This window comes from Triticum aestivum, chromosome 4B, assembly GCF_018294505.1.
Source record: "Triticum aestivum cultivar Chinese Spring chromosome 4B, IWGSC CS RefSeq v2.1, whole genome shotgun sequence".
NCBI classification, from domain to species: domain Eukaryota; kingdom Viridiplantae; phylum Streptophyta; class Magnoliopsida; order Poales; family Poaceae; genus Triticum; species Triticum aestivum.
The window spans coordinates 620,922,991-620,995,079 of record NC_057804.1 but is presented as its reverse complement, the minus strand read 5'-3'; the positions used below and the strand labels follow the sequence as shown (position 1 = coordinate 620,995,079).

The following is a 72,089-nucleotide window of genomic DNA, read 5'->3' as shown; positions in this document are numbered from 1 at the left end:
TTATCATGAACTTAGTCCTGATAGTATTTTGCAAATTATGTTGTAGATCAATAGCTCGCGTTGTTGCTTCCCTATGTGTTTATATATGTTCCTAGAAAAATTATGTTGAAAAATGTTAGTAGCAATGATGCGGATTGGATCCGTGATCTGAGGTTTATCCTCATTGCTGCACAGAAGAACTATGTCCTTGATGCACCGCTAGGTGACAGACCTATTGCAGGAGCAGATGCAGACGTTATGAACGTTTGGCTAGCTCAATATGATGACTACTTGATAGTGTAGTGCTACATGCTTAACGGCTTAGAATCGGGACTTCAAAGACGTTTTGAACATCATGGACCATATGAGATGTTCCAGGAATTGAAGTTAATATTTCAAGCAAATACCCGACTTGAGAGATATGAAGTCTCCAACAAGTTCTATAGCCAAAAGATGGAGGAGAATCGCTCAACTAGTGAGCATGTGTTCAGATTGTCTGGATACTTCAATTGCTTGAATCAAGTGGGAGTTAATCTTCCAGATAAAATAGTGATTGACAGAATTCTCTAGTCACCATCACCAAGTTAGTAGAACTTCGTGATGAACTATAATATGCAAGGGATGACGAAAGTAATTCCCAAGCTCTTCGTGATGCTGAAATCGACGAAGGTAGAAATCAAGAAAAACATCAAGTGTTGATAGTTAACAAGACCACTAGTTTCAAGAAAAGGGCAAAGGGAAGAAGGGGAACTTCAAGAAGAACGGCAAGCAAGTTGCAGCTCAAGTGAAGAAGCCCAAGTCTGGACCTAAGCCTGAGACTGAGTGCTTCTACTGCAAAGGAACTGGTCACTGGAAGCTGAACTGCCCCATGTATTTGGCGGATAAGAAGGATGGCAAAGTGAACAAAGGTATATTTGATATACATGTTATTGATGTGTACTTTACTAGTGTTTATAGTAGCCCCTGAGTATTTGATACTTGTTCGGTTGCTAAGATTAGTAACTCGAAACAGGAGTTACAGAATAAATAGAGACTAGTTGAGGGTGAAGTAAAGATGTGTGTTGGAAGTGGTTCCAAAATTGATATGATCATCATCGTATACTCCCTATATTTTCGAGATTAGTGTTGAACCTAAATAATTGTTATTTGGTGTTTGCATTGAGCATAAATATGATTAGATCATGTTTATTGCGATACGATTATTCATCTAAAACAGAGAATAAATTGTTATTCTGTTTACATGAATAAAACCTTCGATGGTCATACACCCAATAAAAATAGTTTGTTGGCTCTCGATCATAGTGATACACATATTAACAATATTGATGCCAAAAGATGCAAAGTTAATAATGATAGTGCAACTTATTTGTGACACTGCCGTTTGGGTCATATCGGTGTAAAGCGCATGAAGAAACTCCATAAAGATGGATTTTTGGAATCACTTGGTTATGAATCATTTGATGCTTGCGAACCGTGCCTTTTGGGCAAGATGACTAAAACTCTGTTCTCCGGAACAATGGAACGAGCTAGTGACTTATTGGAAATAATACATACCTATGTATGCGGTCCAATGAGTGTTGATGCTCGTGGTGGGTATCGTTATTTTCTGACCTTCACAAGATGATTTGAGCAGATATGAGTATATCTACTTAATGAAGCACAAGTCTGAAACATTTGAAAGGTTCAAATAATTTCAGAGTGAAGTAGAGAATCATCGTAACAAGAAAATAAAGTTTCTGCAATTTGATCGTGGAGACAAATATTTGAGTTACGAGTTTGGTCTTCAATTAAAACAATGTGGAATAGGCTCACAAACTCATGCCACCTGGAACACCATAGTGTAATGGTGTGTCCGAACGTCATAACCGCACTTTATTGGATATGGTGCGATCTATGATGTCTCTTATCGATTTACCACTATCGTTTTGGGGTTATGCATTAGAGACAGCTGCATTCACGTTAAATAGGGCACCATCTAAATCCGTTGAGACGACACCGTATGAACTATGGTTTAGCAATGAACCTAAGCTGTCGTTTCTTAAAGTTTGGGGTTGCAATGCTTATGTGAAAAAGTTTCAGCATGATAAGCTCAAACCCAAATCGGAGAAGTGCGTCTTCATAGAATACCCAAAGGTAACTATTGGGTACACCTTCTATCACAGATCCGAAGGCAAGTTATTCGTTGCTAAGAATGGATTCTTTCTAGAGAAGGAGTTTCTCTCGAAAGAAGTGAGTGGGAGGAAAGTAGAACCTGATTAGGTCACTGTACCTGCTCCCTTATTGGAAAGTAGTTCATAACAGAAATCAGTTCATGTGATTCCTACACCAATTAGTGAGGAAGCTAATGATGATGATCATAAAGCTTCAGATCAAGTTACTACCGAACCTCGTAGGTCTTCCAGAATAAGATCCGCACCAAAGAGGTACGGTAATATTGTTCTAGAAGTCGTGTTACTAGACCATGATGAACCTACGAACTATGAGGAAGCGATGATGAGCCCAGATTCCGCGAAATGGCTTGAGGCCATGAAATCTGAGATGGGATCCATGTATGAGAACAAAGTGTGGACTTTGGTGGAGTTGCCTGATGATCGGCAAGCCATATTATACAAATGGATCTTCAAGAGGAAGACAGACGCTGATAGTAGTGTTACTATCTACAAAGCTCAACTTGTTGCGAAAGGTTTTCGACAAGTTCAAGGTGTTGAATACAATGAGATTTTCTCACTCGTATCGATGCTTAAGTCTGTCCGAAACATGTTAGCAATTGCCACATTTTATGAAATCTGGAAAATGGATGTCAAAATTGCATTCCTTAATGGATTTATTAAAGAAGAGTTGTATATGATGCAACCAGAAGGTTTTGTCAATCCTAAAAGGTGCTAACAAAATGTGCAAGCTCCAGCGATCCATCAATGGACTGGTGCAAGCATCTCGGAGTTGGAATATATGTTTTGATGAGTTGATCAAAGCATATGGTTTTATATAGACTTTTGGAAAAGCCTGTATTTACAATAAAGTGAGTGGGAGCACTACCGCCTTTCTGATAAATATATGTGAGTAACATATTGTTGATCAGAAATGATGTAGAATTTTTCTAGAAAGCATAAAGGAGTAATTGAAAGGAGTTCTTTAAAAGAAAGACCTCAGTAAAGCTACTTACATATTGAGCATCAAGATCTATATAGATAGATCAAGACGCTTGATAAGTTTTTCAATGAGTACATACCTTGATAAGATTTTGAAGTAGTTCAAAATGGAACAGTCAAAGAAGGAGTTATTGCCTGTGTTGCAAAGGTGTGAAATTGAGTAAGACTCAAGACCCGACCATGGCAGAAAATAGAAAGAGAATGAAAAGTCATTCCCTATGCCTCAGTCATAGGTTCTATAAAGTATGCTATGTTGTGAACCAGACTTATTGTATACCTTGCTCTGAGTTTGGCAAAGGAATACAATTTTGATCTAATAGTAGATCACTGGACATTGGTCAAGAATATCCTTAGTAAGGGCTAAGGAAATATTTCTCGATTATGGAGATGATAAAAGAGCCCGTCGTAAATAGTTACATGGTGCAGTCTTTTACACCAATCCAGATGACTCTAAGTCTCAATCTAGATACATATTAAAAGTGGGAGCAATTAGCTAGAGTAGCTCCATGCAGAGCATTGTAGACATAGAATATTTGCAAAATACATACGGCTCTCAATGTGACAGACCCATTGACTAAGCTTCTCTCACGGGAAAAACATGATCACACCTAAGTACTCTTTGGGTGTTAGCCACATCGCGATGTGAACTAGATTATTGACTCTAGTAAACCCTTTGGGTGTTGGTCACATGACGATGTGAACTATGGGTGTTAATCATATACAGATATGAATATTGGTGTTAAATCACATGGCGATGTGAACTATATTATTGACTCTAGTGCAAGTGGGAGACAAAAGGAAATATGCCCTAGAGGCAATAATAAAGTTATTATTTATTTCCTCATATCATGATAAATGTTTATTATTCATGCTAGAATTGTATTAACCGGAAACATAATACATGTGTGAATACATAGACCAACATAACGTCACTAGTATGCCTCTACTTGACTAGCTCATTAATCAAAGATGGTTATGTTTCCTAACCATAGACATGTGTTGTCATTTGATTAACGGGATCACATCATTAGGAGAATGATGTGATTGACATGACCCATTCCGTTAGCCTAGCACTTGATCGTTTAGTATATTGTTATTGCTTTCTTCATGACTTATACATGTTCCTGTAACTATGAGATTATGCAACTCCCGTTTACCGGAGGAACACTTTGGGTGCTACCAAACGTCACAACGTAACTGGGTGATTATAAAGGAGTACTACAGGTGTCCCCAAAGGTACATGTTGGGTTGGCGTATTTCGAGATTAGGTTTTGTTACTCCGATTGTCGGAGAGGTATCTCTGGGCCCTCTCGGTAATGCACATCACTATAAGCCTTGCAAGCAATGTAGCTAATGAGTTAGTTACGGAATGATGCATTACGCAACGAGTAAAGAGACTTGCCGGTAACGAGATTGAACTAGGTATTGGATACCGACGATCGAATCTCGGGCAAGTAACATACCGATGATAAAGGGAACAACGTATGTTGTTATGCGGTTTGAACGATAAAGATCTTCGTAGAATATGTAGGAGCCAATATGAGCATCCAGGTTCTGCTATTGGTTATTGACCGAGAATAGTTCTAGGTCACGTCTACATAGTTCTCGAACTCGTAGGGTCCGCACGCTTAACGTTATGATGACAGTTTTATTATGAGTTTATAAGTTTTGATGTACCTAAGTTTCTTCGGAGTCCCGGATGTGATCACGGACATGACAAGGAGTCTCGAAATGGTCTAGACATAAAGATTGATATATTGGAAGCCTATGTTTGGACATGGAAGTGTTCCGGGTGAAATCGGCATTTTACCGGAGTACCGGGAGGTTACCGGAACCCCCCGGTGACCTAATGGGCCTTATTGGGCCTAGTGGAGGAAGAGGAGAGGAGGCCTAGGGGCAGCCGCCCCCCCCCCCCCCCCAAGTCCGAATAGGACAAGGAGGGGGGCGGCGCCCCCCCCCTTTCCTTTCCCCCCTCTCCTCCTTCCCCCCAAGTCCTAGTCCAACTAGGGAAAGGGGGGAGTCCTACTCCCGGTGGGAGTAGGACTCCTCCGGCGCGCCTCCTCCTATGGCCGGCCGCACCCCCCCTTGCTCCTTTATATACGGGGGCAAGGGGGCACCCTAGTACACACAAGTTGATCTATGTGATCGTTCCTTAGCCGTGTGCGGTGCCCCCCTCCACCATATTCCACCTCGGTCATATCGTCGCGGAGTTTAGGCGAAGCCCTGCACCGGTAGAACATCATCATCGTCACCACGCCGTCGGGCTGACGGAACTCATTCCCAACACTTTGCTGGATCGGAGTCCGGGGATAGTCATCAAGCTGAACGTGTGCTGAACTCGGAGGTGCCATACGTTCGGTACTTGGATCGGTCAGATCGTGAAGACGTACGACTACATCAACCGTGTTGTCATAACGCTTCCGCTTATGGTCTACGAGGGTACATGGACATTACTCTCCCCTCTCGTTGCTATGCATCACCATGATCTTGCGTGTGCGTAGGATTTTTTTTTGAAATTACTATGTTCCCCAACATTAAGTTGATGCGCGTCCATGATGTATGAGCTGTATTTGCCCAGTGTATGTAATTTGATGTTTGTGTATGCTTTATTATCACCTGTGCCGAACCATAATGCCCAGTGGGTATAATCGGCTATAATTTCTTTATTGTATAGTGTAGGATTATTTTACCTTTCTATGTCTTGATCTGTTTGTTGTATAGTGTATGCTTTTTAGAGGTGATAGTATTGAGTAGGATAATTCTTTGAATATGCTATATCGCTCAAACGGGGGCCAACTCGCCCGACCATGGCCCTTCACGGGCCGTCGGATCCATGGGCCTTCTACATCTCGCAGGATCCATGGGCCTTCTATGTCTCGCTGGATCCATGGGCCTTCTACGTCTCGCAGGATCCATGAGCCTTCTATGTCACGTAGGATCCATGCGCGGCCGACTCATTTATGGGTCTTGTACGGGCCTTTAATGGGCCATAGACGGGCCTATAATGGAAATCGTACGTTTTATGGGCTGACCATAACGGGCCGTTAATAGGCCGTATTTGGTGATGCTATGAAAATGGCCCAACAGACTAACGAACCACAAACGGGCCGACTGTAACAACGGGCTGAATTTGGCCCACAAGCAGAAAATGACAGTAATGGGTCGTAATTAACCGAATGCTGCAAATGAGCCCAATAATAAATGGGCCCTCAGAAGGCCGAAAGTTAACTTGGGCTAAAAACGTCTCAACGGAATAACCGCCCGTTAATGGGTATAAAGTGTTACACTATTCATTACGGATTAGTTTCACCGCGGGCCGTTAATGGGTGTAAAGTAATACACTATTCATTACGGGCCAGTTTCAGCACGGGCCGCTAATGGGCCAAGAGTTACAAAGGGCCTCATATGGGCCGAAAGACGTCATGGGCCATACATGGGCCAGAAGTGAAAACGGGCTGGAATCATATTTGATGGCCCAGATGACGCTACTGGGCCTAATACGCATAGGGCGTAACGGGCCTTGGGTTAGCGGGCTGTAAATGGGCTATATGCTAACAGGCCGTTAATAGGCTTTCCATGGGCCGGCCCGCCAGCTTTTGACCAAGTCAAACGGGCCGGCCTTTTCACAGGAATGGGCCACTGTTGGGCCGTGCCACATGTCGACATATCATAGGCGCCTTCTGTCCAGTGAGTGGATGACATCTGTCCCAATGATGAGCCGACACGTGTTTCCTCCAGCCAATGATGATTTTACACGTGGAAAATCCCCAATTGCGGGGCTGTTAACGGGTTATCGGATCCAAAACCCGACCCGATAGCTTAACAGCGTTCCATTATGGTGGATGCCACGTGTCGGTCACCCTTGACGAAAGCACTTCTGTGACGCGAGATTTATCGTCATGGAAGTGGACACTTCCGTGATGGTAATTTTGGTAATGTCATGGAACACTTCTATGACAGCACAGGTATGACTATCTTGATTCTGTCATAAAATCGTCGTGGATGTACATGCATGACAAAAAACGCGACCTACTGTGACAAACATGTATCATCACGGAAGTGTATTTTTTTTGTAGTTTCTCCTCCGGCGGGGCCGGGGCAGCCTCGTATAGCTCCCAGGTTAGTGCTAGCTGTGGAACCTCACCCTCACCGGGCAACATGACCCACCCTGGGAAGTGGTGCCGGCAAAGCACACCAAGGACCTGGTTGGGCCTGTGGACACCAGAGGCGTGTATCCAACCCCTGCAGTATGACAAGGCCAACACATTAGATATTAATTTGAAGAAACATGAAGGCAAAAGGTTAAAAATAGTAAATGCACTTACTTCTCCCCGTTAGGCTCAATCAACCACCTCTGGTCGCGGGTCGCCGGCATGGACGGGAGCTTTGTACCACCATGCTGGTAGACCTTCTTGCCCCCCTCAACCAGCTCGCCCTCGCTTTAGCTGTTGTCAGAAAAAGGTGTCCTCGCCACCATCAGCATGGCCACTAGTCTCCGGAGTCATGTGGGATGAAGACTCTGGGACCCGAGTCTCCTGGGATGAAGACTCTGGGACTCGAGACTCGTCAGATGTAGGCTCGACGACTGGAGGCTCGTCGACATGAGGCTCGTGGATCGGAGTCCGAGATGGGTCCAAGTCAGACGGGTCCACCTGAGATGGAGCACTCCGGTGGTCTGGAGAATCAGCTGGGGGTGGCGGCGAGGAAGGTGCAGCAGCCTTCCTACCTCTCCCGCCGCCACGTCCACCTCTAGCTGCACCCCTCTTCGTTTTCCCCCCGACCTCGCCCGCCGGTGTCTGCATGCTATCTACCAGCGCTCTCCGAAGGTGCTGGGTGGAATAATAGCACCCCTCCCAGCACGCGCCGAGGAAGGAGGCTCGTAGCGCTCTCGACCCGTGTCCACCATCTATCAACACTTGCAATGACAAAGAGTAAACGAAATTAGTACTACATAAACATAATAAAAAACTTAAGTGTGTATCATCATCATGAACATAATAAAAAATTGAATACCTAATAACATGAACTAATTAATATATATATATATATATATATGTACATAATAATAATTGAATACCTGACCTAACTCATAATTCACAAATATATGACCCCGCCGGCCTCTGGAAGGCCGAAAGCACCTTTTTCGAAAGGTGTCGGGGGTCGGGTGACGGGGGTGTCGTGTCGGGGTCGCGGGTGCCGTGTCGGGGTCTTGGGGTGTCGGGGGTGTCGTTTCGGGGTCGGGGTGATGTGTTGGGATCGGGGGTGCCGTGTCGGGGTCTCGGGGTGTCGTGTCGGGGTGTCGTTGGTGTCATGTCGGGGTGTTGTGTCGGGATCGGGGTGCCGTGTCGGGGTCGGGTGCTGTGTCGAGGTCACAGTGTCAGGGTGTCGAGGCTGGGTCGGGGTGTCGTGTCGGGGTCAGGGGTGCCGTGTCGGGGTCTTGGGGTGTCGTGTCGGGGTCGGGGTGTCGGTGGTGTCGTGTCGGGGTGCTGTGTCGGGGCCGGGGTGCCGTGTCGGGGTCGGGGTGTTGTGTCGGGGTCGGGGTGTCGGGGTGTTAAGGTGGGGTCGAGGTGTCGTGTCGGGGTCAGGGGGTCGGGGTGTCGTGATCGGGATGGCAAATCCTCGACCCCTCGGCGACCCTCGACCCCTCGACCCCTTTTCCCCTCGACCTTTGACCCCTCGACACCTTGATCCTCGACCCCTAGACCCTCGACTCCTTTTCCCCTCGATCCTAGATACCTCGATCCTCAACCCCCTAGACCCTCGACTTGTTTTCCCCTCGATCCTTGAGCCCTCGACCACTCGGCGGCCCTCTTTTCCCTCGGCAACCCTCTTTTTCTACTTTTCCTACTTCTTTTTTTTCATCTTCTACTTCTACTTATTTATTTTTTCATCTCCACTTCTACTTCTTTTTCTTCTTCTTCTTCCTTCTTTTCCTTCCTCCTCTTGTCTTCTTTTTCTTCTTCATTTTCCTTATTTTCCTTCTTCCTCTTGTCTTCTTTTTCTTCTTCAACTAATCAACCTAAATCAACTAATTAACCTAAATCAACTAAAATCTACTAACCTAAAATCTATTAACCTAAAATCAACTACAATCTACTAAACTAAAATCAACTAAAATCTATTAACCTAAAATCAACTAAAATCTATTAACCTAAAATCAAATAAAATCTATCAACTTAAAATCAACTAAAATCTATGAACCTGAAATTGACTAAAATCTAATTAACCTAAATCTCCTTTTTTGACTATGTATAGTAGGGTAAAACACCACCTACTAACTAACTAACTAATTAAGTAAGTGCTTAACCTAAAAAATAATTAACTCACTAATTAACCTATGTACAGCAGCGTAAAACAACTACCTAATTAACCTAAAAACTAACTATCTAACTAATTAACCTAAATCAAAAAACAGCAAGAAAAAAAAAGAAAAAAAGGGAAGAAACCTCACCAGGGGCGGAGCGGCGACGGGCGGAGGAGCGGCGAGGAGGCGGGCGGCCGAAGCTTAGGGGCGCCAGGGGCATCGGGGGCGGTGGTGGTCGGGGCCAGGGAGGGCGATGGGGGTCGGGGGTGCTGGGGTTCGGCGATGGCGGCGGCGGGCACGAGTGTCGGTGTCAAAACCGGTGGATCTCTGGTAGGGGGTCCCGAACTGTGCGTCTAAGGCTAATGGTAATAGGAGGCTGGGGACACGATGTTTACCCAAGTTCGGGCCCTCTCGATGGAGGTAATACCCTACTTCCTGCTTGATTGATCTTGATGATATGAGTATTACAAGAGTTGATCTACCACGAGATCAGAGAGGCTAAACCCTAGAAGCTACCCTATTGTATGATTGTTGTTGTGTCCTATGGACTAAACCCTCTGGTTTATATAGACACCGGAGGGGGCTAGGGTTACACAGAGTCGGTTTACAGAGAAGGAGATCTACATACGAATCGCCAAGCTTAGCTTCCACGCCAAGGAGAGTCCCATCCGGACACGGGACAAAGTCTTCAATCTTGTATCTTCATAGTCCAACAGTCCGGCCAAAGCATATAGTCCTGCTATCCGGATACCCCCTTATCTAGGACTCCCTCAGTAGCCCCTGAACCAGGCTTCAATGATGATGATTCCGGCACGTAGGTTGTCTTTGGCATTGCGAGGCGGGTTCCATCTCCGAATACTCCAAGATAAATTCCGAACACAAGGACCGTGTCCGGCTATTCACATACCGCCATAGAGAGAACAATAATCCACGAATCTAATCTACTGACAGCCCTTCGTAGCGTCACAGCACGCCCTGGTCCGGTCATTATTCGAACCGCTTTTCACATCCATCTTCCGCACACATCGCGAGGCAGTTTCTTTGCATGTCTTGTCAAAGCAGAGATCATGTCCCCTTATTGCGGGATCTCCAACAATACGGGTATGGGTAACCCAACCAGCGCCATCGATCGAGGCGCTTGGAAAATAAATGATTCGAGAGGCAAGTGGGGAGGCGCACATTCTGTATTGCCTATATAAAGGGACAAGGATCCCCCGTTTTCACCCACGCCTTCTTCCTCCTTTGCTCATCCGTTCTCGCACCCTCGAGCTCCAGCGCCCAAGTTCTCACCATCTCCGTAGGACCGCAGCATGTCCAGAGTGGGAGGCAAGTGGATGGCCTCCTCTGTCACAAAGGAGGACATTACCAAGCTTCGGGAGGCCGGATACCTGGCCGAGAGCATCACGCACAGGCTTCCGGCAGAGGGACAGATTACCCCCACCCCAAAGTCTCGGGAGAGAGTAGTATTTCTCCCTTGTTTCATCCACGGACTAGGATTTCCACTCCATCCATTTGTCCGTGGGCTCATGTATTACTACGGGCTAGATTTTCACGACCTAGCCCCGAATTTCGTCCTCAACATCTCAGCGTTCATCGTCGTGTGCGAGGCCTTCCTCCGCATCAAGCCTCACTTCGGCCTGTGGCTGAAAATCTTCTGCGTGAAGCCGAAGATCGTGAGCGGCCAACAAGCGGAGTGCGGAGGCGCCATGGTGGGAAAGATGCCCAATGTCACATGGCTTGACGGCTCCTTCATGGAGACCATAACAGGGTGGCAATCAGGGTGGTTCTACATCACCGAGCCGTGCGACGCCAACTGGGTAGCGGCCCCCAAATTCAGATCCGGAATCCCCATGCGGCTCACTTCTTGGGAAAAGAAGGGCCTGGCCTGGGGCGAACCCATGGAGCTGACCGGACTCGAGACCTGCATCAGAAGTATGAGGGACAAGAAGATCAAGCTCGTCAATGTGGTCCACATCATGCTCATTCGCCGGATTCTCCCGTGTCAAAGACGGGCATTTGATATGTGGGAGTTCGACCCGGTCGAACACCAGATGCTACTGGAGCTCTTCGACATGACGCACAAAGAAATCTGGAAGGTGTTGTTCAAGACCGGCGAAGTTCTTCCTCCCCTTTTCGAGGACCGTGGGCTCAGCGCAAAGCACCTCGCCAGTTCGGTAAGTCCTCTAACTATTACAAGATGTTCCTTTCCCAGTAGATTCATGGAAGAATTTTTAAGCCACCATGCTGACCAAACAGGATTGGGTGGAAATGGCGGAGCGGATTGACTATCCGGCTCCGCTACCTGAGGACCCAGCAGACGCACTCCTGACGGAGATGCTGGTTCCGGTGCCTTACAAGGTGCCGGAGAAAAAGGCCGAGAAGAAGGCCACGGGGACCCAGAAGGGTCTTCGGCGTGAGGCCGCACCCGACGCCTCGCCAGAAGATGACAAGGCGCACTCCTCCCACGAAGGGGAGGAGAGAAAGAGGAAGGCCGCCTCAGCTGAGGGGGCCGAAGGGTCCAAGAAGGCGGCTACGGGGACCAGAAAAGGTTTCCGGCGCAAGGTCGTGATAGAATCATCATCCGAAGATGACGAGGAAGATCCCCCCCCCCCCGAAGATGGGGGGAAACATGAAGAAATGCCCCCTCCCCGTAGTGGGGAGGAGAGGAAATGGAAGGCCGCCCCGTCGGGGGAGGCCGGAACACCGAAGAAGGGAAAGGCGTCCCTTCCAGATCACTCCTCAACCGCTGCTTATAGCGACGAGGAGTGGCTGCAGGGGCAAGCCCCGGGCGAGGTCATAAGTATCCGCATTTTGTAATATTTTTCGTGCGCCTTTGACCTTATGGCTTGCAATAATGCTGAACACGTATATGCAGTCCGGCCGGGTCCAATCTCGGGGTGTCCTCTTCGGAGGAGTCTCTGGACGAGTCGGAGATGAATTCACTCCCGACGGCCACCTCCCCACGACATGCGGATGACACTGAGGTGTTGTCCCGAAGGATACCATAGCGGGAGGCGACAGTTCTGGAGATGCCCCAAGGCAAGATCCCAGACGCCGGATGCATGGGGGGTAAGACCCCCATGGATTGTGAAGACGGGAGCCAGAGCAAGCCTGGCTCCCAGCCGGTTACTGCGCCGGAGCCTCCAAAGGTTCCAGATTCCAAAAGGCAGCCCCTCGCGAAGGAGAGCGAGTCGGTCGTGCCGATGACCTCCGCCTAGCCGGAGGCATCGGATAAGTTGTTGGAAGTCCTTCGAGGCGCTTACATCGACGATGAGCACCATACTCTAATGAGTACGGTGATTGATAAGGTTCGGTTCGCCAAGAGCGGATTGACCGAAGCCTGCACCAGCCTACTAACAGGCTTTGACGTCAGTGACGAAAAAGTGTGAGGAAATATCACCCAATAGACAGTAGCCCCTGATACTCTGGTTGGTGTTCGGGAGAAAAAGCCAAATGGAGGGTCAACTAAACAACCACAGGAAGCTAATAGTACTTGTCCTTGTGAACAAATAGGCATTGCTGATGACTGCCGCTACGCGCACAACTGAGGTTGCCGGACTCAAGCGTGAACTGGGGCAGGCTGAAGAGGAGCTCGGCCTCGTGAAGAAGCAGCTCGAGGAGAACAAAGGTAAGTGAAACCCCGTCCATGTGTCGTATAGAGGAGAAAAATGTGATGATGCTAACGAAAAGCATCATGGTTTTTGATAGGGACCGCGACCAAAGTGGCGGCCCTGAAGAAAGCGTTGTCCATAGCCGAAGCCAAGGCGGCTACAGAGCGCACCAAGCACGAGAAGCAAGATGCTCGGGTGGGAGAGGTGCAGCAAGAGCTCCAGGAGCTTGGCAAGAAATTCGAGTCCTTGGAGCATGACTTCAAGATGCAAGAGTCGGAGCTTGCGAAGGCCCTCCAGAGTGCGACAGGCGCCAAGGCCGAAGCCCAAAAGGCCCTCCAGGAGATCCAGGTGGCCAAGAAGATAGCGGAGGGTAAGGCATTTTTTATGCAAAGCAAGCATGTGGAGGAGTCATTTCTGTTACTTACACGAATCCAGAGCTCTCCAGGGGCTTTCATAGATCTGTCACGCAGTATTTCAGATGCCGCGGAGTTCTATCGTGCTGAAGAGGGGAGCTCAACAGAGAAGATGTTCTGGTCCCAATACCTTGGAACCGAACACTCAATGCCTCTAAGTGACCAACTGAAGCAACTGGTCGAACTCCACAATGCGGCTGAACGGGCCATGAAGGACCTCATAGTCCAGATGTGGCCTGGCGAGCCCCTGCCCGGCAGCTACTTTGGCCTGATAAAGCGGATGGTGCATGCCTGTCCACGGCTAGAAGTTATCAAGCAGTCTGTTTGTATTGAGGGTGCCCGATGGGCCTTTGCCCGCGCGAAGATGCATTGGGCCAAACTGGATGCTGAGAAGCTCGTGAAGGATGGACCCCCGGAGGGTAAGGAGCATCGCTACCCCGAAAAATATTATGATGGTGTTATGAAAGGCGCTCGGCTTGTGGCAAATGAATGTCCTAAGAACATAATTTTTGAGTGAATGTACTCATGTCGTCTTTGTAATATGAGAACGAGTTTGTTTGCGCTATATAACGCTTTGTTTGATTTAAAATATTACCTGGCCGTTTATCAAAAGATGAGAGTAGGCCAGTCATCGGCTTCTGCCCCCTTGTAACTAGTACTGGAGTGTTCGTGGAAAACCCAAACACTCTTTATCCAAATTCTTGGTCCTTTAAGGAGGTGTTTAGCACAGCGAACAAGGCAATCGGACTATTCGGCTTTATAACTCTCACTTCGCCATAGAAGTCTATAATTTTAAATTTCGGCGAAGCCCCTAGTATTCGGAAGGCCGAACTGGGGCGCTATACACGCCTAAATCGGGAAAGACCGATTCCTTGCCTGAAGCGGAAAAAATCTTTAAGGATTTAGTACCTCGCAAACAGCGACCAGCTCTCGCCGCATCATGACGGTCAATTTTCAGCTTTCTCTACTGAGGTGCTCGTCCGGAAAAACTGGGACACAATCACAGTAGTTCTCCCTGCGCTACCTTAGCCGATATAACAGAACATAAGGTACCAAAACAAGGGAGCCGGGCTAACCCAACTATTGACCCAAGACATGATTTGGAGTTGATGCATATAATGCTATAAGTTCGGGGTGCCGCACTGTCAAAAGTGTTCGGACATTTCTTGCCATGTTATGGGGCTCGATACGAAGCCCCTGGCAAATTGAGCGTACCAAAATGTACGGATGCAATATTAAATAAATATTCAAGGGAAAATATGAAGATATTAGTAAGAAGTTGACGCTGGTATATCGTTTCCCATTGTTATTTGTATAATACGTCAAGGCGTATGTTTACAATTAATGCATTAAGCGAAAACAAATAGGGCCATTTGACATGTCCTATCCAAGGGCAGGTTGCATGCAGGTATGTAAAACAGGTATAACGATCATTAACAGAGACCACCTGGGTACTCCCTTGTGTGCAAAGCCGCTTGCCTCCTTGGTGTTCCCTCCTGTGATGAGTCCGGTTATGCGATCTCTCTGAAGGGGCTGCCCGGAAGTAGGGTCCTGAAATAAAGAAAAATGGTATGCGGGCCTCATGGCGGCTGAACCACGCTGCAGGCCGCATTGTCGTCTCGCCTCCACCTATGCCCATGATATTTTAAGCGCGCATTTGTGTATGTGTGGCACGAACGCCGCCTGAATGGGGCTGGGGTGGAGGCCAGATTGCTAATCAAGCTCTTGGCGTGCCAGACGGTCTTGTTGCGGGGTGTCCCGGACTCGCTTGGCGGTGTTCGGGGTTGTCGTTGCCGAATTGGCTGTTTGTCGAAGGAGGCTCATTTGTACTTCTGCCGCGAGGGCCGCAGTGTGCTCTTCCGTACGGAGGGAGCGGTCTGTGTTTCCATTGACTCTTATAACCCCGCGAGGTCCTGGCATTTTGATCTTGAGGTATGCATAGTGTGGTACCGCATTGAATCGAGCAAACGCGGTTCGTTCAAGTAGTGCATGATAGCCACTACAGAAAGGGACGATATCGAAGATTAACTCCTCGCTTCGAAAGTTATCCGGAGATCCGAAGACCACTTCGAGTGTTATTGAGCCCGTACAGCGGGCCTCTACCCCTGGAATTACACCCTTGAAGGTGGTTTTGGTGGGTTTGATCCATGACGGATCGATGCCCATTTTGTGCACTGTGTCCTGAAAAAGCAGGTTCAGGCTGCTGCCACCGTCCATGAGGACTCACTTGAGGTGGAATCCATCAATGATTGGGTCAAGGACCAATGCGGCTGAGCCGCCGTGACGGATGCTGGTAGAATGGTCCCTATGATCAAAGGTGATTGGGCAGGATGACCATGGGTTGAACTTTGGGGTGACGGGCTCCATCGCATAGACGTCCCTAAGTGCACGCTTTCTCTCCCGTTTGGGGATGTGAGTGGCATAGATCATGTTCACCGTTTTCACCTGGGGGGGGAATTTCTTCTGTCCCCCAGTGTTCGGACGCCGGGGCTCCTCATCATCATTGCTGTGCAGCCCCTTGTCCTTGTTCTCGGCATTTATCTTGCCGGCCTGTTTGAACACCCAGCAATCTCTATTAGTGTGATTGGCTGGTTTATCGGGGGTGCCGTGAATCTGGCATGAGCGGTCGAGTATGCGGTCCAGACTGGACGATCCCGGATTGTTTCTTTTGAACGGCTTCTTCCGCTGACCGGATGCTGAATCCGGCATTGACTGCCGTATCCTCAGCATTGTCGCCATTGTTTCGACGCTTGTGTCTGTTGTGCCGTGGCTTTCCGTTACTGTCACGGATATCTGAAGTGCCAGAGTTGCATGGCACGGTGTTACTGCGAGCCAGCCAGCTGTCCTCACCCACGCAAAAGTGGGTCATTAGTGTCGTGAGGGCCGCTATGGACTTTGGTTTTTTTGGCCGAGGTGTCAGGCAAGCCACTCATCGTGGATATTATGCTTAAAGGCCGCCAGGGCCTCGGCGTCCGGACAGTCGACAATTTGGTTCTTTTTGGTTAGGAACCGAGTCCAGAATTTCCTGGCTGACTCTCCGGGCTGTTGGGTGATGTGACTTAAGTCATCAGCATCCGGTGGTCGCACTTAGGTGCCCTGGAAGTTATCGAGGAATGCGTCCTCAAGATTTTCCCAACTGACAATGGAGTTTGCTGGCAGGCTATTCAGCCAATGCCTGGCTGGCCCTTTAAGCTTGAGTGGGAGATACTTGATGGCATGTAGGTCATCACCGCGAGCCATGTGAATGTGGAGAAGAAAATCTTCGATCCACACCGCGGGTTCTGTTGTGCCATCGTATGACTCGATGTTGACGGGTTTGAACCCTTCTGGGAATTCATGTTCCATTACTTCCTCAGTGAAGTAGAGGGGGTGTGCGGCGCCTCGGTGTCGGGCTATGTCGCGACGCAATCCGATTAGGTCTGGTCGGTTATGTTCGGCCCGGCCAGATTTATTAGTATTGTATCCGGTATGACGATCAGTGTCATGAGCTGTTGCGCACCCCCGTGATCCGTAGATCGATCTTGCTTATCCTGCGTTGTTTTCCAATATGTCTCGCAGGTCCTGTGTATTGCCCCGGGCCGTAGTGAACCGGCGTGGGGGTGCGGGCTGGTATCCGGCCTGATATGTCGTTTTATCTCGGCCACAGGGTGGCCGGTCAGCCTCATCCTGTGCTGGAAGTTCAGGCTCTTCGGCCTCTTCTTCTAGCGATTTGTGCTTTGGGTATCCCCTGATGGGGGGCTCGAGTCCGTATTCCTCGGTCACCAGGACTTCGGTCCATTTTTCTATGAGCAGATCTTGATCAGCTTGGACCTGCTGCTGCTTCTTTTTCAGGCTTCTTGCAGTGGCTATAAGCCGGCGCTTGAAGCGCTCCTGCTCTATGGGATCCTCTGGTACGCCGAATTTGTCGTCACCGAGGCTCACCTCGTCTTCGGAGGGAGGCATATAGTTATCGTCCTCCAAGTATCCATCCGTCGCCTGTTCGTCTGGGATGACCTGCCCGTGTTCCTGTTCGGCTTGCTCGAAGGTGGGTTGATCAGGATTGTATGCTTCTTCGGCACCATCTGGATTTTCTTCTCCAGTGTCGGTGTTGCTGTGGCGGGGCTTGGAGCGGCGCCGGTGACGCCCATGCTTTGATTTCTTCCCTGAGGGGCTATCTCCTGTTGCCTCATCACCATTGTTTTCTTTGGGAGTATCCACCATATATATGTCATATGAAGAGGTGGCAGTCCAGCGCCCTGTGGGCGGTGGTTCCTGTTCTTCTCCCGCATCATCGTCTATACCGTCGATGTCTTTGAAGTCGAAGTTAAGCACATCGGTCAAATCATCGACCATGGCTATTAAGTGGGTGGTGGGTGGGTAACGGATTTCTTCGTCGCCAGCTTCCCACTCGAGCCAGACATAGTTCAGACAGGAGTCTCCTGACAGAGAGAGAGACCGTAATGAATCTAGCACATCTCCGAAGGGTGAGTGCTGAGAGATATACGTGGCGGTGAACTCCATAACCGGAGCCCAGTTAGATTCGATGGGCACGGATGCGCGCGGTCCGAAACATACGGTCAAAGACAAGTCCGGGGGTCCGGAGGTACATATTTCCTTAGGAGAGGAGTCTGTGTTTGGCTCCAACGCCGATGAGTGTGTGGCCTCCGGGGCGGGGTCCAACCACCCGTCCTCGGAAGGCACGACCTGCTCTGGAACGAAGTCCGGAGCCGTAGCAGGTGCGATGTTCCGAATACTGTCCGACTGCAGATCTAGGTCATGCACGTCGTGATCATTCGGCGCTCCTGACATGGGCCCGAATTTGTCGAAGATCAAGTCTCCGCGGATGTCGGCAGTGTAGTTTAGGTTTCCAAACCTGACCTGATGGCCCGGGGCATAGCTATCGATCTGCTCCAGATGGCCAAGCGAGTTGGCCCGCAGTGCGAAGCCGCCGAACACGAAGATTTGTCCGGGGAGAAAAGTCTCACCTAGAAGGGCGTTGTTGAAGGTTGGAGAAGCCATCGAGCCTTACAGCGACGACACAGAGGAACTCTCAATGAAAGAACCAATGTTGGTGTCAAAACCGGCGGATCTCGGGTAGGGGGTACCGAACTGTGCGTCTAAGGCTAATGGTAACAGGAGGCTGGGGACACAATGTTTACCCAGGTTCGGGCCCTCTCGATGGAGGTAATACCCTACTTCCTGCTTGATTGATCTTGATGATATGAGTATTACAAGAGTTGATCTACCACGAGATCAGAGAGGCTAAACCCTAGAAGCTAGCTAGCCTATGGTACGATTGTTGCCTACGGACTAAACCCTCCGGTTTATATAGACACCAGAGGGGGGCAGGGTTACACAGAGTCGGTTTACAGAGAAGGAGATCTACATCCGAATCGCTAAGCTTGCCTGCCACGCCAAGGAGAGTCCCATCCGGACACGGGACGAAGTCTTCAATCTTGTATCTTCATAGTCCAACAGTCCGGGCAAAGCATATAGTACAGCTGTCCGGATACCCCCTTATCCAGGACGAGAGAGAGGAGGGAGAGAAAGAGGAGTAGGGCGCGGGGCCGACCGTTGTTTAGTTAGGTTTAATTTCTAGCAGACGGCAAATAGCGTAGCTAGTGGGGTGGGGCTGAGGGGAAACGACCGTTAGGTTGGCCACTTTCTTTGTCGTCTGCTAGCGGACGACAAAGAAAGTGGCCGTTAGGTGGTTCTCGTTAGTGGGCCACCCTCCCTCTTTGCCGTATGCTAGCAGACTGCAAAGCTTCTATGCCATCTGCTAGCAGACGGCAAAGAGCAGGCTGACGGCAAACACCCTATTTTCTGTCCGCTCTTTCTTTGCTGTCAGCTTTCTGTAAGCTGATGGCAAAGACCTTCTTTGCCGTCAGCTAGTAGATGGAAAAGACCCTGATTCCAGTAGTGATGGTTACTTTGCCGTGTGCTGGAAAACGGCAAAGATGTAAAGGTCTTTGTGGTATGCCAGCAGACGGCAAAGCACGCCATTAACCCCTTAATGGACCAAAGCTGCCACGTGTGCCGTCAAGGCCCTTTGCCATCTGCTGGTAGACGGCAAAGACCTTTGCATCTTTGCCATCTTCCAGCAGACGGCAAAGTTCCCTTGGCTGTAGTTTGTTCAGCCGGACATGTTGTCATCTGCTGGCTGACGACAAAGGCCTTTGCCGTCCGCCAGGCATGCCTTTCCCGTCAACCATGGCAGACAGCAAAGTTCTTGATTCCTATAGTGCACTCCATAATAGAGCGTCTTCCGATAGCAGCTGAGCATTCGAGCAAGAGAGGGGTGTTTCCTTTGGAACACGAGAGCATTTCGGTGTTTCCACAAGTGCCAGAAGCACAGCATAGAGAATTCTGGAGCTGAATGGACTACAGACCTCGCTGACTCTGCCAACCGATCCAGACTGCCCACAGTAGCATCAGTGATATCAATGCTGATCCTTCTCCAGAAAGAAATCGCGAACGAGCAGGAGAAGATTAGATGATCTGCACTCTCCATCGCCGCCTCGCAGACGGGGCATCCGACACCATCCATCTCGACGATATGTTTCTTCAGCAGGACGCCCCTAGTGTGTATGCAACGCTGCACAATTAGCAAGCAGAAGAACTTGACCCTCGATGGGGCACACGCGTCCCATATGAACGCAGCGAATGAAGCGACCGTTCCACTGAACCTTAGAAGCTTATACGCCAAGGCAGCTGATAGATGCCCGCGGGGAGTTGTGATGTGGAGGACAGATCGCTCGTCTCCGCCCTCCCGGCCGGGCGTTGACTCCATCATCCTCAAGACAGTAGCCAGCTCTTGTTCCCCGACACGTGTGAGGCGCGGGACGAGGTGTTGGCGCAGGCCATCGGCACGCACTTGTGCGAGAAGAGAGCGGGGAAGGCAGTGGAGAGAGCCCCGCAAGGCAGCTAGTGGTCCAACCAGAAGGAGACCGTGCTCCCGTCCCCCACAACAACCGTGGAGTGAGCTCGGTACAGGGGGATCATCTTAGCCAGGACCCCCTCCCCCTACTCACCCAGACCCAAGCGGACCATCTCGAGCGCGGAGTAGTGTGCAGCCTATGAATCATGGATCATTTCATTGTTTTATGTGCCTAGAGGGAGGGGTGGTGTTTTTTATCTTGATAGAATCATGCCCTTTTGCTCCATGCCTCTGATGTCTACTACACAACCTTCTTCTTGTAGACGTTGTTGGGCCTGCAAGTGCACAGGTTTGTAGGACAGTAGCAAATTTCCCTCAAGTGGATGACCTAAGGTTTATCAATCCGTAGGAGGCGTAGGATGAAGATGGTCTCTCTCAAACAACCCTGCAACCAAATAACAAAGAGTCTCTTGTGTCCCCAACACACCCAATACAATGGTAAATTGTATAGGTGCACTAGTTCGGCGAAGAGATGGTGATACAAGTGCAAGATAGATAGTAGATAAAGGTTTTTGTAATCTTAAATTATAAAAACAGCAAGGTAACTAATGGCAAAAGTGAGCGTAAACGGTATTGCAATGGTAGGAAACAAGGCCTAGGGGTCATACTTTCACTAGTGCAAGTTGTCTCAACAATAATAACATAGATAGATCATATAACAATCCCTCAACATGCAACAAAGAGTCACTCCAAAGACATTAATAGCAGAGAACGAACAAACAGATTATGGTAGGGTACAAAACCACCTCAAAGTTATTCTTTCGGATCAATCTATTCAAGAGTTCGTTCTAGAATAACACCTTAAGACACAAATCAACCAAAACCCTAATGACACCTAGATACTCCATTGTCACCTCAAGTATCGGTGGGCATGATTATACGATATGCATCACACAATCTCAGATTCATCTATTCAACCAACACAAAGTACTTCAAAGAGTGCCCCAAAGTTTCTACCGGAGAGGCAAGGACGTGTGCCAACCCCTATGCATAGGTTCATGGGTGGAACCCGCAAGTTGGTCACCAAAACATACATCAAGAGGCACATGATATCCTATTGTCACCACAGATAAGCACGGCAAGACATACATCAAGTGTTCTCATAAAAGACTCAATCCGATAAGATAACTTCAAAGGGGAAAACTCAATTCATTACAAGAGAGTAGAGGGGGGAGAAACATCATAAGATCCAACTACAATAGCAAAGCTCGGGATACATCAAGATCGTGCCATAGAGGGAACACGAGAGAGAACACGAGAGAGAGAGAGAGAGAGATCAAACACATAGATACTGGTACATACCCTCGGCCCCGAGGGTGAACTACTCCCTCCTCGTCATGGATAGCGTCGGGATGATGAAGATGGCCACCGGCGAAGGATCCCCCCTCCGGCAAGGTGCCGGAACGGGCTCCCGAGAGGTTTTTGGTGGCTACAGAGGTTTGCGGTGGTGGAACTCCCAATCTATCTTCATTTTCCATGGTTTTAGGGTACGTAGGCTTATATAGGCGAAAGAAGTCGGTCGGGGGGTGCTCGAGGGGTCCACGAGACAGGGGGCCGCGCCCTGTAGGGGGGGCGTGCCCCCCTATCTCCTAGGCTCCTCGAGGATCTTCTGACTTGATCTCCAAGCCTCCAGGAGGATAATCTTCCAAAAAAACACGTTGCCGAAGGTTTCGTTCCGTTTGGACTCCGTTTGATATTCCTTTTCTTCGAAATACTGAAACAGGCAATAAAACAGCAATATGGGCTGGGCCTCCGGTTAATAGGTTAGTCCCAAAAGTAATATAAATGTGTATAATAAAGCCCGTAATCATTCAAAACAGATAATAAAATAGCATGAATGCTTCATAAATCATAGATACGTTGGAGACGTATCAGCATCCCCAAGCTTAATTCCTACTCGTCCTCGAGTAGGTAAATGATAAAAGAAAGAATTTATGAAGTGTGAATGCTAGAAGGTGCACAAGTTTGATCAATGATAATTTCAATCACCTTTTCTAGCATGATAATATGTCATAACAGTAGTTCATCTCATAAAACTTCTCACGATAAAGGAACAAGCAATTCACATGTCAAAGCATAGACCATAAACTTTCTTGAAAAACTAGAAAACTTCATTCTTAGTCATCAAAACAATTGCAATTCATCTTACTTTCAGGAAGAGTCTATGTCAGAGCTTTGATTTAGCAAACTTCACATACTCAACTATCATATAGTCTTCTACAATTGCTAACACTCACGCAATACTTGTGGTTATGAAGTTTTAATCAGACACAGATAAAGATTGGGGCTTATAATGTTGCCTCCAAACGTATTCACCTTTGGGTGATGTCAACAATAATAGTTCATGCTAACGTACATCCAATTGGATATATATATCAGGATCCCCCTAACACAAAGTTCTTGCCAAAGGATAAAATGAAAAAGGGTAAGGTGAAGATCACCTTGACTCTTGCATAAAGTAAAAGACATAAAGTAAAAGATAGGCCCTTCGTAGAGGGAAGCAGAGGTTGTCATGCGCTTTCAGGGTTGGATACACAAAATCTTAATGTGAAAGAACGTCACTTTATATTGCCCCTTGTATATGGACCTTTATTATGCAGTCTGTCGCTTTTATTGCTTCCATAACAAGATCGTACAAAGCTTACTTTCTCCACACTAATAAGTCATGCATATTTAGAGAGCAATTTTTATTGCTTGCACCGATGACAACTTACTTGAAGGATCTTACTCAATCCATAGGTAGGTATGATGGACTCTCATGGCAAAAACTGGGTTTAAGGATATTTGGAAGCACAAGTAGTATCTCTACTTGGTGCAAGGAATTTTGGCTAGCATGAGGGAGAAAGGCAAGCTCAACATGTTTGAATGATCCATGACAATATACTTTAACTGAGATGCGAGAAAACATAACCCATTACATTGTCTTCCTTGTCCAACATCAACTCTTTAGCATGTCATACATAATGAGTGCTCACAATTATAAAAATGTCTATGATAATATATTTATATGTGAAGTCTCTCTTCCTTCAATATTCTTTCATGAATTGTTCAAATGACTAATACAATGCTTGCTAACCGCCAATAAATTTACAACCTCTACTTCTTAGATGTGAAGTCATTACTCCCCATGGGATAAGCAAACGAAACATATATAATTTCAGATTTATGACATTCAACTCATTCAACCATTTACTCATAGGATATAAGTGAAGCGCACGAGTAAATGACAAACTACTCCAACAAGATATAAGTGAAGATCAATGAGTAGCTAAATAATTATGTACTATGTGAAGACTCTCTCCCATTAAAGCATTTCAGATCTTGGTATTGTATTCAAGCAGCAAGAAAAATAAAATACAATGACATTGCAAGGATAGCACAACTCATGTGAAGAAGCAAAAACTTAGGTTCAACCGATACTAACCGATGATTGTCGAAGAAGAAAGGTGCGATACCTACCGGGGCATCCCCAAGCTTAGATGCTTGAGACTTCTTGAAATATTATCTTGGGGTGCCTTGCGCATCCCCAAGCTTGAACTTTTATGTCTCCTTAATTCCTTTCATGTCACGGTTTCTCTTTTTATCAAAAGCTTCATTCACAACAAACTCAACAAGAACTCGTGAGATAGGTTAGTATAAACCAATGCAAAACCTTATCATTTTCTACTGTAAAAAATCACTAAAGTTATTATTCAACATTGAATACTAAATGTCTCTGCATATTTAATACTCCTATCCTCAAATAGAATCATTAAACAAGCAAACATATGCAAACAATGCAAACATAACAGCAATCTGCCAAAACAGTACAGTCTGTAAAGAATGCAAGAGTATCAATACTTCCATAACTCCAAAAATTATGAGAGAAAATTACCACTGTAATAAATTTATCAGATCTCAATATTCAAAAAGATTCAACATTATACCATTCTCTGACTTTTCTAGAGAATTTTTGCAACAGCGGTAAACTTTCTGTTTTCAAATAGCAACATGTATACTAGCAAAATAAGAATGGCAAAGGCTATCCTTGACATTTTTATTGAAAATAAAGATGCAAAACATTATTCTAACTAACATCAAGCAAATACTAACAAAAGAAAATGACGCTCCAAGAAAAACACATATCATGTGGCGAATAAAAATATAGCTCCAAGTAAAGTTACCGATGAACGAAGACAAAAGAGGGAATGCCTTCCGGGGCATCCCCAAGCTTAGACTCTTGGTTGTCCTTGAATATTACCTTGGGGTGCCTTGGGAATCCCCAAGCTTAGGCTCTTTCCACTCCTTATTCCATAGTCCATCGAATCCTTACCCAAAACTTGAAAACTTCAACCACACAAAACTTAAAACAAAACTTGTAAGCTCCGTTAGTATAAGAAAATAAAACCACCACTTAGGTACTGTCATGAACTAATTATTTATTCATATTGGTGTGATATCTACTGTATTCTAACTTCTCTATGGTTCATACCACTTAATACTAGCCATAGATTGATCAAAATAGGCAAACAACACATAGAAAACAGAATCTGTCAAAAACAGAATAGTCTGTAGTAATCTGTATCAAACGTATACTTTTGAAACCCCAAAAATTCTGATATAAATTGGTGGACCTGAGGAATTTGTCTAAGAATCATCTGCAAAACGAATCAACCTAAAATCGCTCTTATGTAAAAAATGGCAGCTATTCTCGTGAGCGCTAAAGTTTCTGTTTTTCACAGCAAGATCACAAAGACTTCACCCAAGTCTTCCCAAAGGCTCTACTTGGCACTTTATTGAAACAAAAGCTATAAAACATGATTAATACATTGTCATAATCATGTGGACACACAAAAACAGTAAGGATAAATATTGGGTTGTCTCCCAACAAGCGTTTTTTTAATGCCTTTCTAGCTAGGCATGATGGTGGCAATGATGCTCACATAAAAGATAAGAATTGAAACATAAAGAGAGCATCATGAAGAATATGACTAGCACATTTAAGTCTAACCCACTTCCTATGCATAGGGATTTTATGATCAAACAACTTATGGGAACAATAATCAACTAGCAAAGGAAGGTAAAACAAGCATAGCTTCAAAACTTTAAGCACATAGAGAGGAAACTTGATATTATTGCAATTCCTACAAGCGTAAGTTCCTCCCTCATAATAATTTTCAGTAGAATAATGAATGAATTCAACAATATAACAAGCACCTGAAGCATTCTTTTCATGATCTACAAGCATAGAAAATTTACTACTCTCCACATAAGCAAAATTCTTCTCATTCGGAATAGTGAGAGTATCATAAGAGACTTGAACACTAAAAATTGTTTCCACATTAAAAGAGTAACATTCAGAAAAAGGGTAATCATAATCATGACAAGATTTGTAAATATAATCATCACTACTTTTTATAGCATAAGTTTCATCACAATAATCATCATAGATAGCAACTTTGTTCTCATAATCAATTGGAACCTCTTCCGAAATAGTGGAATCATCACTAAATAAAGTTGACACTCTTCCAAATCCACTTTCATGTTCATCACAATAAGATTCAATATCCTCCAAAATAGTGGGATCAATACTACCTAAAGTTGTCACTCTTCCAAACCCACTTTCATCAATATAATCATCATAAATAGGAGGCATGCTTTCATCATAATAAATATTCTCATCAAAACTTGGGGGACAAAAAATAGCATAGTCATCAAACATAGCATCCCCAAGCTTGTGACTTTGCATATCATTTGCATCATGGGTATTCAAAGAATGCATACTAATAACATTGCAATCATGCTCATCATTCAAAGATTTAGTGACAAACATTTTATAGATTTCTTCTTCTAGCACTTGAGCACAATTTTCTTTTCCATCATACTCACGAAAGATATTAAAAAGACGAAGCGTATGAGACAAACTAAATTCCATTTTTTTGTAGTTTTCTTTTATAAACAAAACTAGTGATAAAACAAGAAACAAAAAGATTCGATTGCAAGATCTAAAGATATACCTTCAAGCACTCACCTCCCCGGCAACGGCGCCAGAAAAGAGCTTGATGTCTACTACACAACCTTCTTCTTATAGACGTTGTTGGGCCTGCAAGTGCACAGGTTTGTAGGACAGTAGCAAATTTCCCTCAAGTGGATGACCTAAGGTTTATCAATCTGTAGCAGGCGTAGGATGAAGATGGTCTCTCTCAAACAACCCTGCAACCAAATAACAAAGAGTCTCTTGTGTCCCCAACACACCCAATACAATGGTAAATTGTATAGGTGCACTAGTTCGGCAAAGAGATGGTGATACAAGTGCAAAATAGATAGTAGATAAAGGTTTTTGTAATCTGAAATTATAAAAACAGCAAGGTAACTAATGGCAAAAGTGAGCGTAAAAGGTATTGCAATTGTAGGAAACAAGGCCTAGGGTTCATACTTTCACTAGTGCAAGTTCTCTCAACAATAATAACATAGATAGATCATATAACAATCCCTCAACATGCAACAAAGAGTCACTCCAAAGACACTAATAGCGGAGAACGAACGAAGAGATTATGGTAGGGTACGAAACCACCTCAAAGTTATTCTTTCGGATCAATCTATTCAAGAGTTCGTACTAGAATAACACCTTAAGACACAAATCAACCAAAACCCTAATGTCACCTAGATACTCCATTGTCACCTCAAGTATCCGTGGGCATGATTATACGATATGCATCACACAATCTTAGATTCATCTATTCAACCAACACAAAGTACTTCAAAGATTGCCCCAAAGTTTCTACCGGAGAGTCAAGAACGTGTGCCAACCCCTATGCATAGGTTCATGGGTGGAACCCGCAAGTTGGTCACCAAAACATACATCAAGAGGCACATGATATCCCATTGTCACCACAGATAAGCACGGCAAGACATACATCAAGTGTTCTCATAAAAGACTCAATCTGATAAGATCACTTCAAAGGGCAAAACTCAATTCATCACAAGAGAGTAGAGGGGGGAGAAACATCATAAGATCCAACTACAATAGCAAAGCTCGGGATACATCAAGATCGTGCCATAGAGGGAACACGAGAAAGAACACGAGAGAGAGAGAGAGAGAGATCAAACACATAGCTACTGGTACATACCCTCAGCCCCGAGGGTGAACTACTCCCTCCTCGTCATGGATAGCACCGGGATGATGAAGATGGCCACCGGTGAAGGATCCCCCCTCCGGCAGGGTGCCGGAACGGGCTCCCGAGAGGTTTTTGGTGGCTACAAAGGCTTGCGGTGGCGGAACTTTCGATCTATCTTCATTTTCCATGGTTTTAGGGTACGTAGGCTTATATAGGCGAAAGAAGTCGGTCGGGGGGTTCTCGAGGGGTCCACGAGACAGGGGGCCGCGCCCTGTAGGGGGGGCGCGCCCCCCTATCTCCTGGGCTCCTCGAGGATCTTCTGACTTGATCTCCAAGCCTCCAAGATGATAATCTTCCAAAAAACACGTTGCCGAAGGTTTCATTCCGTTTGGACTCCGTTTGATATTCCTTTTCTTCGAATACTGAAACAGGCAATAAAACAGCAATATGGGTTGGGCCTCCAGTTAATAGGTTAGTCCCAAAAATAATATAAAAGTGTATAATAAAGCCCATAATCATTCAAAACAGATAATAAAATAGTATGAATGCTTCATAAATTATAGATACGTTGGAGACGTATCAGCCTCACACAACAATTCATCTTTATGTGTGTAGAGGCTGGGGTTTTGGGTTGGTTTGGGACGTCAGAGTCTGACGGGCTGACTTCCGGACTGTCCCCGAGCTTCTCCAAATTGGAGGACGCTCTGGGGAAGTCCGGAGGTCCTATTAGTCCAACAAAAGTGTTTGGACAGTCCGATCCTGATATTCACAGCGTTTTAGTGATCTGCTAAGGAGAGGCCCTTAAGGCCTCATTTGGTTGTTGGTGAGGAAAAATCCAGGGAAGCAAACCCCTAGGGAGATATCTTCCTATGCATATGAATCTCCTAGGACGGGGAAGATACTGCCACTACTCGAGGTGTCCAAATGGTCAGGGCAACAAACCTCAAACGATGCTCAAATAGAACGCTGGACAAGAAGTATTCGACCAGCAAGATCGCGAGGCAGAGCGAGTGAGTCAAGGGATTTCTCCCCGACCTGTTGACACCGGTAGATCTAACCCGGGAAAGGTCGTGGAAAGCCCAGGGGTATTCACCCCTCGAGTGTACCAAATGGCATCGTCCTCTCCTCCGGGCTAGCTTAGCCCGTGCTTTTCTGAGCCGGGAAACAGCGGGGATCCCCCCGGGGTCCCTTAGAACCAAATGAGGCCTAAGTGTGGCTGCGAGAGGAGTTTGTGTAGCTGGAGAGAAAGGGAAGCAAGCATATTCTAAAGCTGGCTTAGCCGGCATGGATCAGCTTCAGGCGGAGTCATTTCTGGACGAGCTCATGTCTCTGCGGCAGGAGGATGCGTCGTCGCCGTGGGAGGTGAATCCGGGCGGTAGCATGATGTTGAGTGATCTCCTCTGCTACACCAACGAGAGCGCGGCTGAGGCCAGGAGCGGCCCAAGGGATGTGGCGCCGTTCGTGGACCTGCTTGCTCCATATCAACGACGGCACCTCTGCACCAGCCGTAGGAGGAGTTCAACTTCGACTGCCTCAGCGAAGTGTGCAACCCTTACAGGAGCTGCGCCGGAGGCCGCGTCCCAACCGGGGTCGTCCGCGCGACCGGCAGGGCGCTCGCTCAGTATCCCCTCCACAACGCCATGGTGGGGCACGAGACGAGCGGCAGTAAGCTGCATCGCGGTGGTGGGTCATCATGGTCGCCGGCGCCGTTCGAGTTCGGAGCAGGAGGCCGAGGCACCGGGGAGAGCTCGGGGATCACAACCAGCATGATCAGGGGCTGGGGCGTGGTCTCCGGCACCCACACGAGGAGCATGCCCAGCGGCGGCGCTCCGTCAAAGAACCTCATGGCCGAAAGGCGACGCCGGAAACGGCTCAATGACTGTCTCTTCATGCTTTGCTCCATCGTGTCAAAGATTAGCAAGGTGTCACAAGTAGAAAACGGGCCTTTTGTTCCGGTTTTAGAGGGCCTTTAGTCCCGGTTCTGGAACTGGGACAAAAGGGCCGAGACTAAAGCCCCCCCCCCCTTTAGTCCCGGTTGTGTTAAGAACCGGGACTAAAGGCCCTCCACGTGGCCGCTCTCTGGAGCTGCTCCACCTTTAGTCCCGGTTGGTAACAGGAATTTTTTTTGAAATTTTGTTTTTCTAATTTTTTTGATTTTTTTTGGTTTTTTCTTATTTTCAGATCTCTGAATTATTTGACAATTCAATCTTTAATCACCCCTCATCACTGCTCAATTATGAACCACTCATTCCAAATCGTCTAACTTCCCGGCCGATCACACATCCTCTCACTACTCCAGCCTGAGCACGCTTAACTTTCGAGTTCTATTCCCCCTAGTTTCCAAGTCTGCACTTGTTGTTTTCCTAACAATACTAAGCTGTCAATCCTATTAACCCTTAGGAGTTGAACTTGAGCATTAAGCACCGTTTGAGTTTGAAACTATTATTCTAAAAAACAATAATTATTTATTAACGCTGATATTTCTTGAATTAGTAGTTTGACCACAGTTTGACCATAGATTGACCGCAAAGACCAGATTTGACCATAGTTTGACCAGAAGTCAAAAAAACTAACAATAATTATTTATTAACACTAATATTTCTTGAATAAGTAGTTTGACCATAGTTTGACCAGATTTGACCATAGTTTGACCAAAAGTCAAAAAAAACTAAAAATAATTATTTATTAACACTAATATTTCTTGAATTTGTAGTTTGACCTTAGTTTGACCACAGTTTAACCAGATTTAATGAAAAGTTTAAAAAACTGAAATTTGAGCATATCTTTTTTGCCTTTCAATATTTGAGGATTCTAAAAATTTGCAAATAGGCTTACGGCGGTCAAAATCGGATGCGGATTTTCGTGCTGATTTTTTTGATATATTATGCCTTTTTTGACATCGTATGCAAAAAATATGGCCGTTTTACTTTTTCATAACCCTTTTTTGCAAAACATGTCCAAATTTAAGTTTTTAAATTTTTCTATCTAGTAGATGTAGTAACATAAATACCTCTCGGAGGATTTAAATTTTTGAAATTTTTATTATTATTATTATTTTGTTTCTTACAAAACTGAAAAGGCGATACACTGGGGGGGTAGAGTTTGAACCTTTAGTCCCGACACGAACTGGGACTAAAGGGCATCACACCCTTTAGTCCCGGTTCGTATCTCAAACCGGGACTAAAGGTCCCATTTGAACCGGGACTAATGCCTTCCCGGCGTCTTAGGCACTCGAACCGGGACTAATGCTCACATTAGTCCCGGTTCGTGATACAACCGGGACTAATGTGTACATTGAGCTGTGACCAAAGCCCTGTTTTTTTACTAGTGTGTGTTGCATTCGCATTGCCCTGACCTAATAATCAATAAAATGGCTAGTGGCCTCTTAATTTCTATCGAGTAACAGTTATCAACATTGAACCAATAGATCATACTGCAGATGGATAGAATTGCGATCCTCGGCGACACCATAGACTACGTGAAGGAGCTCACAGGTAAATATATCGTGGAATTAATAATTTCTGAAACACGCATTTTCGTTCTATTTTTTGCTTAAATTAATCTATGTTTTTCCCGCTAATTGAATTCGATCAATCGTCAACAATGTCACTGAATGGTGTGGTGTAATAGGAGGAAGGGAGGAACCGAGTGACGAGCACGGACGAGATCAAGCAGGCAATGTTCACCAGTGCAGGCTATGGAGGAAGGTGTCTGTAGATCGATTGTAATTTTGTAATCGTCCGTGAGTGCTATGTTCGAATATATTTGCACGATTTTTTTCTGGGGAAAATCTGCATTAATTAGTGTAGCTAGAGTGCTTATGTTAACTTTTTGAATAAGTGCTACTCCTACTTTAATTTCAGCTGTTTGCGAGTCAAATGTGACCAGATTGTAATAGTTGTGCGTGTGTCCGTGAGTGTGATGCACGTATGGATGTATCAATGTTTGGAGTGGAGTATTGGGATTGGGCCGACAATGAAAAGATACCAACTGCTGATGTATTTGGTTGCGAACTGTTGCAGCTTCTTGTTTCTGCTGTAAGTTTAGCTGTTCCCTCACACGAATGATGCGTCAAGTTTTGTTCCTGCCCATCTATTATGGGCGCATATGAACAAGCAGTAACTGTTGAAGGATTGGGTACACATATGGGCGCTGGGCGCATATGAACAAGCCCTGAGGAGTATCTGTCATACATACACTGTATACTCGGTTTGGAGGGGTGTAGACATGTGATTCGCCGTTGATATATTCGTTTCCATGTTTGGAGAATAGTGCACGGGAGGAATATATGCGCATTTCACATCATGTCGTTATTTTATGGTCTTGTCCGAAGTGATAGAATTGGAGACGTGTGCGCAAAACTTGACAGCTACGTATGTCGGCATGTATGGTAAAAAGATTGAGTGAAATTGTGATTTAAAAATGATGTCAACATGGAACTGAAGTTGCCCCTGTGACTGGCAGCGCCAGCGCGAACGAATCACTAGCCTTTTTTTATTTTAAGGCCTACAATTGGGCTTTTTTTCCGGAAAAACTTCTAATTTATTCATCTTCAATCATGGCAGTACAACGAATATCAAAAATAAAAATTAAATCTAGATTCGTAGACCACCTAGCGACGACTACAAGTAAACCCGGGCATGGGCAGCCCGGCCCGACGACCCGGCCCGAGCCCGGCCCAAAAAACCCGGGCCGGGCCGGGCCGGGCTTGACACTCAGGCCGGGTCCGGGCTTTGTTTTGCAGCCCGAAAGGTAGTTCGGGCCGGGCTCGGGCTTCTCTTTTTCTATTTTTCGGGCCGGGCTTTCGGGCTTCAGGCCGGGCTTGCACGTACACGTATTAAAAAACAGCGTTCGGGCCGGGCTTTCGGGCTTTGGGCTTGATTTTGGGCCAGGCTCAGGCTTGAAATTAGGGAGTATTTCGGGCTTCGGGCCAGGCTCGGGCTTAAGAAATGAAGTTCGGGCTTTTACAAGCCCGGCCCGGCCCGACGTTTGTCCAGGTTTAACTACAAGCACCGAAGCGAGCCGAAGGCGCGCCGCCGTCATCGCCCCTCCATCGCCGGAGCTGGGCACAACTTGTTGTAGTAGACAGTCGGGAAGTCGTCGTGCTAAGGCCCCATAGGACCAGCACCCCAGAACAGCAACGGCCGCCGATGAAAAATAACGTAGATCGGAAGGATCCAAACCGAAGACACACGAACATAGACGAACAACGACGAGATCCGAGCAAATCCACCAAAGATAGATCTGCCGGAGACACACCTCCACACGCCCACCAACGATGCTAGACGCATCGCCGGAACGGGGGCTGGGCGGGGAGGCCTTTATTCCATATTCAGGGAGTCGCCGCCGTCTCGCCTTTCTGAGTAGGACACAAACCCTAACAAGATTGAAAAAATGACTAAAAACGGAGCCCTCCCGCTAGCCCTTTCCAGGATCCACCGCGCCTCCATGGCCCTAGGGCCACCGGAGACGAGGCGGACCTGCGCCGGCGCCGGCGTGAGGCACGAACCCTAACTTTCTTTCTTGGAGGAGGAGGAGGCGGCGGTGAAGGAGGGTCTACAATTGGGCTTCAGCTCGACCCAAAAACACCAAAGACATAAATTTGGCAGGAGACAAAGGCATAAATTTGCGGGGCCTAAAAAATTGCCATCTCAAAAAACAATCGTAACAAAAATAAAAGGAAAATACATATAAAAAGTGAGTTTCGTATGACATCCACCTACATATAAAACAAAATTTGCCGTGTTTCGAGATTTCAAATACATGAAACACAGATTGAAAATTGCAATGACACAATGAAAAAGAATCCACCCATATGTAATAAGAAATTGCCATGCTACAAACAAAAATAATAATTTTCCATGGTATATACAATAAATTTTCTGTGATACAGATACATAATGAAACATATGCATGATAAAATTTGCAATGGTTTTTGTACGAGAAACACATGCAGAGTTAAATTTTGCCATGGTCCATCGCAACTTGTATAGAAAATGTTCTATAGATCATGGGAAATTTAGAGAAAAGTCTGTACTTAATCAAGGACTTTTTTGTTTTAAAAAACATGAAAAACTATTGGAAAAAATGCTGTAATCATCACATGGCAACTTGTTGAAAAATATTATTTAACACATGGCAAAATAAGAAAATTTAGATGTCTATATGTAGGTAAAATTTAGGAAATTTTATACTTTGACATGGCAAAGATCAAGAAAATTTTGTTTAGTGACATAGCAAATTTAGACCCAAGAAATATGAATATGTGTAGGGAAGTGGAAGTGGGAGAAATATCTGTACTAATGATATGGCAAAGTCTCTCTGAAAATGCCATGTGAGTAGATCAATTATAAGGACAGTAAAACTGAGCCTAAACCGAGCTCTTTCACGCACTTGCAATTTTGGCCGTCAGGTCGTGTGTTTGAAGTGTTTCTGGTCGTTAGATTGTTGTTTAGCGCTAACTAGGCCGCCTGTCCTAAGGGCTGCTATTCCCAAAGCCGTTTCTGTGGTCTCTGGTTAATTGGTCCAGTTTGGCGCACAAATATTCAATCCTACAAAGCCCATGAGCACACGATGACACGAGCATCTCCTCTCTCTCTCTCTCTCTTTGTCTCAAAAAAATCTCCTCTCTCTCGGCCCCGTTCTTTCGTCTCCCTCTCCCCGACCTCTCCTCTTCTCCGACCTGGCTGTGTTATCCTCACCCTCGTGCGCTGCCGCCCCCAGCCACTACCGGCGCGAACATCAAGCCACGACTCAATCTCTCGATCTCGATCCTGAGTGGCGGCGGCCACTGCAAGGCATAGGCATCAAATGGGGGGCGACGAATTTAGTTCAAATTTCCTCCATGTCATAGGCATCATGTTGCCGTCGTGGGCCGTTGGCCGCCGGACGGTCAGACCATCCCAATCTCGCATGATGAGCGTATGGAGGGGATGACCTTAAACGGCCATCGACACATTCTACCCGCCGGCCAAGCTGGATGCGATTAAGAAGCGCTGGGCCTCCACCAATTCTGCTGCAAGCAGTTGCTTGCCCCGTTCAGCATCAAGGTGAGAATCACCGGCCCGTATGTACCCTTTTTCTGATTTCAGGTTTTGACAAGGGAAGATTATGCACTTTCTTTGTTAGAATAAATCTGAGGCGCTCCGTCGATCTACCGAGGACCAAGCAATCACACGAGGCACGACACCGAGATTTGTTAACGAGGTTCACCGATATGGCTACATCCCCGGGGCATGACTACGGGCGCTCCTCCCCATGACATCGTCACAATACCGCACACCGGCCACTTGGGCACCAGCACACGCTGCCGGCTCCCCCTGCGCGCTTGTGCTATTATGTTGGCATAGGTTACATCGTGTGTCTACCCCCACTATATATGAGAGGCCTAGGATACAAGTGTCCTACTTGGACACGACTCCTACCCTGTCTACACACAGTCCAAAACCAAGTCCAACTGTAACCTACCTTGTACAATAATATTCGACACAACTCTAACAAACTCCACCTTGGCGAATATTCTTCACCATCTTGAATTCATCCATGCGTCGAACCTCCATGTACATTAGACTTGAGATACGCCATGAGCACCGCTGCTACTCCCAGACTGCATGTGACTCCACCTGCAACTGTAGTCCATTCTCGTCTTCTTCACAGTCAATTCTCGAGCAAAATTAAGTTCCTCATTACTTTACTTTGTGCTCCCAACTCCCGGAGTATCCGTTCAACGTCACCACGCAGCGACCACTGTATGCATGAAAATGAACAATTCACATATTGGACGCCACATATAAGAGTTACCTGAACTCAACATTACCGCTCTTTCTTGACCGCATGTCTGAAACTTGAAGGAATTTCACTGTCGCCCTGTGTCACCCTGAGTCAAATTCGCAGTTGTCTCACCCTTCCTCCGGATAGTCTCTAGCATGTCCCACATCTACAGCACTCCGCCTCCTTCTGTATATGTCATCCGCACTTTGCCATGTGCACTGAACACCACAGAATATACGGCCATGTACTCTCTCAGCTTTTGACAATTTCAGACTTTCCACCACTTTCACGGATTCTCCGTGGTCAACTCCTGTCCATCAACCGGCACCGATAGACCCAGTCACCAACTTGAATCTGGTACTCATCAACACTGCTTCAGCACCCCTACACACTTTGTCTGACAACATATCCGCCCCCTAGTGCCTTGGCATATCGCTGTGTCTCGTGCTTACCGCACGCCTCGCCGCTATAAACCGCGTCGAGCCTCTGCTGTCCTGGTCGAGTCTCCCGGGTAGCTAGCCCACACTGCCTCAACCCCCCACTGTAGAGAACCACCGATCATCACCGACCGATGTCGAGTATCACGTCTCCATCAGACCATTGGTACCCAGTCCGACCCACGTGTCTCTCGCTATCCCGCTGAAATAGGCTTCGACTCTCCATGCATTTACGCCGTAGCCCCTCCATCAGCACAGAGTGAAGTCATCCATCAGACTCCAGCTCCACCTTCAACATAACTCCATGGTGGTTGTACGTGCCACCCCCGTGCCCCGTCGACTTCAAACTCTCATGTGTACACAACCTTCAATCAACCCTGCACCATTGTCTTGTCAAAGCCGAACAAGCCCTCAAGCCTGCACCACGTGTTTCCACGCCCCAGAAGTCGGCCACCATCAGCATCACGCTCCTATGTCGTCGTCGCTGAAATTACCACCATCTTCTGCTTTGACCGACATCCCCGTCGATCCGTCAGACAGTCCAGTCCGACCCAGCCAAAGTTATCCAACTGCAACCATGCTCCACCCCGCGTCGTGTCCGCCCCGCACTTCTCCGTGCATTGCTTGACGCCCTGTGTTTGCATGATCCTGTCACAACATGCTCCAGACTCCTTCGAGCCTTATACGCACGTCGCAAATCACCGGCCTCGTTTTCCCTTTATCTGCCCTTTCAAACAACAGCACCTTCAACCATCATGTCTTCTTCTCAACGTACCATGCAAAGAACACCAGAAGCAGTCCCCTTTTAGTCTTCTCGTACTTGTAGCGGCAAGCTCAAGCTCACCTTCATGCATGTAGCACCCGTGACTCTTTTTGACTATCTTCTTGTACTTTACTTTTCCAGGCTATAGATCAAACTGATGGTGATCGGAACTCCCATGTTCTAACACGCTGTAGCAGCTCCCTTCGGAAACGAATCCTGCTTTTTTCCTTAACAAATCGCATGCACATGTACGTACAGCCTCCTGCAACTCTCCAGCACTTGCGCTTTGTCCCGGTTCCCCTCTGGGAAATTCCTATTTGACGCTAACTGCATCAAAATGTCGGGCATTCGCACAGGCGATCTCCCCCGAGCGCAAGACCTGGGCCGGCCCACTTCCTTACAGCGAGGCAGCCGGTTTTGGGAACCTTCCAGAAGGTTCCCTGAACCGGTTTTTTATTTTTATACCAGTTTTATTGTTTTCTTTCGTTTTCATTTTTTATTTTTCTGTTTCATCTCTTTAATCCTTTTTTTGTTTCTTTTTCTTCTTTCTTTTATTTTTTCTGTGTTCCTTTTTTATTTTTTTGTTTTTTTATTTTGAAAATTGTTTGAGAAGTTTAAAATTTGTTCGTGTTTCTAAAGAATGTTCAATTTTTAAAAAATGTTCGTGATTTGGAAAAAATGTTCATCATTTAAAAAATGTTCGGGCATTTCAAAAATTGTTCTTGTTTTACAAAAAATGTTTGGAATGTTTTTGTTCATTTTCTTCATAAATTTAAAAAAGGTTCTTGTTTTCAAATTTCCTCCACAAATTCCAAAAATTCTTCATATTTTCATTTTTAGGAGTTTAAGATTCTTCCACTTTAAAAAATCGTGTTTGCAAATTTTGTCCAGGAATTTCAAAATATGTTCACATTTCCAAATTTGGTTTTGGAATTTGGAAAATGTTCCTGTTTAAAAAAAATGTTCATCATTTTCAGAAAATGTTCTTATTTTTTAAATTTCTGTTTCAAAAAGAATTACTGTTTGCTTTATTAATTTACAATTTCGATAAATGTTCACGAATTTCAAAATTTGTTCTTGTTTTCAAAAAATGTTCGCAATTTCGAAAAATATTCGTGTTTCAAAAAATGTTCTTGTTTCCGTAATTTGTTCACAATATTGAAAAATGTTCGTGTTTCAAAAAATGTTCAAGTATTTCAAAAAAATTGTGAACTTCTTTAATAAAACGTTCAAAATGTTTGAAAATTTTCAATTTTGTTCACAAATTCATAAATGTTCGCAGATTTAAAAAATGTTCCTCTTTTCCAAAATTTGTTCCAAAATTAAAAAAGGTTTGGTCATTTCATAAAATGTTCGTATTTTCATAAAAATGTTTATTTATGAAAAAATGTTTCTGTTTTCATAATTTGTTCACAAATTCAACAAAAATCACGTGTTCATAATTTGTTTGCAAATTTAAAAAAATTCGGGAAATTTCACAAAATAGTTGTTTGAAAAAATGTTCATAATAGTGGGGCGTTTTTCATATTTGTTCCTGTTTTAGAAAATGCTCGCATATTGAAAAAGTTGTTCATAGTTTGAAAAATGTTCTCGTTGTCAATATTGTTCCCTTTTTTTACAAAACATGTTTGAGTCATGAAAAGTTAGTTTGCAAATTTCGAAAATGTTTGTTTTTCTAAATATATTGACATTTGTGAAAACGAGAACATAATTTGTTTGGGTAATTTCATAAAATGTTTCCATTCTGAAAAATGGATTATTTATTCAAAAAATGTTTCTAAATGGATATATTTAGAAAAATTATGTTCAATAAAATTTTTCTAAATGGGTATATTTAGAAAAATTATGTTTCTAAATGGATATATGCACACACGTTTTGGCCAGATATTTTACCGATCTGCTTTCGTAATTTTGCTGCTGCCTTATATCTTTAGGTAGCGCGTTGCACATTTTCCACTAGGCACAGCTGGTCGTGCTGGCTAGGTGTGCTGTCCTCTGTTATACAGGGCGCGGGTTCGATTCCCAACCGGGAAGCCGTTTTTTTTTTCACAGCGCCAAACGTAAAATGGGCCGGCCCAAGTCACTTATCCCCTGCGCGAACCATCGTCAGTTTGCCGCAAAAAGCGGCAAATAGGAGGGAATTTCCTATTCGCCGCTCTTTGCGGCAAATTGCCGAGATCGAGGGGATCGTTCGAGCTGGGCCAGCCCGTTTCACTGTTTCAACGTCCCTGGTTTTGGGAACCTTCTTGAGGTACCCAATCGGTTTTTTCTGGTTTTGAGAAACTTCTAGAAGGTTTCTGATCCGGGTTTTTTCTTGTTCTGTTTTTTTTCGTTTTTCTTTTTTTCCTTTTTTTCTTTTCTCTCCTTTTTCCTTTCTGCTTATTTTTCTTTTGTGTTTATTTCGTTTTTTTCACTTTCCTTTCTTTCTAATTTTTCATTTTCAAATTTATTTCAATCGTTGTGTTTCATTATTTTGTTCATAAATCAAAAAAAAATCCCAAATTCTTCGCGGTGCACGCGCATCATCTGGGCAAAACGGGCGGCCGATCTTGCATGCATCTATGTGTTAATTTTTTTGTTTTATAGTACATGTGACTGTTAGTATTAAATGCGAATACACTGATTACCATATTGTGAAAGAACAGATCCACACATATTTATTTTGGAGTTCTAAATTTTAAAAAGTCATATCTTTCAAACCGCTCGTCGGAATTCAGATCCGTTTTCACTGCTGGAACTCTTGCGACGAGATCTTTGAAACTAGATCCCGCATGGGTATATTTCGACGAAATTTTTTCGATGCCAACTTTGTGCTATATTGTGCAACTTTAGTACTGTATTGTGCAACTTTAGTACTGTATTGTGCAACTTTAGTACTACATCGTGCAACTTTTTCCAAAACTAATTTTTGGATCTGTATGATTCAACTTCCTATGAGATTGCAATCTAGCAACCACGACAACTTTGTTGTGCAACTAGTCTACTGTCCCGACCAACTACCTACTAGTCGAGGTGCAACCCTCGTTCGTTGGCTTGTAATGTAGTCTAGTTGCACACACATATGCTCAGTTGGCTTGTAATGTATCACATTTTAGAGTCCGCTTTCAAAAATTGTGAAGGAGTTGATTCTTTTCTCTACTACTTAGATGTACGTATCAATGCAGGAGACTCCATGGAAATAACTTTGACGGTCTCATTCCACCGGGTTTTTCTAACCTTATCAACTTGGCAAATTTGTATGTCCTTCCTACTTCAGATTTGGTGACAGCTATTGTGCACTTAGTGCAAAAATCGGGCTTGTTCTTCACTAACTTTTATATTGTAAAGGCGAATAGGTGATTTAACGGGAGAGGTGTCTTCATTGGCTTTTGTGGCTAACATGACATCGCTGAGTACTCTGTATGGTGACATAGTTTGTTATTGTTAACCTTTTATTAGTTTGCACTTCACAACTTTGTATATCTAAGCATATCTGAGAAAATCCTAAACCTCTTTATTCTCTTCCTACAGAGTTCTGAGAAACTCCAGAATATCTGACAATCTTGCTTGAGTGGACTTCTCAAAATTTGTTAACCTCAATTATCTGTAAGCAATTTTGGACAAAACTTACGAGTTTAACATTACCGAGGAACTGTTTGGAATCTACTGTGTAGTTTTTTTTAGAACATCTACTGTATAGCTTAGAGTAATGTATGTTTGTTTTAAATGTAGTCTAGTTGCACACACATTAATGTTTAGTTGGCAGGATTATTGACACATACATATGCTCAGTTGGCTTGTAATGTAGTCTAGTTGCAGACATATTGATGTTTAGTTGACAGGACACTGGTTGCACACACATATGCTCACTTGGCGCGGCAATGTAGTCTAGTTGCACACGCATTGATGTTTAGTTGGCAGGACTATTGGCACACGCATACACTCAATTGGCGCGGCAATGTAGTCTAGTTACACACGCATTGATATTTAGTTGGCAGAATGACTGTTGGCACACGCGTATGCTTAGTTAGCGCGGCATATAGTCTAGTTACACACATTGTGGTATTTAGTCGGCAGGAAGACTAGTTCGTCGAAACATCCCCATATGGGATCTACTTTTGAAGAGCATGTCGCGAGGGTTCCAACTGTGAAAACAGATCTTAATCCCGAAGCGCGATCTAAAAGTTATGACTTTTTAAAAATTTGAAAAACCCAAAATAAATGCGTTCATATATGTTCTTTGTAGTACTTTTTCTAGTACGTGATACTTTTTCTAATTAGAATTGTTTTATCAATTGGAAGGGACAAATTACCTATTATGGATTAGGGACCAAAATTGCCTGTTTTAGACCGGCCGCTCGGGACGACTAGCGAGCAGCTGGCCGCTCGCTAGATCGGTCCAAAAAAGTTTCAGGATTTTCATATTTTTTGTACTTTTCTATAAATGTCAGAATTTTGAAAAATTGTTCCCATTATAAAAAAAGTTCACAAATTTCGAAAAATGTTCGTATTTCAAAAGTTGTCCTCAAAATCTCCATTTTTCAGGAGTTCAAAAATCGTTCACGTTTCAAAAAATGTTCGCAATTTTTCAAAAAATGTTCAAAGTTTCAAAAATGGTCGCGCTTTAGAAAATATATTTGTGTTTATGAAATTCTTTCATTATTTTAAAAACGTTCGCAATTTTTCAAATATGTTCAAAGTTTCAAAAATTGTTCGCGCTTTAGAAAATATGTTCATGTTTTAGATTTTTTTGAAGTTTTAGAAAAATGATTCCGTTTAAATTTGTTCATATATAGAAAAAGTGTTCGTATTTCAGAATTGGTCGGGATATTCAAATTGCACCTAGTTTCAAAATTTTGTTCTGGATTTCAAAATTTGTTCCCGTTTTAAATTTTTGTTCGGCAGTTCAAAACAGTTTGTGTTTTAAAAGTTTTTGTGTTTTTACAAATGTTCTGAAAATTTACTTTTTTAGCATTTTAGAAATTTTTTCGAATTTCAAAAGATGTACCTTTTTCATGTTTTTTGTACAAACTAAAAAAATGTTCACTTTTTGGAAAAATGTTCGAGAATTTTAAAATATCTTTTGCAGATTCGTCGGATGTTTCAAAGTTTCAAAATTCTTTGCATTTATCAAAATTCCTTAATTTCCAAAAAGTGTGCGAAATCTGAACTTTTGGTTGCAATTTCTTAACTAATGTTCAGTTTACGCCGCTGCTCATAGTTCTTTAGAATTCAGGCTATGCACCCGTCAACAAAACTCTGTAGGTGTACTGGATAACATGGTTAGTTTAGTAACCAGAGATCCATGGTTTGAATCCCAGCTCGCAGGTGCCGCTGTTTTTTTGCGCATTTTCCTAACGGGCCGGCCCAGTCGGGCGCGTCCTATGCGAAGGGTCGTCCTTTTGCCGCGGAATGCGGCAAATAGAAGCTCCCAGATAGGAGGTCCCTCCCCTCTGGCCATGCACAAGTCTCGCCTGCAGCTCCCAGCAGCCCAATATGGGCCTTGTCAGCTCCAGCCCAGTGCCATGAGCCACCTATTGCACCGGTCCGTAGTGCAGCCCAGCCATGGGCCACGGCCTGCTATGACTCCTACCGTAGTCACTAGCCACCTTGTCTCGATCGCTACGTCTCCGACTCTGAGTCCTGACGCACGTTCCGACGCCGCCGTCTCCAAGTTGCTTTCCGATCGGATTCGATCCCATCTGCTGACTGCACGCACCAGCCGCCCGACCTGCCTCGAACTGAATCGATCTGCCTCCCGCTTCAAATTGCTTCATGTAGTCGCTCGCTTTCGGATCGTTTTCTCGTCCGCACATGGCGCTCCGCTGGCGATATGTTTCCTGCGAACAACCTTGATCCAAGCCGAGCTTTTCCTCTACATCAACGATCTGCGGCCTCCTCGAACCTTGCTCATGATACCACTTGTTAGAATAAATTCGAGGCGCTTCATCGATTTACCGAGGACTAAGCAATCACATGAGGCACGACACCGGGATTTGTTAACGAGGTTCACCGATATGGCTACATCCTCGGGGCATGACTACGGGCGCTCCTCCCCATGACACCGTCACAATACCGCACATCGGCCACCCGGGCACCGGCACACGCTGTCGGCTCCCCCTGCGCGCCTGTGCTATTATGTTGGCATAGGTTACATCGTGTGTCTACCCCCCACTATATATGAGAGGCCTAGGATACAAGTGTCCTACTTGGACACGACTCCTACCATGTCTACACACAGTCCAAAATCAAGTCCAACTGTAACCTACCTTGCACAATAATATTCGACACAACTCTAACATCCTTACTGTTAATTTGATCTGCAAGCAGTGAACAGTACAAGATATACGCACAATGAAGCATACATATATGATGATGGTATTTAAGGTGCTCTTCACAGTGCGGCCATCACTTCTGTTTGCCTGGTAATATTTGACATTTGGCATAATAAGATTAATAATACCCATAAGTGATCTTTATTGCCCAAACAGTGAGTCTACAATGAGATTTTACCATTCCTGCAAGAACTTAGAAGTGCTCTGACATAGATAACACTATATACTGTATAGTAAGCACTGAACTTAATTAACTCCAATTGCACTAGGTTAATCATTCTCTTCCAAAATTAAAATGTTATAAGTTATATCAACAACTTTTCCCATTTGCCATTAGTAGTTAAATACTACTGCATACATAAACTGATATAGGATAATTTCAGATATACTTGACAAAGTGATAGATGAAGGGAAGGCCGAAATTCACCTGCAACAATTTTAGCAGAAAAGTTGCCGTGTGGCCGGTTAGAGATATAGTAAGGGTGAGAGCTAGGAACACATTAAAGGCTAAGTCTGGCTAAATGAATAGCAGATCGACGAATTTGTTACCGGAGCAGCGGCTCACCCTGTAACGCTTTCTTATATGCAGTCGAAGCCCAGACGGGACTGATGAGAAATCATCCTTCTCCTCTATGTGCAACGGATGATGGTTCTGGTTGCGTACTCAATAAGGTGAGTTGGCTGTTGCTTGATTTAAAACTGGGACCATAGTTTCTTGATTTGTCCTGTGGCAACCTTTTTTTTCTGCCAGGTTGTTTCAAACAATTATTCTTCTTCTATGATAAGTTTTTTTTTGCGGAAAAACTTTCAATCTATTCATCTTCAATCATGGTTGTACAACAAATACCAGAAATAAAAATTACATCTAGATTCGTAGACCATCTAGCGACGACTACAAGCACCGAAGCGAGACGAAGGCGCGCCGCCGTCATCGCCCCTCCATCGCCGAAGTCGGGCACAACTTGTTGTAGTAGACAGTCGGGAAGTCATCGTGCTAAGGCCCCATAGGACCAGCACCCCAGAACAGCAACTGCCGCCGATGAAAAATAACGTAGATCAGAAGGATCCAAACCGAAGACACACGAACGTAGACGAACAATGACGAGATCCGAGCAAATCCACCAAAGATAGATCTGCCGGAGACACACCTCCACACGCCCACCAACGATGCTAGACGCACCGCCGGAACGGGGGCTAGGCAGGGAGACCTTTATTCCATCTTCAGGGAGCTGCCGCCATCTCGCATTTCTGAGTAGGACACAAACCCTAACAAGATTGAAAAAATGACTAAAAACGGAGCCCTCCCGCCGGCCCTTGCCAGGATCCACCGCGCCTCCATGGCCCTAGGGCCACCGGAGACGAGGCGGATCTGCGCCGGCGCCGGCGAGAGGCACGAACCCTAACTTTCTTTCTTGGAGGAGGAGGAGGCGGCGGTGAAGAATGAGGGCTTTGTCTTTTCTTCTATGATAAGTTGATAACACTGAGATTATCAAGAAAGGATTCAGAGTTTTGCTGAATCCAGATTACCACACACATGATGCAAAATTAACAACCAGGACTTTGAAAGATGGATGACTGTGCCTATTACGTGGTAGAAATCAAATAACAAAAGCAGAATATAATGTTTGTGAAGGTGTGTGTACTGTACATGCATACTGATTGATGTGTTTTTTCTGTTGTTCCCTCATGCAGCTGTGTCCATAGATATTGATCTATATACTTATTGTTGTGCCAATTGCAGGAGAGGGGAGAGACATGCGGGCTGGGAGTTCTGGATTTGATGTCGTCACACTGATCAATTCCATAATGCTAGACGAGAATCCCGTCGCCATCGATGCCTTCCACAAGGTGGTCGACAGAGCTTTTCAAGCCACCACAATCCCCGATGCTGGTGTGTTGTCCCCATGGATGTGCCTCCCCCCTCCCCCTCGACGCCAACTCTCCTCGGACAGTCCAGAAGGACTCTAGGAACAGCACCTCGGCTGGCTCGCCATGTGTCCCAGTGGTTCGCATCCCGCAGACCAGTAGGACTCGAGAAAGAGCACCTCGCCCAGCTCGCTATGTGTCCCGAGTGTTCGCCATGTGCGGTAGCCCCTACCTCCGCACTGGCGTATGGTGGCTTCTTCCTTCCTGATGTTCAATTCATAAGCATGATCATGTTGTGTGATAGAGTGTACATTTGCTCGGAAGAAATAGGTGTCTGCTTATTTTCTTTCTTTAGATGTTCTTCTTTATTTTGTTACTCCTACATCCATGTGCCACCAAGAGATTACGCTTGAGATGCTGGCTATGGGCCAGGTACTGAGTTCACGTGGACTGCCATACCCCATACCTTCATGTTTTAGTATCTATATATGCATTAAGGATATACAATTGCTTACTTTGTGTTTCTCTGTCATTCAGGCCATGGTACTATTTGTGTTGTATGCGACAATTTACATCTGTGAAGGCATCAGGCAACGGTGATGAACCCCTCTTATCGTGATGGCGTGAGGTGACGGTAGAGACTCAATGATGACGAGCAGATTAATATGAATGAAACTTCGCCCCATGATCTCCATGAAGAAATAAATGGGTTGGAAATTAGGTACCATTACTCTGCCCGATCTTCAATCTTCCACACCGAATATTCTAATCTTGCCTGGCTTCATCTCACACGTTGTTCTGGTAATGAATTAAGTTCAAAGACAAATAAGTTCTGGGACTGCCTACTAGCATATCACTTCAATAAACTTAGGCATGCATAAAAGCCACTGTGTCTTCATAGATGAAATGCTCATATCACAATGTATTGTAGTGATTGACATGATTTGTCAGATTTACTTAATATTTGAGTTGATTATCCAGTGACACGCTGCACCGTTTGCTTCAAAAATACACGGAGCATATGATTAATTATTATTTTAGAAATGAAGAGGCCATATATACTTTTGATTTATGGTTACTTTTGATAAAAATATCTATTTATGTTTATTTTTATGCTTTGATATATTTATTAAATTCTTAGCATTTCATCTCTATAATGGACGGGCGCGGCAATGCGCGTCATCGATGATCTAGTGTTTTGTTAAATTTGACATGTCGCAAACACAATGTACCTACATTTTCCTTTAGATGCACCAAAAAATGTTGTGGTACACATGTTGTATACAACAAAATTTTCATGATCCATGGCAAAAACTAAAAAAAAAGTGAACACAAGCACATAGCAAATTTGCCATGATTTTTTGTTAAAGTAAACACAAACAGATAGCAAAAATTGCCATGATCCATGGCAAAACTATACAGAAAGCCTATACAGAGTCATGGTGGAAATAAGAAAACACGTCCTCTAATTCAGAGCAAAATATAAGAAAAGTATGTATGAGTGACACGGCAATTAGAGATTTTAGATGTCTATATGTAGGTAAAATGTAGAAAATTTTGTACTTTGATATGGAAAAATCAATTATATTTTGGATTGGTGACATCACAAATTCAGACATAAAATGTGAATATTTCTAGGGAAGTGTAATAGAATTTGTACTAGTAACATTCAATACATTTTCTGAAATTTTCATGACACTAAATCATATTTACATTAAAATTGCCATGCCGAAAACACAAAACTACCTACATTTTAGATGCAGCAAAAAATGCCATGTTGGACTTGTTATATACAACAAAAATTTCCATGTGGTAGAAAAAAACTAAGTTTTACCATCTGAGTAGTACACATGATGACAAAAATAGAAAAACATAATATATGTGTCATGGCAAAAAAAATATTTTCTCTATTTGTCATGGCAAAAGGCATGACATTTTTTTACGGTCACATGGGAAATTTATGGAAAATTTCCTATCTAACATAGCAAAGTGTATATATTTGTCGAAAAAAGGTTGGATGGCAAATTTAAACAAATGATTGTTAACTAATAAAAATCATGGCAAATAGACATGTGTGAAAAAATTTGCTTTTCTCCCTATGGTAGTAAAAATCACCAATCCCTAAGATTTGCACGTCACAAATCCACATTTGCATGTGTTGGCAATTCACGTTTAGCAAAAATGTTTGTGATGGTCACATGGCAACTTTAAAAAAGATTTAGTTAGCTAAATATGCATTATCACCATATCATGGTTTGAGTTATACATATTTTCCATGAGTTTACTCTAAAAGTTGCCACCCCCAACACTTTTATAATGCAACCAAGCTAGAAAATGACACTATATGCTAAAACAAAATATGTATCTATAAGAATTCTATGCATGCAACTATGTTGAGCAAGACCGGTTTGACTGAATTGATAAGCTACTGTCAAATATACAAACACGTGAATACACAATAGCCATGGCAATACATATATGTTTTGGATTTAACAAAATGTTCCTCCCTAAAAAACATGAAAAGATTGCCATGAGAACAAAAAAGTTAAGTTGTAATCACAAAAAGAATTTGCCATGGCAAAAATGTTGATACTTGCAAAAATGTTGAGGCATGACAAACATAGATACAATTTTTCCATGGCATAAAACTGGAGACATGGAAAAAATTGAGGGAGCGATGGCAATTTTCCCAATTTACTGGAATGTAAGGGAGCAGAAATCGGAGGTCCAATTTTGCCACGGCCATGTGGTATGCCTCTATGTGCATGTGTGCTCCCGCATGCATGTGGTGTGAACTGAATGTGAAACAAGGGGTGAGGTCGTGCATATGGCCATGTCTAGAAGCTCGGTGCCCGGCAAATAGGCAGCTACGACGATGAACTGAGGGGCGGGGGGGGGGGGGGGGGATGAGGTGGCTTACGCGGACAGTGACCCAGCCCGAGCCTCACCACTCATCGCCAGAGTGGTGTCTGCTCCATCTCGTCTATGGCCAACGCGGACAATGAAGACAATGCCGCTCGCAAGCGAGGCCGGGTGGCTGCTGCTCCTCCTCTGCTCAACCCGAGCGATGGGGTGGGATAAAATAGGGAGTTTTGGAGACAATGGATAAGGATGGGGGGGGGGGCTATGTCGACATGTTGTCACTCGGTGTCAAGAAGTACCTCCATTCTTCTTTTTTAGAAGAAGAACCAACTACTCTTTTTTTTTTTTTGAGTTGAAAGAACAAACTACTCCTACTTCCTTTGTTATTCGGGCCGCGGTGGAAGCGGCCCTCACGTCCATATGAAATCCGGGCTCCTTTCTAGCCCACCTAAATCACCTTCCAGCCCAGAAGATAAGAGCCCAGCTTAAACGGTCGCTGACACCGGCCTATCCTCTCGGCTTCCGGCGCGGCGCGGCGAGGACGACGCGATGCCACCGCCGTCTCTCCCGCTCCTCCTCCCATTCTCCTCCCCAATCCTCCACCCTCCCCCCACCTCCGCCTCCCGCCTCCGCAGATCCCTCTCCCTCTCCCCGTGCCCCCGTCCGCTCGCCTCCCCTTCCCCCTCCTTCGCCGCCGCCGCCGTCAACGACGACGAGTACGACTACGACGACGATGTCGTCCTCGGCGACTGCCTCGTGTTCGAGGAAGAAGCCTTCGAGACCCCCGTCCTCGACCTCGGCCTCGGCCGCCCGTCCTCTCACCCCGGCCGGAAGCCGCCGGCGGCCCGGGGCGGGGGCAGCCTGGTGCCGGAGCGGTGGAAGGACGCCGTGGAGGAGATCAACCTGACGAAGAAGGAGAAGCGCCGCATCGCGCACGGGCTGCGCTTCGGGAGCCGCCTCGACCGCCGGGTGCCCTCCGCCGTGGCCGCCCCCGACGAGTACCGCGCGTACCGCGAGGGGAGGCTGGACGCCGAGCTCGGCCACGGCGCGCGCGACTACCTGGAGTCGCCGCTCGAGAGCAAGTCCCGCGCGCACAGCGAGGTGAGGCTGGACAAGGAGCCCGGGCGCGTCGCGAGCGACCACGTGGGGCCGCTCGAGGAGAAGCCCTGCGCGCCGGAGAAGGTCGAGGCTACGCTGCCTCCGCCTCCCGGGACACGCGCGGCGCCCAGGAATCCTAGGACGGCGATGGACTCGGTCAGTCTTGAGGACATCGCGGAGCTGTTTAACAGTAGCCAGTATGTGCCAGACGAGACGGAGGATGGCAAGAGCGCGAGAAGTGAGTCAACTTCTGTTTTGCTATACTAATTTTTCTTTCAGAACCCTTTCCTTTGTTGATAATGTGAGCTAGTATTATTGAGTAGTAGGCGAATTACAGAAATGTTGCGTGGTAGTTTGCCAATTAAATCAACCCTGTGCTAGAAACGAAGCCGAATGAAGTAGATATACTGAATCTTTTTTCAGGATGGTTTGCTGAAAATGTGATCTATCATTGAAGAGTAGGCGAGTTATTTTGCAAGCGGAATTTTCCATTTTAGTGTACCAATTAGTCAATTGGAATTTATATGTCGGGACAAACCCAAACGAAGTTAAAACAAGCATGTTGTTTGAGCATTGCAAGTTTATTCTACTACTCCAGAGGGCACAGTACTAAACTCAAGTTATCGGAGAAATGTGCAATCTCTTATCCCTGGTTGATTGTCCCCACCGGCAATCCATTATGCATTATTTGCACTCCGAATGCCACGTTATGAATTTGTTGGTACTGGATGTACGACTTTGACCAAATGCTCAGAATAACATTTCAAAGTTATACGACTTACGATAATGCCCAAACGCTTCAAAGATAGTCAACTTAAGTTGCCCAAACGCTTCAAAGTTGGTCAACTTACATTGCCCAAACGCTTCAAAGTTGGTCAACTTACATTGCCCAAACTCATGATATAAAACCTTGACTACTGATATTATTGTTATTGGTAAGTATCTATGATGTGTGAGTTAAGTTATACAAAATTGATACCATGGGATTTACTCCCTCCGTCCGAAAATACTTGTCATCAAAATGAATAAAAGCGGATGTATCTAGATGTATTTTAGTTCTAGATACATCTCTTTTTGTCCATTTTGATGACAAGTATTTTCGGACGGAGGGAGTATTTTCGAAAGAACATTCTTATGATTGCGATTTTGAAATTTTGTAACCATTAGCGCAATATTATAACAACTGCAAACTTTAACTATCAAAATGCACTGTGCATTTTGAAACAGACTGATATTACTATAATTTTAGAGGCTATACCAACTTGTTTGAGGAATCTATGTCACTTCCACTTTGGTATATTAGACAAAAAAATGTATGATGTATTTGGGATCAAGTATACTGGCAGTCTGGCACAACTTCTATATGCTGTTTTTTTGTGCGGATCAACTTCTATATGCTGTATAGTTCTTCTAACGCTGCAGTTGTTCCTATGAATAATCTTTCATTACTTTAGGTCGCCGGAAGCTGTTCACGGATGAGGAAAAGGTTCTTCTGAACAGGAGATTACCTGATCTGGAAGGTGCTGCTTCTGTAAGTGGTTCCTGTTCAGAGTATTTTAGCTGCTGTCAAGTCATTTTAGCCAACATTCAGTTTTAGGAACAGTCAATGTGCTCCTGGTATTTTAGCCTTGCTAACATATTGTCTCCTAACATTGATGCATGTTCTGCCTCATGGCCTATGTCTGATGGTATTTGCTACTGCCATGTTAGCTCCTCTGCAATATCTGCACATTGACAGTTGATACACCTTTTGTCTTCTTCTTGTAGAGTAAGTGGCTGCCACTTCACACCCTTGCTGCATCAGGAGACTTCTATCTATTGGACAATCTTCTGAAACATAAGGTCGATGTAAATGCACTTGATAAGGTAATTTCTTCTCTAGATGTTGAGCTATCTCATCATAAGCAGATACACACGTAGAAGGCATGGTATCTTTGTGATATCTTGTTACCATTATTAACCTTTTCTGGTCTCCTCAGGACGGTTTGCCAGCAATTCATAAAGCAATTATTTCGAAGAAGCATGCTATCATCAACTATCTCTTAAGGAATTCAGCAAATCCATCCGTCTATGATAGAGTGAGCATATCCTATGTTTACATATCTTTGAAACAGTTTTAAATAGCAAATTCCAGGAATGTTCTGTTATATTACATGTGGTTAATCTTTGATTATATGGTGATGTTGTTTGCTTTCATGATGGGGTTAATCTTGAATAGTATGTTGATGTTGTTGTTTTCAGTTTTGTTCTTAGATATTTGCATTGCTTCTTCTATTTTGTGTTAAGGTATATCGCTTCCTTTAGGCATTAGTGCAGCAGGTTGCGCTTCTAGATTCCTTCTGTATTTGTTTTTTTTTTAATTCCATGAACTCAAGGATGCAACTCTGGTGTTACAGGATGGTGCAACCCTAATGCATTATGCTGTCCAAACAGCATGCAATCAGACTATAAAAACTCTATTGCTCTACAATGTTGATATCAATCGCCCGGATGATGTATGTTAAGCTCAGGAATTATCTCTTCTTTTCTTGTCTTGCTTTCTTATGGTTTAACTGCCTTAACTTGTTCAATTCTCAGTATGGCTGGACACCGTTGCATCTAGCCGTGCAAACACAGAGAACCGATATTGTGAGGCTACTCTTACTAAAAGGTGCTGATAGAACGTTGAAAAATCAAGTAAGTAATTTGTGATTTTTTTATTATTTCACAAATATTTAAGTAAGAACAAATAAACTGCTTTCAAGCTCATTTCACATAACTTACCTACTTCTCTAACGATATCAGGTTCCCAGCCCTATCTTGGTTATGATCCATCTGTCTTCCACTAAATAGGAAAGTAAATTTGTTTTATGATTACCACAGGATGGATTGACTCCTTTGGACTTGTGCCTCCGATTGGGTCATAACGTGAGGACATATGAGCTTATCAAATTACTCAAAAACTTTCGAATATCAAAGCAGCATAACTCGTTTTAACTCATGGATGGTGTTCGGCCCTATCAAAGTCACTGAAGTTTATTACTAGTGTTGGACTAGCTGAGATGCAACTTCCTGCTGCGCATGACGGAATTGCTTCCAGTTGCAGATAGGTACAATTCAATCACATGTTTTGAAGCATTTTTTGCTATTTTGTTGATCTGACTATAAGCAGCTGCAACAGGACATGTTTGCTGCTGGAGAGAAATGAACTACCTGGGTTATTTTCTATCCACGAAAACTGGAAAGCAAATCTTTTCACAAGGAAAAGGTTGATGATGCAGAAAGATTAGAGGTAGCCACTGGGCCGTCACAAACTATAGATAGACCAGTCACTGTTGCCAGGTAGTAGGTAAGATATGTAAGTTTAGAATGACACTATCTTCTTTTCTGGGCCGTTGGGATAATTTTTGGCCATAATTATAGCGTCACGCAATACCAATATTCATAAAAAATATTGCTGTTATACAGGCTTATCTCCTTTATGTCAATCTATACTATAGATGTTAGCTCGTTACCGTCTAAAAATGCATGTTTTGGAAAATACCATCACATGTATGGCTTGATACCTCAAAGTCTTGCTGATGGTGATCTGAGACATCTTCCACCCTAGGAACAATTCAAGCTACTATTAACTCGGTGTGCCTGCCAAGCAGAAAAGTAGGACAATATATATTTTTTGATCAACAGGGAGCCCATCAGGGGCCCCCCCAGTTCCATTAAAATGAAATCAGGAAGTACATAGACTGATATACTCCCTCCATACCAAAATAAGTGACTCAACTTTGTACTAACTTTGTGGGAGTAAGATATAACAGTAAAACAGCACAGGTCGCTCCTCTGAAATGTTTGGTGAACAGATTACAATACAGGAGAGAACTCTCAGACAGTTTCAGGCGGCTCCAGCACAGGTTGTTGATCGATTCAGGTTCCATGCGCAGCTTCTTCAGTGGGTGTGAGAGCCTGTGGCGACAGAGCAAGGCTCCAGAATGGACGCTGGGTTGGCTTCCAGGGAAGATCTCCATGAGCTGAGCATGCGAGGAGTTAGCAGGCCACTCACGGTCTTCAGTGATTAGCAGTTTGGAGCATTTCCCTAGAAGGTCCAGAGAAATCTGATGAAGGCCAGCATCATCATGTACACCTCATTCCAGCTGTGAGGGCATCCCCAGCAAATGGAAGATGCGATGACAGAATCTGTCTATCGAAGGGATCATGCTCTCCATGTAGAGGCTTTTCGAATTCCTGGTATTTTCGGAATTAGCCACTACACCTGCTTAAGGTCAAGCCAGCTATGGTTGTTATACCGTTCCTATACTTCCAGAGACCAAAGAATGCAAGCAGTAATAGAGTTCAGAAGAGCATGTCTTTTGTTGTCCAACTAGAATGTAGCAATGGATTCATAAGTGCTCCCAATATGTCTACCAAAATATTCAGAGACTGTTCCAAATGCAGTTAGCCACAAACATCGAAGAACAAATGCTCGATAGATTCTAGTTCAGAACAGACACATCACAACCTTCCGGCTTGTTTAGAATGCGTTTATTCAGGCTGCCCCTTCTCAAATGAAAACCTGAACCTCTGGGTGGTGATAGCGTAGATGGAGCTAGAGGAGTAAATTCCATTGCTAGTGTGTATCCAAATAAGAGAATCCTCTTCATCCTGGAAGGTAACACTTCTAGCAATTTCTTCTAACTCAAACCATCGATCTAGAACCGGCAGGGGTAAAAGTTCTCCTAAAAGAGATTTTCAGAGTAGTGCCATCCCAGACTTCAGAAATTGTGGCATTCTGCTCACAGCAAATGGAATACAAGTTCAAGTACTGTATTTCTTGACACAGGTTGAGGTCTCGTAGGTTGGGGATGCCTAGTCCTCCAAATTCTCTTCTCATACATATCAAGTGCCAATTGGCAAGATGTAGCTTCCTATTTCCATCATAGTCATTCCAGAGATGATGGCAGATAATGTGCCATCTGGGAGTTGATCATCTCCATGGCTCACTTTGGGAATTTAAAGGTGAGGAAATAAACTACTACCTCCGTCCTGGTTTATTCGTACCCATTGTATTATGTGCCAAATTTTGACCATAAATTTAACTAACAAAATGTTCATGCATGTCACAAAAAAATATATATCATTGAAAACTATGTTCAAATACCAATCCAACGATATAATTTTTGATGACATACACTAATATTTTGTTAGTTAAATCTTTGGTCAAAATTTAACACAAATTACAAAGAGGGCCAATAAACCAGGACGGAGGTAGTAGGATGCTAGCTAGGCAAGCCTTGATGAGCATTAGTCAGCCTGCCCCTCCAGCCAGCCATCCTTTTGGTGATTTTATCTACTACATGTTGGGCATCCTCTCTCTTAAGCTTCTCATTGTGGAGGGGAGGGGTACACCAAGATACTTAATTGGGAAATTCCCCACTGAAGAATAGAAAATGTCCCTAAACGGTTACACTTACACCTCCAACTCTTGCAAGTGAATTGGGATGAGTTTACTTTTTCGGTAGGTAATTCTCATCCCAAACACTTGTTCAAAGCAAGCCAGGAAAAATTTCAAGTTTGTTGCAAGATCTATGCCATTATCAACGAAGAGAGTGGCGTCATCAGCATAATGAGGCAATCCCCCCACACTACCACCAGCACCACTAATATCTATCTCTAGATCTGTGCTTATCTTTGGTCTCCTCCTGGAGCCAAATCTTCTGAATCTCAGTGCGCTAGTAAACTTCCTTGTTTCTTGTTCAGAAACTGAGGGTTCAACATATTTAGCTTTGATGTCTAAAATATCATATTCAGCCATGAGATCAGCTTCGAGGTTTCTAAGCTCAGCCTCGATATTTCTACTCCAGCCTCTAATTGTCTTCCTGAATCTCCTCACCTTTTCTTGCCAAATATCAAAGGCTTTGAAACTTTTGATTGGAGCATCCCAGCATGTAGCCACTGTCTGAAATTCTCTCTAAGCAGCCAGCATTTCTCAAACTTATACCCTGAGGATTTTGGTACTCTCCCCACACCAGATTCACACAGAATTGGTGTTCTGTTGCTACCAATCTTTGACGAGGCTTGAAAGGAGTAGCACAATGTTGCTTCTCATTACTCAAGACAAATAACCAGGAAAATACCTTCAGAGATGCACGCATGATGCATCCTCATGATCACCACTTCACCGGCCTCGTGTCGCCGTCAGAAATTTCAGACATGGCACGACAATTTCATCAGAAATTTCGTCAGATTTGAGTTATGACACGAGCTGCGTCATGACAGTTCTTCTAATTTGAACTTCTATATGGATGGGCGTGGCTCGCGTGCCTGGTCCCTGTGCCGACCGTTCTTTGGTCCAGGGTAAAGACTGACATAAATTCAATTCCGTTTGTGCAGATCCTTTAAGCGGACCATGTTATATGTACAAACATCGGCCCCGCCGTAGCATAATAACTGGCGTCCTTGTTCGGTTGCTCGTCCTTATGAATGGAGTATTTGCTTCTCTTTGCTGCGCATCAATGCACTTCAATTTCGAACATCTCACCTAGGACCCCCTTCCAAAATCGGGACATATTTATGCTGTGGCTGGAGAAGATATTGGGGAGAAGTTATACTTATGGTTTTCCACAAGAATTATTACTATGGATGTATCTCTCGAGCGAGGACCCCAGGAGACACAGGTTGAGGTCTTGTAGGTTCGGGATCCCCGGTTGTCCAAATTCTTTTCTCATACTCCCTCTGTAAAGAAATATAAGATCGTTCTTATATTTCTTTACGGAGGGAGTACATATCAAGTGTCAATTGGCAAGATGCAGCTTCCTATTTCCATCGAAGTCATTGCAGAGACAATGTGCCATCTGCTAGTTCGTCTCCTGGGCCCACCTTAGGAATTTAAAGGAGAGAAGATAATGGGGATGGTAGCTAGGCAGGCCTTGATGAGCTTTAGTTTAGCAGCATAACAGGGCAGCCTTCCCCTCGAGCCAGCCTACAGGTTGGACATCCTCTCTCCTAAGCTTATGATGGTGGAGAGGTACACCAACATGCTTAATACGCCCTGCTGAACAATAGAAAATGTCCTTGAAAGGGTTGCACCTCCAACTCTTCCAAGTGATTGGGGTGAGTTCACTTCAACTACTAAGCATGAGCTCCTTCCCAATTGTTATAATCCATTTTCTGTATTGTTAATCTTGACCCCAAGTCCCCAACAGAGCCTTCAGAGGGGATTTGAAAAATTCAGCCTATCCATTTGAACCCAAAGGTTCTAGTACCTATTATGCTTGAAAATCTAGGTTAACTTTGTCAAAAGCTTTCTCGTGAGTGAATTGCAAGAAACCACCACATTTGGTGCTTCTCTTGTAGAAAACAACCTGGTCGCTAATCTTTTGCAAAAGTCACCGCACATTCAGTAAAAGTTTTGCAGATTGCACTGAACCTGTCATTTGGCGCGGTTGAGGGCGTTTCCGACAGGTGGGGCCCAAAATCTCTGACGTGGCCTAAGGACGCGCGGACGGCGCCGTTTGCTTAAGATCGACGCGGTCGGATCGCGAGATGGTTTGGGATGGTTTGGGCATATTCAGCGCAGGCCCCCAGAAGCTCCAGTGCATAGCGGACGGCTAAAGCGTGCGGAGAATGTCAAGAGAGGGCGGGGTAGACCGAATTTGACATGGGAGGAGTCCGTTAAGAGAGACCTGAAGGATTGGAGTATCACCAAAGAGCTAGCTATGGACAGGGGTGCGTGGAAGCTTGCTATCCATGCGCCGATCATCATCATATCAACTATGAAAACTATGATCACCAACATATCAACTATGATCATCATCACAACAACAGAATGAAAACTTCTTGAAAACATCATAACTAATAAGTTCATCATCATATCATCATAACCACAGTACCATAGTGCATCACAACCATTACATACATTACACAGTCCACCACTTGGACTTAAACTAACTGGTTTCAACATGACATTCTTAATAGTCTTCATCACAAACTAGCCAAAACAGGCTGAATTAAACACGTTTCAACATGACATCACTTCTTGCTGCCTTGAGAACAATTGAACCAGGCAGACATCTTGTATGATGGCTTTCTCACTCTTCCAGTACGTGACACTCTTGGTGGTATGAATGTTCTCTTTGCCTTGTTAATTGCAGAAACACCATGCTTGCAAGGAACACCAGTCATGTCCCATTTGCTACACCCACATGTGTGCACTTGCAGATTTACTGCATATGTGCTTTCTCCACTGCTAACCTGGTATAGATCAGGTCCTGCTTTGATGGACTGACAGTATCTAGCACGGTGTTTTGCTTCTTCTAGCTTTTCAGCATATGTTGGGCATATTTGCCACTTGGTTGTCTCAGTCTTGGTCCTATTGGCATTGAACTTAACTAGCAATTTAGTTATGATGCCATCAACCATGGTTTTAATTGGTTTCCCTCTCACATCAAGTACCATTTTGTTGAAAACTTCACTAATATTGTTGAAAGGGCTAGTTATCGACTAGAGGGGGGGTGAATAGGCGATTTTTATGAAAGTCTTCAAAACATGGGAGTTTCAAAGACAAACAATAGAAATGACACTATTCGTACACAGTGGAAGGTAGACTACACTAGGCAAGCCAAAGTCAAGTATTCAATGAAGTGAAAGCACGAAGACTATCAGCAACTAGGTAGTAAGGATCAAGATGGAAGATAGTATAAAGCCAATCAGACCAAGTAGTCATGCAGTGAAGTCAAACAGATAAAGCAAGCAGGCAATGACTTCACAAAGACAAACTGTAAGTTAAAGAGAAGTGAGAGATAGAACCAGTCGCTTGGAGGAGACAGATATTTGTTCGACCAGTTCCAGTTGCTGTGACAACTGTACGTCTGGTTAGGGAGGCTGAGATTCAACTCAGAAGACCGCGTCTTCACCTTATTTCCCTTGAGCTAAGGACACCTAGTCCCCACCCAATCACTCAGGTAAGTCTTCAAGGTAGACTTCCAAACCTTCACAGACTTCGTTCATCGACAATCCACAATGACTCTTGGATGCTCAGAACGTGACGCCTAACCGGCTGGAGGATTCACAATCCTCAAGTATAACGAGTCTTCAGATCACGCGGAAAGACTTCAGTGATGCCAAACACTCTTTGGGCTCTAGGTGGTTTGGGCTTTGTCCTAGCAAGGATTCTCTCTCAAAAGCTTCGGAGGTGGGTTGCTCTCAAACGACAAAAGCCATGCACTAACTCTGAGCAGCCACCAATTTATGGTGTAGGGGGTGGGCTATTTATAGCCACTAGGTAACCCGACCTGATTTATCCGAAATGACCCTGGGTCACTAAGGAACTGACACATGTCCAACGGTCAGATTTCAAACACACGCGGCAGCTTGACTTGGGCTACAAGTAAAGCTGACTCATCCGACTCTGGATAAGATTTTCTCTCTTTGTCTTCGCTCGAAGACATATGATTTGGTTGAGCATCACTTTAGTCACTCTGACTTTGTTCACTTGGACCACACTTAACAGTGCGGTGGTTCCTATGACTCAACAAAGAAGAAAAGGAAACAACAAAACAGCTAAGTCTTCGCGCTCCATAGTCTTCATGCGATGTCTTCTCATGTCATAGTCTTCAACGTGAATAGCTTCACAGACCACCATTGTCTTCAATGTCTTCACACATTTTTAGGGGTCATTTCCGGTAGGTAAACCGAATCAATGAGGGACTACTACCTGTGTTATCCTGCAATTCTCACAAACACATTAGTCCCTCAACCAGGTTTGTCGTCAATACTCCAAAACCAACTAGGGGTGACACTAGATGCACTTACAATCTCCCCCTTTTTGGTGATTGATGACAAACTGGTTGAAGTTTTCAACGGGGATAAAAGTATGTCAAATTGTAAAGGATTAAGATATTGTCTTCATAGGTGGTAAAAAGGCCCCCCTGAAGATGTGCATATAAATGTTTTGCGTTGGAATGCAAATGCACATGGCAGGTTGTACTTGTGGAGATCCTCTTTACCATATGAAGACAATACATCATGCATGAACAGATATACAAGAATAATGACATGCATAATGACAAATGGACGTCTACGAAATGGCTTCATGCGGGATTTATCATCGCATCACAGGATAGCAGAAAAAGTAGCAGACGACCATCAGGTTTAAGTGTTACAACCCAAAAACCAAATGTATCAAAAGCGAGAGTTGTAAACACTTGGCAAAAATATAGCAACCACCCATATGGACCCTCTTGAAGACTATCAACATATGCTTCTCCCCCTTTTGTTAGTAAGGACCAAAAAGGTTTGAAGACATAGTCTCTACTCGTTCCCATGAGGAGTAGGTGAGGTAACAGGGTCGCCGTTGAGGTTTGATGGTGCAGACGAACTTGGTGTAGTGTCGACGCACGCCGATGTTGGAGGTGGTGAAGTAGTGTCGAAGTAATGGGCCATGGGTAGCCTCACCCAGGTCCCGGGACTTATCAAGACTTTGGGCCAGCTCCGCCTAGCTGGGCCCTAAGCAGAAGCTCTGCCCTCTGGAGGCCGGCTGGCCTTACGACCGGCTACCAGAGGGCGGCCGACCCCAGCCACCAATGTTGCGGGTGGCCGGCTCCAGCCCGCCGGCCTCTCGAGAGGGCGGCATCAAGCAAGCGGCCGCCTCATAGCCTCGGTATAACCGAACCCCCATTGAGAGTACAAGTTAGGGCATGGCTACAGTGAAGCACGTCGCCCCCGACGCCCGGGACAGGCGTGGCTACAGTGCTCCGTACAGGCGGAGATCTCCGCACGACGGGGCACTGTGCCATGCCTCCCCTGACGTCGCTCCGAGCAGGCGGAGTCCTATTCCCCACGACGGCTAGTCGGTACGGCCTGCCGGTGGCGGGCCCTATCGGACAGAGACTCCGTAGAAGACGGCGGAATTCCAACTAGTCGGACCCGGGAAGGGCCGACCTCCAGCAGGCGGCCGTCCCTTGCACCGAGGTAAGCATGCCATTAAGCTGATGAGACCAGGTGTGGCTACAATGATCTCCCACTAGGCGGCGGGACTGTAGCCACGCTGAAGATGACCAAGCCCTCGTCACCAACGGCACGACTACAATGAACAGTCACCAACCAGTCGGCGGGGCCCACCAGGCGGCGGGCCCCAACAGTCGGCGGAGAAGCCGGAGGCCGGAGACACTGACAGCCGGGCCCAGCACCCGGACAGATTACCATTGTATCCCTGGGGGGTAGGCCTATATAAACCCTCCAGGGCACCCATGCAAAGGGTTCCAACTCTGATAGAACTAGCCAGTTACCTAGGGCGAGGAAGAGCTAGCATTGCCTTCTCCTTCCTCTAGACACAACTCAAGGAGCGGCTTGTAGCACTAGTGCCTTAGTGATCATGCGGAGACCCCACAGAGCAGGAGTAGGGGTATTATCTCCACGAAGAGCCCCCAACCTGGGTAAAGTTCGCCGGTGTATGTGTCTACGCCTTATCTCGCTTCCAGGCACCGGCGACGTTCTACTCCCCCGCACCATGATAAGTCATACATTGGCATATGTCGCACCCAACCACCGACATTTGGCGCCCACCGTGGGGCGAGGTGCACCGTCTCCCGGAGATCTGCTCTGGACGGGAACCCTGTTCCTTCCTGGCGAGCAAAGCCAGCCCAGCACGCCCGACGGCATCAGCCCCGACGCGCTGAACGGCGCGGAGATCGCCTGCGCGGCGAGCTGCCTCGCTGACCTCGTCGGCGAGATCGACCTCTCCGACGAGCCGGCCTTCGACGCGAGCACCAGCTGCCCTGAGAGCTGCCTCGTTAGCCTCCTCGACTAGCTCCATGTCACCAGCGAGCCTGTTGTGGACCTGGAGTCTATTGGCTCCACCGATCCGATGATCGTCGACTCCGACACGGTGTCGCTCGACGCGTTCCCCACCAACGTGGTGGTCTATGACGAGCCGCCTCCTCGCGAGCACAGCGGCGGAAGCACCGTCACGGAGGTGCTCGTCATCAACAGCGGAGAGCACTCGGACAAGCATGCTCAAGACCCCCTCGACATGACTCTGCGCTACCTAACAGCGCCCGTTCTAGAAGGCGCGGATGCTGAGGTGCTGGAGGCACGCCGCATCCAGCTTCTCGAGAGCGCTGGCCGCCTGGCCAGCATGCGCCGTCTCTCAGACGCCTACCGGCGCGAGATGGATCGGGCCGTTGGCGGCACGCCGGCTCCTGAGGGGCCTAGCCGCCTCGGCACGGTTCGGCAGCATGGTGCGACCGTCGTCAACATGTTTGGGGTGGAGCGCCCCGTCTACACCACGCCTGCAGAGAACATCCGGGCCGCCCAGGCAGTGACGGATGAGCTGGACAAATACGACGGCGACGAGCGCCGCCACATGACGGAGCGAGTCTAGAAGCTCCTAGCCGCCGCGCAGCATGAGGCCGCCTGCCGCGCTGAAGTTCCAGCCTGACAAAACAACGAGCCGCCCCCACGCCAAGATCATGGGGCGACATCCCGGACGCCGACTGGTGGCGCCCGCGGAGGAAAGGGCAACGAGCCGGCTGCCAGCCGCAGCCGGATGCGCCTCTCCATCGAGCGAGACGAGGACGGTCGCCTTCATGCGGTGGAGCGGCGAGGCGACCAGCCGCCTCCTCCGCTTCGTGGAGCGAGGCACCCCACCCCGCCTCCTGTCACACACCCGACACTCGGCGACCGCCTTGGCCGCCGAGAGGGAGTCGGAGAGAACGACGCCCGCCATCGGATCGATCGCCTCAACCGATCCCTGGCGCTAGAAGAAGAAGACGCGTTGGGCCCGCCCTGTTTCGGCCCCCGAATTTGAGATGAGACCTTCCCCAAAGGGTTCACTCTCCCGTGAGATACGCCCAAGTACACCAGCCCCGTGAAGCCGGAGGACTGGCTGGTCGATTACTCCACGACCATCAGTATAGCGAACGGCAACAAGCGTGTTGCTGTAAAGTACGTCCCACTCATGCTTCAAGGCACTGCCCGGACGTGGCTCAACAGCCTGAAGCCCTGTAGCATCAACAGCTGGGTGGATTTCACCGAGGCCTTCACCCATAACTTCACCAGCACGTACAAGCGGCCTCCCAAGCCCCGACAGCTTTCCTTGTGCGTCCAAGGGCCCAGCGAATCGACTCGCGACTACCTCACGCGCTGGGCCGAGCTGCGCAACTCCTGCGCGAGCGTGCACGAGGTGCAGGCCATCGAGTACTTCACCGCCGGGTTCCGAGAGGGCACCCTCCTCAAGCACCGGCTTCTCTGCGACGAGCCTGCAACTCTCGACAAACTGCTGATCATCGCCGACAAGCACGCCACGGCTGACTCCTCCATGAAGGCGGAGATCTTAGTCGATGCATCCGGCAAAGTAGCACCGCGGGCTCCTCGGACTCCGGCTGATGAGACGAGTCGGAGACAGCCCCCAGGCGACAACAAGCGGAAGGCCACCCAGCCGGCTTCCAACAACCGGTAGGTGGAGACGGTCGAGGATCAGCAGCCGGAGGGCAGCCAGCGCCCAAGCGTCAGAAGGGCGGCAAGCCCAACTGGCTGCCCGCCTTCTCGTACGAGCAGACCCTTGACGCTCCCTGGAAGTTCCACAGTGGCGCGAAGCCGTCCAATCACACCACTCGGAAGTGTCACTGGCTCACCAGGATTGCTAAGGGAGATGGCCTCCTGCCTCCTCCGCCTGCCGGTCCGCCTCCTCCTCCGCCCCAGCAGCCAGCGGCCCGGCCAGTCGGTGCCATTCAAGATGAGTATCCCGCGGAGCATGGAGCCTACGTCGTGTTCACCAGTGTGGCCGATGATAGGCGCAATAGACGACAACAACAACAAGAGGTGCATGCAGTGGCTTCAAGCACCCTAGAGTTCATGCACTAGTCAGAAAAGCCCATCAGTTGGAGCAGGGCCGACCACCCGGAAGTGATGCCTTCCCTCGGTTCCTACGCCTTGGTCCTAGATGCAACCCTTGCAATAGAAAGGCGGGCGGCTCGTTCTCCAGGGTCTTGATAGATGCGGCAGCAACATAAACATCCTGTACCGTGACACAATGGAGAAGTTGGGAATCAAGCAGAAGCAACTCCTCCCCAGTCGGACTGTATTCCATGGCATAGTCCCTGGCCTTTCCTGCTCACCAATTGGCAAGACTCAGATCGATGTCCTCTTTGGAGACAAGAATCATTTCTGCCAAGAGCCAGTTTTGGTTTGAGGTGGTGGACCTAGAGAGCCCTTACCATGCGCTGCTTGGCCGACCTGCCCTGGCCAAGTTCATGGCGATCCCCCACTACGCCCACCTCAAGATGAAGATGCCAAGTACCAAGGGAATCCTAACTGTAGTCGGAGACTACAAGAAGTCGGCCGCATGCGCCACGGACAGTAGCCGGCTGGCCGAGTCCCTTGTGATTGCAGCCGAGAAGAAGCTCCTAGAACGGGTGGTGGCGATGGCAGGCAAGAAGCCGGAAATGTCACCCACCCCCAAGGAGTCGGACGTGGAGGGCTCGTTCAAGCCGGCAAAGGAAACCAAGAAGATACCCTTGGACCCGGAGCACCCGGAGAGGAATGCTGTCGTAGGTGCGAACCTAGACATCAAATAGGAAAGCGAGCTCGTCGATTTCCTCCGTGAGAATCGGGACATCTTTGCATGCTCTCCCAAAGACATGCCGGGTGTTCCGACGGATTTCGCCGAGCACAAACTACATGTCTGACCTGACGTCAAGCCTGTCAGGCAGCCCTTGCGCCGCCTGTCGGAAGAAAAGAGAAGAGTTGTTGGAGAAGAGATAGCCCGGCTTCTGGCAGCCGGATTTATCATGGAGGTGTTTTTTCCAGAATGGCTAGCCAACCCAGTCCTAGTGTTGAAGAAGAACAAGCAGTGGCGTATGTGTATTGACTATACGAGCCTTAACAAGGCCTGCCCCAAGGATCCATTTGCCCTACCAAGGATTGATCAAGTGATAGACTCCACAGCCGGATGCGAGCTGTTGAGTTTCTTGGATGCATACTCAGGCTACCATCAGATAAAACTGAACCCGACCGACAGGCCGAAGACCGCCTTCATCACGCCATTTGGAGCTTTCTGCTACCTGATCATGACGTTCGGCTTGCGAAATGCCGGCGCCACCTTTCAGTGTTGCATGCAGAAGTGCCTCCTCAAGCAGCTCGGCAGAAATGCCCATGTCTATGTGGATGATGTGGTGGTAAAGACGGAGAAGCGCGGCACGCTGCTAGAAGATCTCAAGGAAACCTTTGAGAACCTACGCCGATTCCAGATCAAGCTCAACCCGGAGAAATGCGTCTTTGGAGTACCAGCCGGCCAGCTTCTCGGCTTCCTGGTCTCAGAGCGCGGCATAGAGTGCAACCCTGTGAAGATCAAGGCGATCGAGAGAATGGAAGTGCCCACCTGACTGCTGGACGTGCAGAAATTCACCGGCTGCCTGGCGTCAGTTAGCCGTTTCATCAGCCGGCTGGGCGAGAAGGCTCTTCCCTTGTACCAACTCATGAAGAAGACCACTTTTTTCGAGTGGAACGACAAGGTGGACGAAGCATTTCTCCAACTCAAGAAGATGTTGGTAACACCGCCTATCTTGGCGGCTCCGGCTGAGAAGGAGCCCATGCTCCTCTATATTGCAGCCACCAGTTGGGTTGTCAGCATAGTCATGGTGGTGGAGCGCAAGGAGGAGGACAGAGCATTGCCGGTCCAGAGACCGGTGTATTACTTAAGCGAAGTACTGTCTGCCTCCAAGCAAAACTACCCACACTACCAGAAGATGTGCTACGGCGTGCACTTTGCCGCCAAGAAGCTGAAGCCTTACTTTCAAGAGTACCCAATAACCATCGTCTGCACGGCTCCGCTTGCTGAGATCATTGGGAGCCGAGACGCCTCCGGCCGAGTTGCCAAGTGGGCTATTGATCTGGCCCCTTACACCATCCACTACCAGCCTCGCACCTCCATCAAGTCACAAGTGCTGGCCGACTTCCTCGTCGACTGGGCAGAACCAATATTTGCCGCCTGCACCGGACTCCACTCATTGGCGGATGCATTTTGATGTATCAAAAATGCGCACCGGTCTGGGAGCCGGCATCGTCCTCACCTCTCCCAAAGGCGACAAGCTCAAATACGTGCTGCAAGTCCACTTCGTCGCCTTCAACAACGTAGCTGAATATGGGGCACTCATACACGGGCTCCGGCTTGCCAAGGAACTCGGCATCCGCTGGATCCTGTGCTATGGTGACTCCGACTTGGTGGTCCAGCAGTCGTTAGGCGACTGGGACGCCAAGGATGCAAACATGGCGAGCTACCGCTTCCTCATGCAGCAACTCAGCAGATACTTTGATGGGTGCGAGTTCCTTCACGTGCCAGGAAACGACACTGAGCAAGCAGATGCCTTGGCACGGATTGGCTCCACCTGAGAAGCAATACCAGCCGGCGTCGCCCCATGCCGCCTTCTCAAGCCGTCTGTCAAGCCGTCTCCTGATTCAGATTCCATCTTCGTGCCGGCCCCTCCTGAAGTAGTCGGATCTGACTTGACAGTCCCAGAGGCCGGCACGGGGATTTCGGCAGGCGGCCCAGGGACTGCTGCAGCCGCACCCGGCTCGAGGACTCCAGAGCCCGGCCCGGGGATTTCATCAGTCGGCCCGAGGACTTCTCTAGCACAGAAGGCGGAAACTGCTACCAACCCACCGCCTCCCGGCCCAACCGCCCTCATACAAGTTGCGGTAGTAGCAGTCGAAGAAATTGCAGCGCCATCTTGGGCTCATCCAATTCTCAAGTTCCTGGTGAATAAAGAGCTGTCGACTGATGAGATCTCGGCCCGACAAGTGCAAAGGCGAGCTGCAGCCTACACCATAGTCAACAGAGAGCTAGTTCGACGAAGTGTCACCGGAGTTTACCAGCGCTGCATGGAGCCGGACCAAGGCCAAGCAATACTCAGGGATATCCACCAAGGCGAGTGTAGCCACCACGCGGCTTCAAGATCACTTGTGGACAAGGCTTTCCGCATGGGTTCTTCTGGCCGACTGCTCTAGAAGAAGCCAAAGAGCTGGTTCAGAAGTGTCAAGGGTGTCAGAGGTTCCGCTCCAAGCCACATCTGCCGGCTTCTGCACTCAAGACCATTCCCATAGCATGGCCCTTTGCTGTTTGGGGGCTGGACATGGTAGGACCATTCAAGACGGCCCGTGGTGGCATGACTCATTTGCTTGTCGCTGTGGACAAGTTCACCAAGTGGTAGAGGCAAAACCAATCAAGAAGCTGAATGGGCCGACTGCCGTGACCTTCATCACCGACATCACCACGCGATACGGCATACCACATAGCATCATCACCGACAACGGCACCAACTTCGCCAAGGGAGCCTTGGCTCATTTCTGCGCAACACAGGGCATCCGCCTGGACTTAGCGTCCGTTGCCCACTCGCAGTCAAATGGCCAAGTGGAGCACGCAAACGACCTCATTCTGTCCGGCCTCAAGCCCCGACTGGTCGAGCCTCTGGAGCGTTCGGCCGGCTGCTAGCTCGACGAGCTGACGGCCGTCCTCTGGAGCCTGCGCACAACCCCGAACAAGTCAACCGGCTTCACGCCCTTCTTCCTTGTCTACGGTGCCGAAGCCGTCATCCCGACAGACATCGAGTTCGACTCCCCAAGAGTCACCATGTACACCGAGGCGGACGCCAAGGAGGCGCGAGAAGACGGCGTCGACTTGCTGGAGGAAGGTCGGCTGTTGGCACTCAGCCGGTCGGCCATCTACCAGCAGAGTCTGCGCCGATACTACAACCGCAAGGTGAAGCCAAGATCCTTCCTAGAGGGAGACCTTGTGCTCCGGCTGATCCAGTGAACAGCCGGACAGCACAAGCTCTCGGCACCTTGGGAAGGCCCTTTCATCATCAGTAAGGTGTTGGGCAACGATTCCTACTATCTGATTGATGCCCAGAAGCCCAGAGCACGCAAGAGAGATGATTCAGGCAAAGAGAAGGAGAGGCCATGGAACGCAAACCTCCTCCGAAGGTTTTACAGTTGAAAGCAGTATGTATCACGCTACCTTTTGTACTATGTATAAAGACTCCGGGTCCCCCGAGAAGAGCTCGGGGACTGCCCTCTTTTATCTATATGATAAGTGTTATGCCTATGAGAATGTGTAGTTTTATTTCTTCCGCCTGGCACCGGGTTCGACCAGTCGGCCCGGAGCCTCGCTGCCTTCTACTATATGCCGCCTCCTGCAGCCGGACAAGTAGTGTGTTGACACCAAAAACTTCCTTTGTCAGAAGCCACAGCTCGCAGAGCGACTGCGTGGCGGGCAAAGGTTGCAAAACAGTGCCCCACACGAAAAAATGACTAAGGAAGAAATGCATATAGTAGAGGCCGGCATCGCACCTAGTCGTCCGGCTGCCGAGCAGTCGGACGGCCGGCCTCTGCTTTCATTACCAAACGCTCCGAATGGCTAAGTACTAGCCCTCTCACAAATAGCTAAAGTACTCAACCCAGCCATAGTCCTTAGAGCGGCTGCTTGGCTGGCAAGAGCATAGCCAAGGGAGGGCGGCAAAGGAAAAAACCAAGGAGCAAAAGGGAAGAAAAGCTAGAGGTCGGCACAGCAAGCATAAGCAATGATAGAATATTTACAAGGATAAAGGCCTACCTGGCGGCATTCAAACAAAGTTCGACATACACCCCGCGGGTGGAACTGAAATTTAACCAAGTTGTCCAAGACTCTAGTAAAACAGGGGAAAAGAGAAAATCCTAAGGAGCAGCAGAAGGTTCCGGCTGGGCGGTGCCGTTGGCGCAGCAGAAGGCTCCGGCTGAACTGGAGTCGGCTGTGCCGCCTGACGCGGCAGGCGGCTCCGTCTGGGCAGAAGAGTCGGCGGCGGTCGGGACGGCGAGGGCTGGAGGACGGAGTCGTGGCATCCGTCGGAGGAACGGGTGGCTGGTCGATTCCCGCCTGGTCATCTCCAGTAACAGTCGGCGCCCCGGTGCGCGGCTTGTTGCTCGAGGCCCGGTGAGGCTGGGGCTGACCGTCCACCCCGACCTCCGGCAGATCGACGTCGCTCTCCTCCTCCTCCTCCTCCTCCTCCTCCCCTTCTTCCCCTTCATCGCTGGAGTTGATGACTTCGGCCGAGTCTTTGCTGTCCTCCGGGTTCAGCCCAAGCCACTTCTGCGGCGCTTCGGCGCCTTCCTCGACCACCTCCGGGACAAAGACGCTGGTGTCAGTGAAGTCGGCGATCGCCGCCGCCCTGTTGATGAGCTCAGCTTCCACCACCGCCAGCTCCTCCTGTGCCTCCAGCCGGAACGTGGTCAACTGGGCTAGATCTAGCCCAGGGTACCACGCCTTGACGAATTCCAAGGCCCGACGCGCCCCTGCTTGGGCTGCTGAGCCTTTCCAGGCTTCCAGGCGGCCGGCCGCCACCTCCAACCAGTCGGCAGTCTGACTTGGGATGCGTGGGGCCGGCAAGCCTGGCCAGAGGGCGGAGACCTCCTGGGCCCCGATGCGCTGAAGGCGGTGCAACATTTGATGGGCAGGCCGAAGGCGGGCCTGGATGCTGAGGATCTGCTCGTTGAGAAGTCCGGGGGGCGTCAGCAGCGATCTGCACGCCCTCCGCCCTCCGCTCTTCGCGCTGAGCCTCGATCATCTGGATCGCGGCAATAGAGTGGCCAGGGAAGAATTCTGTTTCGGACAAAAGAAGAGAAAGGCCAAGGTTATAAGCAAGAGATCGGCCTAGATAAGGGCCAACAGGTTCAAAACAAAACCAAGAGAATGAAGCTGACCGTCGACCAAGTCTGCAATACTGCTGAAGCAGGCCGTCATCTGGGCTTCCCTGTCGGCCCAGGCGGAACGCTCGACTTCAAACTCGGCGAGGAGGTCCGCCTCCTTTGTATTCACCTCCGACTGGCCCGCGTTGAGGGCCTCCGCCTGTTCAAGCAAGCTGAAGCGACCCAGCCGGTCCCGCTCTTCGGCCAGCTTGCTGCACTCCGCCTCCTTGCCACGCAGGGCGGTGTTGGCTTCGCCCAGCTGCTGCTGCAAGGCGGCATTGGCCTCTGAAGAAAGAAAGAGAAGGAAGAGCATCAGTCAAATAACAAAACACATACAGATTCGGCCCGACTACTCAACAGTCGGCCCGAACCTCGGGGACTACACCCCACGGGTGCACTGGCGCGCCCCCGCAGAATAAAGGAGCAGAAACTCACTCCGGCTCTCGGACAGATGGCCGGTCTGCGTCTCCAGCTCCTGAACCCTGGAGTTGTAGGCGATCACACGGAGGTTGTGGTAGTCCCGCGGAAGGGGGATGCCGGACAAGATCAACACTTAGCTCCACCAAGATGAAGTTCCGGACCGCCTGCTTAGCAGCCGGCCCGAAACTCGGGGCCTACACCCAGTGGGTGCGCTGGCGCGCCCCCACGAAGGTTGAAAGAAGATCAAAGGAAAATAGAAGCAGGAGGCTTACGCGGATAGCAGCTCACGAGTCCAGGAACGCCTCGTTTTAGCGCCTGAGGGCTTCGGCTTCAGCCCGGAGCTTGGCCTGGACGTCGAGGGACGCCTTGTTCAGGGCGCCCGTCCCGCCTCCGCGCACCCAACCGGATGGCGCGGCGCTGGACGCTTCGGTGTTGGGGATCGACGAGCTCGCGGCTCCGGTCTCCAGCGGTGGCGACGCCGAGGCCGCCTTCTCGAGACGACGGCGCGCGGGTGTGCGGACCTAAGGAGTTAGGTCCGTCACCACCACGTTCTCAGTTGGCGGCACTGGCGGCTCGGCCGGCTGCTCGACCCGCACTTCGCTAGACGGTGACGACGGCGGCACGAAGACGTCAGGCATGGCCACGTCGCCGCCCTCCCTCTCCATGACCGGGTGCTCCCCGCTGGCTCCCCCGCTCGTCGCTTCGAACTCTGGCGGAGGTGGCGCGGTGTTCAGTGGCATCACAAGCAGCGGTTCCCGCGCATTCCGCCGGCTGGTCAGCCTCTTCATTGCGCGCTTCCCGCGCATTCCGCTCTGTCGCCTCCCGGAGGTCGGCGGCCGGATCGATCCGCCGGCTGGTGGAGGAGGTCGTCGCCGACCTGATGACTGAGGCGGCGACCAACTTCTCGAGGGTAAGAGGGGCCCTGAGATATGAATACACAACAAGGAATTTACTGATAGGCCGGATCGACAAAAGGAGTAAAAGTCAAGAGAAATACACTTACGCCGACACCATGACGGGCACCTTCGGCTGCCTCTGATACTTGACTGCCTTGGCTGCGGCCTCATGCCGCCTGGTCGCTGCGGCTGGGTTCTTGGGTTTCTTCGGCGCGCTGCCGAACAAGGCGGCGCCTTGCTTCCGCTTCCGCTTGCCGCCGCGCGGGGGCGGCCCGGCGGAGGGGCCGGCCGGTGTTGGCCGTGCTCCGAGTGGGGCGTGGCTCTTCCTCGTCATCTTCGTCATTGGGCCAGGTCTCCATGCCGCCGCCTTCCTCGGTGCCACTGCTCCGCCGCTGCCGCCCCCTGTTGCGTCGTCCGCTAGGGCGGCCGCCCCAAGTCAGGGTAATCCTCGTCGCTCACCGCTCTGTCCGGGTGGTAGTCACCACCCGGCCCCACGATGGCGGCCGCTGCCGCGGACATGTAAATCTGCGCTCAAGAGAGGAGTCAAATCACAAGAAAAGCAAGACAAGAAGACAAATCTAAAGGAAAAAATCAAGGACTTACGGCAGGCGGCGGATTATGGCGGGAGTGCTGCCGCTTCCCGTACCTCCAGCTTTCCTCCGACACCTTGAGGTCGGAGATCTCATTCACCATCCGCGCCACCTTGGCAGGCGGCATCCCTTTTGTGCACAGCCGGCACGGTTCGCGATGTCCGCCCATCCGGAAGATCGGATGAGGGCGGCTCTGGAGCGGGAGGATCCGGCGCTCGATGAAGGCGACGATGAGTCGGAGGCCACAAGGCCCTCCGACTCTTGGAGCACCCGGAGCCGGCCGATGGCGGCCGCCGCGTCCGCCGACACAGGCTTCGGCTTGTACCCCCAGTTGGGCCGGAGCCCGGTTGGGGGGCCGGCCTCGTAAGGCGGTAGGTTGAGGAAGTCGGCAGCAGGATCCACGTTCTCGATGTAGAAGTAGGACCGTTGTCACATCTTCACCGACTGGGCCAGCCTGATGGTGGGGAAGGCATTCCGTTTCGCCGGCCGGCGCACGGCGACGTAGCCCCCGCACTCGGTCGGCGTGTCCTTGGCGGAGGTGCCGAGCTTCTCGTAGAAGAACACTCCCCACAACTCGATTGTGGGGAGGATGCCGATGTAGCCCTCGGACGCCGTGACCAAGGCGGAGATCAGGGTCACGGCGTTGGGCGTCAGATGGTGAGGTTGGAGATGGTTGAAGTCAAGGAACGAGCGGAAGAAGCCGCTCGCCGGGAGGCCGAAGCCGTGAAGGAAGTGCGAGCGGAAAACACCCCATTCGTCCTCCTGCGGCGCCGGCAAGATCTCCGTCTCCGGCGGCACCCGTGCCTTGACGAATGCCGCGCTGGGCATCCGGCGGGTGTTGCGGAGGAAGGTGATATGGTCTTCGATGACCATCGAGCCGTCCCAGTCGCCGCCCTTCTCACGCGCCATGGCTGCGGGCGGGGCTGAGGGCGGGGCGAGAGCGCAACGGCAGCAGCAGCAGCACCACCACGGTGAGAGGCAGCTACAGTGGAGAGTGCGGGAAGAAGAAGAAGTGGGAGGGGGCGCGCGTGCTTCGCCGCACCCCTCCTTCCCCCTACTTATAGCCCCTGGGCTATGAAGCCGAGGGGACAGGGCATGGGACGTGGGATTAACTGCGCCCACGCCCCCACGTCCCCACGATCTCCACACAGACTTACTGCGCAGTGAATAACCGCGGGAACCGCAACCGCCCGCCTCGGCGCAGTGGATCCGCCCGCGCGCCGAGGCCTGGTAGTGGCGGGCCCGGCCCACTGTCACGTCCCATCGGGAGCATGGGATGGCAGGCTGGCCGGGCTGGCGGGCGCTGCGTGGCACCCCTACAATGAGCGGTGGCCGGAGGAAGCTTAACAGGCACGCCACCTACTTTCCTGCCGTGAACTTCGAAATTGGCTGACGACCCCGCCTTGTGGAGGCCGGCTTCAGAGGGTCGGCGTGCCGCAGGTCGGACCAAGATGTCGGTGCACCGCAAGGCGGATCGTAGCACTCTCGGGAGCTCGGAGAGGGGGGGAAGCCGCTGAGTCTTCATGGCCCCTCAACCGCGACGCCTCGCCGGCTTCGGGGACTACTGTCGGAGTAATGGGCCATGGGTAGCCTCACCCAGGTCCCAGGACTTATCAAGACTTTGGGCCAGCTCCGCCTAGCTGGGCCCTAAGCAGAAGCTTTGCCCTCTGGGGGCCGGCTGGCCTTACGACCGGCTACCAGAGGGCGGCCGACCCGAGCCACCAATGCTGCGGGTGGCCGGCTCCAGCCCGCCGGCCTCTGGAGAGGGCGGCATCAAGCAAGCGGCCGCCTCGTGGCCTCGGTACAACCGAACCCCCATCGAGAGTACAAGTTAGAGCATGGCTACAGTGAAGCACGTCGCCCCCGACGCCCGGGACAGCGTGGCTACAGTGCTCCGTACAGGCGGAGATCTCCGCAC

General features: G+C 47.6%; 1 protein-coding gene and 1 pseudogene across 1 annotated transcript; both read left to right on the top strand.

Moving 5' to 3' along the window:
• The first annotated feature begins 28,753 nt into the window (after window positions 1-28,753).
• Window positions 28,754-45,200, top strand: LOC123090291 (transcription factor BHLH3-like; annotated as a pseudogene).
• Window positions 45,201-47,958: 2,758 nt separating this feature from the next.
• LOC123093649 (ankyrin repeat domain-containing protein, chloroplastic) lies at window positions 47,959-52,023 on the top strand. Its single transcript, XM_044515658.1, has 8 exons — window positions 47,959-48,817; window positions 50,034-50,110; window positions 50,347-50,445; window positions 50,559-50,657; window positions 50,976-51,074; window positions 51,157-51,255; window positions 51,442-51,668; window positions 51,740-52,023. The coding sequence occupies exons 1-7, from the start codon at window positions 48,031-48,033 to the stop codon at window positions 51,553-51,555; spliced, it is 1,374 nt and encodes a 457-aa protein (XP_044371593.1). The 5' UTR covers window positions 47,959-48,030; the 3' UTR covers window positions 51,556-51,668; window positions 51,740-52,023.
• Window positions 52,024-72,089: the final 20,066 nt, after the last annotated feature.

What these genes read in the sequence shown, in the direction of transcription:
- LOC123093649 (XM_044515658.1), top strand. Translation starts at nt 48,031, where the DNA reads ATGCCACCGCCGTCTCTCCCGCTCCTCCTCCCATTCTCCTCCCCAATC. An exon ending in ATGTAAATGCACTTGATAAG is followed by an intron (nt 50,446 to 50,558) that starts GTAATTTCTTCT and finishes TGGTCTCCTCAG; the next exon opens with GACGGTTTGCCAGCAATTCA. An exon ending in ATATCAATCGCCCGGATGAT is followed by an intron (nt 51,075 to 51,156) that starts GTATGTTAAGCT and finishes TTCAATTCTCAG; the next exon opens with TATGGCTGGACACCGTTGCA.